This window comes from Scyliorhinus torazame, chromosome 10, assembly GCF_047496885.1.
Source record: "Scyliorhinus torazame isolate Kashiwa2021f chromosome 10, sScyTor2.1, whole genome shotgun sequence".
Taxonomy (NCBI): Eukaryota; Metazoa; Chordata; class Chondrichthyes; order Carcharhiniformes; family Scyliorhinidae; genus Scyliorhinus; species Scyliorhinus torazame.
Window position 1 is genome coordinate 60,861,257 of NC_092716.1, and position 63,298 is coordinate 60,924,554.

Genomic DNA, 63,298 nt, shown 5'->3' on the forward strand with positions numbered 1-63,298 from the left:
AGCTGATTCCCAGTGTCGAGGGAAGACTGAGAAGACCAGGACCGTTCAGCCTTGGGAAGAAGCACCTCAGGGGTGATCTTCAAAAAGTATTCAAGATACTAAATGGGACAGAAAAACGTTATGTGGAATAAATCCACTGCATAGAAACAAGCTATTTGGCCCAAATGGTGTACCGCACTGTTCGTGCTCCACACGAACCCCCTGCCACAATGTAACACTCATTTAAATTAAATTCAGAGTAGGACAAGAGGATATAGACTCAAAGAAAAAGGAGCAAGCATTGATATAGCGCTTTCACACCTTCAGGATATCCCAAAGTTCCTGACAACCAATGAAACATTATTGAAGTTTAGTTACTGTTGTAACGTAGGGAAGTACATCAGCCAATATTTGTACATGGCAAGATCCCACAAACCGCAATGAGATAATGATGAATTTTGGTTGAGGGATAAATGTTGTCCACAACACAGAGCCCAATTCACTTCTTTAAATAGCTCTTAGGGCTCTTTTATGTTCAATCGAGAGGGCAGATCTTGGCCAAACTAGATAATAAAAACAGAAAATGCTGGATAAATTTTCTGTTTTTATTTCAGATTTCCAGCATCTGCCGTATTTTGCTTTAATTTTAGTAACAGACAAAAGGGCGGGATTCTCCGGTCCCCCATCCGCGTGTTTCTCCGCAGCGCCATTCGCTGCCAGCGGGATGCTCTACTCCCGCCGCTTGTCAATGAGATTTCCCATTGAAACCACCCCACACCCCCAGGAAACCCACAAGTGGGGGGGGGGGGGGGGTGGCACTGCTCACGGGAACACAGAATCCCAACAGCCGGAGAATTCCGGCCAATATTCGGATTGATATTAGGCTGGTCTCTTCACCTAGTCAATACTTGAAATCAACTTCTAGCCAGAATGATGGAGGTAAAAACCTTGGAATAATTAAAGAAGCAATTGCATGTTGCAGTTGTGGGGGTTCTACAGGATTGCCCTGGATGAGTGAATTAAAATGGGCCAGACATTTCTTGTCTTCATAAAAGAACAGTGGTCACTTCCAGCAGGAGTGATATGTTTCAGAATACACTCCTGCAGACCTGAACTGCAGTATGTTAAATGTTGCCCTCTTGAGGATAACAATGGAACAACATAATATAAGCCTCTGCAAAACAAACAGCAAGCTGCTGTGTGAAGCAGGAGTTCCTGAAATGTGTAGCAGAATAGGAGGACAGATCTCTCCCCTCATTCTTGAATGTCATGGTTACAATTAGGAACATATTTTGTGTCAGTACAGTTGTATAGATTCTGGAGAATAATCCTAATAAGGTGTTTATATCACCAAACTATGTTCAACAGATCTTTTTCTTCAACTGTGTAAATTGTTTCTGACTTTGCTTGACATACTGCAATCTAAATAGAAGCAGAGATTGTTTTTCTGCTGGCTCAGTTTATAAATGATATTGGTATGGTCCTGAGCTAGATATATAAATCGCTGATATCCTGAAATCCAGATACATAAATCCTCCAACCCCTGTACTGAGAGTTATCAGATCTCAACGAGGACAATTTGGGGATTGTACAATTAGCCTCACTGGCTTTGGTCTATGGAGGAGAGGTAGTGAGCCAGAGCTTTGTTTCCAATTGTTAGCAGGTTGCTCCTGCTGGAAAGTGTTCCTTTCTTGACAAGGGCAGAATCAGACTTGGAAAAGAAGCCTCAAATAATAGAACAATTTGTTGACAGTCACTATCTGGGTGCACATGTAAAGCCCGGTCGTTTTGGTAAAGTACTGCAGGAACACTAGCACCCATGAAACCGAAGCCTTTAATGAACCAGCATCTTTAGGAGAGGAAGGGAAAGAAAATACCACAGCACATCTCCTAAGCCTAGTTTCCTACTCAGTTCTCTTTTTGTGGCAATAGTAAAAGTGAAATTAATAATTATCGTGGTGTTCAGGAGTTTGCAGTGCTCACATTGGACTAGTGATCTTCTCCAGCAGTTACCCTAATCTGGTTGGGAGAGGAGGAGGGGGCTTTCCCAGTGGCAATCTCTCATATACCTTTCTAAATCAGTCTGTGCTACAAACATCAGAGCTTAGGTGCATCTGCCTATCATGCATGACTGTATCCTTTTGCCTCCTTGTCGGATGTTTTCCTCTCTCATTATTAAGACTGTATATGAAGAAATGTAAACCATTTGTAATGCCAATGTGACTGAAAACAAGATTAATTAATAGTACAAAATATATTATATCTTTCCTAGGTGAGAGTGTTGTTTTGCTGTAAAATGTCACTGCCCACTACCTCACTCCCACTCTTTCCACTAAATTTGGATGCATAACAATACCAAGATGCATTGCAATATTTCTTGATCAAAGTCTGTGGGCGCGATTCAACCAAAAAATTTCAAAGTATAGTTTTGGGCGAGTTTGGCAGGGTGATTCTCGCCGGCATTTTGGGTGCGATCCACACCACTATTCAACCACATATACAGCGCAATTTAACAGGGAGAAAAAGTCCTGCTGTAGGCGGGTTTAGCAGGGTGTTAAGAGCCCGGAACAATGGCCCTACTATCGAATGGGACTCTCTTATTTTTTCAGGCCTTGGTGGGGAAGGTCACACTGATCTTAATTTCCTGCACTGAGAAGCTCCGCTCACCAAAGGAGATCCCCCAAAGTGAGGCCCCAATTTACATGTGGGAGGGGTCCTCGAGCTCCCCACAATCACCTCATAATGGCAGGGAACCTGTGGACCTGATTCCTAGCACAAACAAATTGCCACCTGGCACTGCCAGCCTGGCAGTGCCCCTGCCAGGCTGGCAGTGCTACCTCGGCACTGGCTAGCAGTGCCAAGGTGCCTGGGTGGCAGCAGCAGGGACAGGGTGACATGCTGCCCAGAGGCCGATCACCCGGGGGCCTCAGATCGCCTGGTTAGAACAAACCACTGCCACAAGTGTCATTCTGTCTGGTCCTCGTTTGTGGAGACCAGTGCTAAACGGCTCCCAGTACAGGTCTCCTCGGCAAGGCCATTAGATCCCAGAGGCTGGTTAGCTCTGGCGGAGACATATTTAAGTGTGCCCAACTACACACTTAAATATGTAAATGTAGGTCCCGCCATTGTGGGAGGGGTCCAGATCGTGACATCTTGCGAATCCCTTTAGATCTTGCGAGGCGTGGTGAGGTGGATAAATCTCGTGATAGGCCTCTAGCGAGATTTACTGGTCACGTCACGAGGTAGGTACGACACAGCCGTTAGATTTTGTTAGATCACCTTGGGGAGTTTATCCCTGGTCAAGGCCGCACTTAGAAATTTTTTCAACACTGGAGGGCTGAAGTCACTGGTGAGATCCGCTCCTCCGAGATCGGGGCACCATTTTGAAAGGTTGCCTCGATCCCTAAGTGAGCTTGAGGGTCCCCCACAACTCCCACCCACGGCAAATGTCTCCCCCAACACACCTAGGCTTTATCCCACACCCCCCAAGTGAGGACTCCCTGCTATGGGGTCACTTAAGACCCCATTTTTTCCTGACCTCCGCAACCCGGCCTTACAAGCCCCCCTTTCAACACCCTACCCTTAACCCCACCAATCTTTATGAGACCACTTACTACCTGCCCTTCACCCACCCCCCACTTCTTATCCCCACCCCCCCTTTCATGGGCATGACCCCTCTCGGGCCAAGATACTTGGCAGTGCAACCCCAACATCCATGCACCCTGGCACTGCCACCCTGACAGTGCCCATGTCAACCTGGCAGTGCCACTCGGGTACCTTGGCAGTGCCAGGCTGGCAGTCACCAGGGTGCCCAGGTGCCAGAGGGAGAGCCAGAGGGCCACCCTGCCCTGCCCCCAACCACCCATGGGTCTCCGAAAGCCAGGGAGACCCCTAGGTGCCATTAGGTCTGGTTCCCGTTTGTGTGGATCAGTACTAAACAGCGCCTGGTCCAGGCCTCACTAATGAGTCTGTGAGTTCCCGGGCACCGGAAGAATGCAGCGCAAGCATATTTAAATGAACCAAACAGGCGAGATCCAGATCGCAACGTTCAGATGAATATTGAAAAACGTTTTAAGCGTCAAGAATCTCTTCAGAGTCCGCTTGCGAGATTCATCGGCCTCGTCACACTACCAGGTCACGCCCTGCATTTTAATAATACAACAACCATCATTTTCCCGTACTAAAGCGCTATAAAAGATCACAAGTTCTTAATAATCCAAATTTTGTGTGATAGCAGCCATCCTGGCACTTTGTTTAAATAGCTTTCAGCTCAAGTTAAAAAATTGTTTCCTTAGCCTAAGTTCCCATTACTCCCATACATTTTATAATCACTTTGGTTTGCAATCATCTCACTGATCGGGAAAATGGGAGAAAGAAAGTGAATTATATTTACACTTCATAATAAATTTGATATACCCTTATCACATGGTCATATATTTGACCAATTTTTGGATCAGAGATGGACAATTTGTCACATATAATGAGGTGTTTCTTGACGCCTGCAGTGCCGAGAATGACCCCGTTATCTAACGGGACTCTGCCATTGTTCTGGCCTCGGGTCGGGAATGTCCTGCTGAGATTTCACTTCCCTCATTTCCTACCCTGACGAGCTCAGGAAGATAACTCATGCATCGGGCATCATTTTTAAATGCCACCCTGATCTTTCAACTGCTTCCTGCTGCTCCACCGCTTCCTTGGAACCACCCCCCAACTTTCCTGCTAGGGGGTCCTTCACCCACTCCTCACCCCACCTCTTACGGGCACCCCCTAGCCTGATCCCTGGCATGGGCAACCTGGCACCTTGGCACTGCCAGCATGGCACCCTGTCAGTGCCCCTGCCAGCCTGGCAGGGTGCCTGGGTGGCAGTGCCAAGGTGCCCGGCTGCCAGAAGAAGCGCCAGGGTTCCACCCTGCCCAGAGTCCGACCACCCGGGGGCATTTAATGGCCTGGGAGACCCACCCAGGTGCCGTTACGCCTGGTCCACGTTAGTGTGGACCAGTGCTAAAGGCACCTGGGGACGTCTCCCAAGTGAGGCCGTCAGTTCCCAGGCCCTGGGAGAATACAGTGCAGGCTAATTTAAATGAGCCTAATGGCTCACTTAAATATGTTAATCTGGATCTCAGATCCAGATTAACATATTTAAATGACCATTAAATCTCATTAGATCTCGCGACGAGTTCCGAGATCCCAAATCCCGCAAGAGGCCTCTCGCAAGAGTCGGGTGTGACGGGGTCATTAGATCGCACCCTCCGTGTGTTTTAATTTTAATTAAAAGAATTAGACAAAAAAAGTGTTCCAACTCAACAGAATTAATATTAAGAAAGCTGGCTAGCACTTTTTCATAAATAAGGAATTTGGCAAACACACTACCAAAAGGGAATGATTAACATTATTACTAAGAAAAATAGATTGACTTATGGCATAGAAAGAGGTTATTCGGTCCATCATCAGGTTGCACTGGCCAAAAGTAGGTCAAGCCGCCTAATCCCACTCTCCAGCTTTGGTCCATGGCCATATAGGTCATGGTAATTCAAGTGAAAATCCAAGTGCTTTTTTTTTTCAAATGAAATCAGGGTATCTGCCATTACCACCCTTTCCGATAGTGATCCTCATCACCCTCTGGATGAAAAAATATCTCCTCAAATCCTTTCCAATCCTATTAATTACTTCAAATCTTTGGCTCTTAGTTATTGACCTCTCTGCTAAGGGAAATAAATATTTTCTATCTAGGCCTTTCATTATTTTATACACATTTAAATTTCCCCTCCTCTGTTCCAAAGAAAATAACCCCATCTTTCCTCGTAGCTAGAATTCTTATTCCTTGCAATAGCCTCTTAAATCTCCACTGTAACCTCTCAAGTGTGATCACGTCCTTCCTGTAATTTGATGACCAGAACTGTACATTGTACTCTTAGCTATGATTTAGACAGCATTGCCTCCTTGCTCTTGTACTCTCGGCCTCGGCCAAGAATGGAAAGTGTACTCCTTTACCTTCTTGACCTTACCTACTAAGACATGCAGGAAATACTGTTAAGAATCCATGTCAAATTTCCAGGGATTTGAGAAGTGTTCTGACTAGCTGAAAATATTTGCAAATTTTTTACTCACTATGTACTTTGTAATGATATGTACATAGTCAGTATAGTGAAGGGTTAATAATTGCATCTATGTGTAAATCAAACACTAGAGGGCGTTACTAATTCACTGTATATAAGATTGCCTCTTTAGAACAAAGAACAAAGAACAAAGAAAAGTACAGCACAGGAACAGGCCCTTCGACCCTCCAAGCCCGTGACGACCATGCTGCCCGACTAAACTACAATCTTCTACACTTCCTGGGTCCGTATCCCTCTATTCCCATCCTATTCATGAAAGAACAAGGAATCCTGAAGAAGCTGAAGAGAACATGGAGAGAGCAGAGTGAAAGTTGAATAGAGATATACAGCACAAGGTCAAGTCACAGTGTAGTTTAGTAGTTAGATAGAATATTGAATTCTGTAGTACAGATTCAATATCATTTGTTTATTATTTATTAGTCAGTAGAGTCTGCAAACTTCATTTAATTAATAGCGTAATAATAAATTAGTTTTGATTCAATCTTTTGATTGGTATATTCTTTGTCAACACTACACTGGGCTATCCAGGGGGAAAAGGCAAAGAATACACATATTACCAGTCGTGGTAATATAACAAACTTCAGCACACCACTAATTGTAACATTGAGAAAATGCATCAGAATACAATGAGGACAATGTTTGTGCCCCAGTATACAGCAACATGTACAAAGGCATTGCTGAGTCTTGCCCTTTCTGCAGGGATATGTTGAGCAAAGATTCTATTGCCACCCACAAGAAGGGCTGATCAAGTAAATAGTCTTCATTGAACTCCCTTGGTTAAGAGCTGGCTAATAATTATCTTTATTGGTGTCACACGTAGACTTACATTAACAGTGCAATGAAGTTACTGTGAAAAACCCTCGTCGCCACATTCCGGTACCTGTTTGGGTACACTGAAGGAGAATTCAGAATGTCCAATTTACCTAACAAGTGCATCTTTCAGGACTTGTGGGAGGAAACCGGAGCACCCAGAGGAAACCCACGCAGACACGGGGACAACGTGCCGACTCCGCACTGACAGTGACCCAAGCCGGGAATCAAACCCGGGTCCCTGGTGCTGTGAAGCAACAGTGCTAGCCACTGTGCTGTCGTGCATAAATTTCATATTGGAGCTGGGCCTAATTTTGACTTTGTGCGATAGTGAATTAAGCGAAGAGAAATAACATCAGAAGAGATGCAAGATGAGCTGCCTATTCACTATTGCTTGATTTGCATTATCATACAGTCAAAACTACACCTCTCACCCATATGAAATCCATGAGCCTGTGCAAATCTGAAAAATAAGGTCAGGAAATGGAGGGGGAAATATCCTTGAAGAAGTATTTTAATTAACTCAATCTTGATAATTATTGCTATAAATGATGCCAACCAACCAGTTCCTATTTAAGCAGTAAAGGACAACATTTTATCCCTTCACTGGACAATGATCATCCTGCTCTGGTTGCTGGGTCTCTACCAGTGTCACAGAGGAGTGTGTAGTGCTCTATTGTGATTTTCTCTCTTCCCTTCTTCTTAAATCTACCTCCACTCAGAATCTCCCCAGCATATGACTGAATTTAGTAACTCACCATTTCAAAAGCTCCGTTCCATCAAAAATATATTAGGTCATAATTTGCTGCGACAAGACATCTAATAATATCTGCCATTGGTTAGACATGTCCTTGCATGCTTATTTTTTAAAATGTTTTTGCTCAGCAAGTTGCTGAATGCGTGAGCTGATAGCACCGCAGCAAGGGAAACGGGATATCTGTGGACCTGAGCAAACAGGCCAGCAACTGTGCATCTCCTTAACCAATCAGACCGAAAAACTGTGAAATAGCCAGCGCAAGGATTAGAAGGAAGGATAAATTACGATGAGCTGATTGCCAAGTCAGGTATAGAGAGAAGAATTAAGTGAGGGAATTGATTGAGAGAGAAAGATTCGACAGAAAATTATAAAAAACACATTTTTAAACTCTCTAATTAAAGCCAGAAGGAATGAAATGCTGCACTTTTAATTAGTTTTCAGCGCTCTCTGTCACAAATGTATCTTCCAGGTGACATTTTATGCTAATGCAGAAAGAATGGCTAGTTTGCATATGCAGAGCACTGAATCCGACGTTTCGCTCTGTTTTTGAAATAAGTGTCGAGAACACGCATAAATGCATATAAATGGACTGCTAAACTTTGGTCTCACTAATCTATGTTACTTTGGAGAACCGAAAGATGCTATAATATATAGTTTACCTGCAGTGGCTGGCCCCTTTAAGGGGTGTTCATCGGAACAGTCAGTTGATCCCATCGACCAATGGAGAACAAGCACGATGATCTTCGTTCAGAGCGCAGGCGTTTTCCCTTTCGATCATCATGCTGAGATTGAAGACATTGATTATAGTGCTCTGTATATAGTTTGTATTTATAATAAACTCGTCGTTGTTAGTTAGCTAACTGGTGACGCCAATTATTGCATTTACTACACTGGCGACGAGGAAAAACAACAGTCACTCAGATTTAACTGAAGAAAGAATTTTGAAAGCAAGTTTGGTGACAAGAATTGCAGGACAATCCAATTGAGATCAGCCTGCAAAACAGTAAAAAGTAGTCCTGTCCCTCTTCAGAAAATTAGAAACATTTGATACTGCTACAGTGGACTGGATACAGTATGTGGAACATTTAGAATATCTTTTCTGGGCCAAAGAAATAGAGGGGGAGGACAGGAATAAAGTTATATTGCTGACTGCATGTGGGACCCAGACGTATAACTTGATCCGAGGTCTAACATTCCCTATGTTCCCAATACAAAGACATGTGCAGAGCTCATTGAGCTGGCAAAGGGGCATTACCACCCTAAGCCCTCAGTAATATTACAAAGGTACAAATTGAACCCCATATGGAGAAGCCCAGGGGAGACCATTGTGATCTTTGGACAAGGCTATGACAAATCGCGGAGCATTGCAATTTTGGGTCAGCATTGAATGACATGTCAAAAGACCAATTGGTATGTGGTGTAAGCAATTCAGCTATACAGAGAAAATTGTTAGCTGAATCGAAGTTGACTTTTAAAAAAAGAAACTGGCAATGACGTCAGTGATAGCATTGAGAAGGGCGCCCAGGAGCTGCAAAGTACACAGAGTGATGAGGTCAACCAGTTAGGGTGGGAAGCTGCGAGCAGCAGTGGCACCAGAAGTAAAGGCACTGGTTTAAGTCGAGAGAATAACTCAGAAGCCGGAAAAGCCACAAAGTATAGTAGATTTAAACAACAGCTTAGGAATAATACAGAGTGCTATCGGTTCCGGGGTAGCCACTCCCCAGGAACATGTAAGAAGTCTTACAACACCAGGTTAAAGTCCAACAGGTTTGTTTCAAATCACTAGCTTTTGGAGCGCAGCTCCTTCATCAGGTGAAGCCGGCATCTCCACATCAGGAACATGTAGACATAGAGAAGTAGAGTGTTTCATGTTGGAAGAAAAGGACATTTGAGGCACAAGTGTAAAAACAAGTAGGGCCTGCCCAGTACCAACAGAGTAAATAATTTGGTCCCTGTGCATAGTTAAGATGATTGCCATGAAGGAGCGGTTGAACTGAATGTTTTGTCACTTAATAAAGTGAAAGCGGGCAAGGTAGGCCCCATCACACTGGTGTTGTTAGTGAATGACCAAGGCAATACAGTGGCACAGTGGTTAGCACTGCAGCCTCATGGTGCCGAGGACCCGGGTTCGATCCCGGCCCCAGGTCATTGTCCGTGTGGAGTTTGCACGTTCTCCCCATGTCTGCGTGGGTCTCACTTCCACAACCCAAAAAGATGTGCAGGATAGGTCAATTGTCCACGCTAAATTGCCCCTTAATTGGAAAAAAAGAATTGGCTACTCTAAATTTATTTTAAAAGTCAATGAACCACTGAAGATGGAGGTGGACACATGGGAGTCAGCTACTGTCAGGAACAAACAGACCTACTGGTAACGCCAAGTGGTAAAATCCCTGAATCTGAAGCGTACTTAGGCTAAACGAGCGATATATGCTGGAGAGACCATACAAATAGTAGGGATAACCATGACTCCAGTGAGTTACAGACAGTAGTCTGCACAGCTACCATTGCTAGTGGTGTCGAACCAAGGACTGAGTTTAATGGAGCTTGACTGGTTCCAGGAGATCAAGTTGAACTGGTTGATAATTTTTAAGTTGAAAGAGGGGTGCCTGCACAAAGTCATAAAAAAAACAGCATGTGTTCCAGGGGGAATTGGTAAAGATCAAAGAATTGCAAGCAAAAATCCATGTGGACCCGTAAGCCACCCCGAGATTCTTTAGAGCAAGACCTGTGCCCTACAGAGAATATAGAGACAGAAGTAAAATGATTGGAAGACGTGAGCATCATTAGCCCCATACAATTTACCGAGTGGGCAGCTCCCATTGTGCCGGTAGTCAAACCAGACAAAGCCATCCATATCTGCAGAGACTACAAGCTGACGGTAAATCAGGCCACAAAACTAGTCAGGTACCCCATCTCTAAAAGAGGATCTATATGCCAAGTTGGCTGGAGATTTGCCATATACCAAGTTGGACATGAGCCACACTTACCAACTGGACAATGCATCAAGGATATGTCACCATAAATACTCAAAAAGGATTACACCATTATATCTGTTTGCCATTTCAGATTTTGTGGGCTTGCACCAACTTCCAACGAACTATAGAGAATTTTCGGCAGGGTTTGCCCAAGGTTGGCATTTATTTGGATGTTGTTTTAATAAAGGGATCCACTGAACAGGAACGTCTGACCAATTTGGACAAGGTTTTGAAGAGATTTCAAGAGGGCAAGTGGGCTTAAATAGTAAAGTGCACCTTCAAAGCAACCAAGGTGGTTCATGTTGGCTATCGGATGGATGCTCAGGGGTTACACCCTATGGCAGACAAAGTGCGAACAATTAAGGAGGCACTGGCCCCGAGGAACAACTCCAAACTCATATCTTTCCTGGAGTTGGTCAATTATTATGGTCAGTTCCTCCCAAATCTATCAACATTGCTAGCACCGTTGCTTGTGCTATTAAAGAATCGCCAGTGATGGGGTTGGAAAGTACCACAGAAAGAGGCTTTTAACCAAGTTGAACCGGCACCAGTCTTCCTGCTTATTAGGACATTTTGACCCCTCTAAGAGGGGTACTTACGTGCGATGCATCATCATTTGGGGTCGGGGCTGTGTTGCCCCATATAATGGAGGACAGGTCCGAGAGACCCGATGGATACGTATTAAGCACCCTAACAGACGTGGAAAGAGGATTCTCCCAAATAGGAAAAGAAGACCTGACGATAACCCACGGCATCAAGAATTTTCATCAATACCTTTACGAGCGGCAATTTACTATCATCATAGAGCACAAACCACTTTTAGGGCTCTTCAGGGAAGGCAAAGTGATTCCACCAATTGCTTCTGTTAGGATACAACATTGGGCACTGTTCTTATCGGCCAAATAATATACCTTCGAACATCAGCCAGGGGCTCACATAGCCAATGCAGGTGCCCTACGTTGCCTGCCATTGCCAAGAAGCATGCCACCCACTCCAGTACCACAAGTGATTACAATGGCCTTAAACTTTCTAGGTTCCTTACCTGTGACAGTACAGCAAATAAGTACTGGACTAATAAAGGCCCATTGTTATCGAAGTTAAACATAGGATACTGCATAAATGATGGAATGAGAAAGCTTCGGACAAAATTAAGCCTCATCAGCTCAGGAAAGATGAGCTTAGTTGCAAGTAGGTGTCATCCTTTGGGAATCATTGCTTAAAGAATTGCATTACACCCATTCAGGCGTGTTCAAGATGAAAATACTAACAAGAAGCTACATTTGGACTTCCGGTGACGGCAAGCGGGTGGCAGCCCCCCACTGGAGGACTCCCGCTCGGGAATAGAAATTACGGGGATTTAACGCCCGGTCCCAGGGGCAACAGAGGCTGAAAAGCTGTAAGAAGGCACAGGGAGGAGAAATGTCCAAGTTTGGGAAAAAACAGCTGTGAAAAAGGGGGTTAATGAAAGTCCGCCGGTGAGTGGAAAAGTCAGCGCAGGAACTGTAAGGAAAGCGGAGGCTGGGGCACCGGGGAAGCCGCAATGCTCACGACAGAAGAAATGACCAAGGTGATGGCTGTGGAACTTGAAAAACAGTTCATAAAGCACATGGAAGTGATGAAGAAGGAGATGGGGTGGTATTGAAAGTGCTGGTGGAGGAGGCGATTGCCCCCGTATCGAGCGCAGCGGCGGAGGTGCGGGAGCAAGGTGAGACACTGAAGGAAGTGGAAGAGGTATTATCGCAGCACAGTGATCAACTCACCTCGATGGGGAAGGAGTTGCGGAGGGTGATAGAGACCAACAAGGGTCTGCGAGCCAAAATGGAAGACCTGGAAAACAGATCCAACGGCAGAATCTGAGGATCGTGGATCTGCCCGAAGGGGTGGAAGGCCCGAGGCCGACGGAGTATTTTGCCACGATGTTGGCGAAGCTATTGGGAGAGGGGAACGATCCCTCTCGATATGAACTGGATCAGGCTCATTGGTCGTGGAGGCCTTTACCAAAGGCGAGTGAGCAGCGAAGAGCAGTAACTGTGTTTTTCCGTAGGTATAGCGTGAAGGAGAAAGTACTGTGCTGGGCAAAGCAGAAGCGGGTGGTGCAGTGGGCTCAAGCTGGTATACGCATATACCAGCACTTTACGGTGGAGCTGGCGAGGAGGCGAACTGCCTTCAGCCGGGTGAAGAAGGCACTGTACATCAGCAAGGTGCAGTGCGGCATGGTATATCCAGCTAAGTTCAGGTTGACCTAAAAATCCAAGGACTTTTATTTTGGGACTGCGGAAGCGGCGGAGGAGTTTGCGAAGGCAGAAGGACTGTGGCAGAATTGAGAAATGGGGCTGAGAGCGGGTTTGGTACCAATGTAGCCTCATGTAACTTTATTTTTTCACTGCGTATTGGTGTATGTACTAAATGAGTCGATGCTGTATATTTGGACAAGGGAAGAGTTGGGACTTTCATTTGCAATGATGGTTCTTTGGGGCTTGGGTGTGTATGCGGGGTTTGTGTGTTAAAGGGGATTTCTTGGATTTCCTGGGACCGGGCAAGGGGGAAGGAGACCCGGGCGGGAGCCTCCACACCGGCTGGCTTAAGCCGGCCAGTGAACGGGAGTGAGGTGGGGGGAGGGGTTGCGGACATCGGAGCCTGGTAGAACAGGTTTCGGTGAGTCTAGCCGGGGTGAAAAGTTGGGGGAAGGAACCGAGGTTGGGGAGAGGAGTGTACAAGAGGAAGTGGAGGGGAGGAGTCTGGGAGGGGGGGTAGGGGGTGTCTACAATTCATGGGTGTCATTCACGGTACTCTTTTGGGGATTGGATGGCGTTGAATATTAGGGGGGTTGGGGGGGGGTGGACTATGTTTTAATAGTGACCATAGGCAATTCCTGATTCCTTTTTCTTTTTTTCCTCCTTGGGAGGTTTCATTTTATTTGATGCTTATATTGTCAGGTGGGCCGTTGTTTGGGGGGTGGTGGGAGGATGGGATCATTGTTGTTAATAATGAGGTTGACATTGTATTCGTTACCGTATACTGTTTGTTGGTGGGGTGTAAATTCTGAAGAAAATGTGAAAATGGAGAATAAAAATATATATATTTTTTAAATGAAGCTACGTTTGGTGGCCTGGCAGTGATGCAGATATAGAAAGGGTTGTGAAATAATGTGACCAATGTCAATTATACTAGACGTTGCCAGCTGCTGCTTCCTTGCACCTCTGGGAATGGCCGGGTCGACCATGGATGAGAGTTCATGTAGATTATGTTGGCCCACTCATGTTCCTTTTTCTGATGGATGCCCATTCGAAATGGATTGAGGTATTTGAAATGAAGTCCACAACTTCATGGCCCACAGCTGAGAAACTGCACCAATGTTTCGCCACCGACGATATACCAGAAGTTTGTGTCTTGGACAATGGAACAGCGTTCACAAGTGAGGACTTCCGGCAGTTTATGATGTATAATGGAATAAAACATATTCGGATGGCACCATATCACCCCTCATTAAAAGGTTTGGCTGAACGCACAGTTTAGATGTTAGCTGATCTGAAGAAGCAATCACCTGTGTCACGAGGAACAAAGATAGCACGGTTCCTGTTAGCCTACAGAAATACCCCGCATACCACAACTGGCATAGCTCAAGCTGAGCTGCTGATGGGTCGATGCTGGAGAACCAGGTTGAGTCTGGTAGTTCCGAATTTGATGGGGGAGGATGGAGACAAGGCAGAGTTGCCAGAAAAGGAACCATGATTTGCCAAATCTGAAAAGAGCATTTGAGATTGACGTTCCAGTTTTTGTAAAAGATTTGGAAAGGGACCAGGTTGGGTCCCAGGAAATGTTGTGGCCAAGACTGTCCTAAACAATTAAAGTGCAGGACAAGTTTTCGAAGAAACATTCGCGGCAGCCATCTCGAGGGTCAGTGATACTGCCTGATCCTATTGTGCCAGCAAATAGTGTTGTTGTCCAAGGACTGAAGCGGCTGATCAGTCACTGGCAGGCCAAAGTGCTGCTCCCAGTGAAAGCGAGAAAATAGCAGAAAGTGATGTGCTGCTACCAAGAGAGAGTTCCAGTGAAGCAGGTCCAAACGAAGCTACTGCGGAACCTCAACCGGTTGAGCTACATCAATCCCAGAGAAAGAGGAAATCCCCTGACAGACTTGAGTTTCCGACAAAATATGGGAAAAATTGTCCATTATTGTTAATGTTTGAAAGTTGTATGAGTTACAATGTATTATATAACAAGGTGCTTAAAGGGGGGTGAGACGAAGTAGATATTCCCTTTAAGGGGGTGTGCATTGGAAGAGTCATGTGACCCAATCGACCAATGGGGAACACGCGCGAGGATCTAGATGCAGAGCACAGGCTTTTGCAGCCAGTTGTCATCTTCATGCTGAGATGAAGACATTGATTATAGTGCTCTGTATATAGTCCGTACTTATAATAAACCCGTCGTTGTTGGTTAGCTAACTGGTGATCGCCAATTATTGCATTTACTACAATACCATTTTGCTCTTTTTGCATCATGTGCTAGCCAATCGCATGACAATTTACCTTACTTGGTAAATGCTAAACACTTGTGCAAATAAACATCTTTGTTGCTTTTGATAAACTCTTTATTTTAAAAATATTTTTCTTCATTTTTTAACATTTTACACGTAAAACAAAACAAAGAAAATGAATAACAGAAGAACCCCCCCCCCGCACTCTACTCACCAACACACATATAAACAAAGAACAAAGAACAAAGAAATGTTCAGCACAGGAACAGGCCCATCGGCCCTCCAATCACGTGACGACCATGCTGCCCGACTAAACTACAATCTTCTACACTTCCTGGGTCCGTATCCCTCTATTCCCATCCTATTCATGTATTTGTCAAGATGCCCCTTAAATGTCACTATCGTCCCTGCTTCCACCACCTCCTCCGGTAGCGAGTTCCAGGCACCCACTACCCTCTGCGTAAAAAACTTGCCTCGTACATCTACTCTAAACCTTGCCCCTCTCACCTTAAACCTATGCCCCCTAGTAATTGACCCCTCTACCCCGGGGAAAAGCCTCTGACTATTCACTCTGTCTATGCCCCTCATAATTTTGTAGACCTCTATGAGGCCGCCCCTCAACCTCCTTCGTTCCAGTGAGAACAAACCGAGTTTATTCAACCGCTCCTCATAGCTAATGCCCTCCATACCAGGCAACATTCTGGTAAATCTCTTCTGCACCCTCTCTAAAGCCTCCACATCCTTCTGGTAGTGTGGCGACCAGAATTGAACACTATACTCCAAGTGTGGCCTAACTAAGGTTCTATACAGCTGCAACATGACTTGCCAATTCTTATACTCAATGCCCCGGCAAATGAAGGCAAGCATGCCGTATGCCTTCTTGACTACCTTCTCCACCTGTGTTGCCCCTTTCAGTGACCTGTGGACCTGTACTCCTAGATCTCTTTGACTTTCAATACTCTTGAGGGTTCTACCATTCACTGTATATTCCCTACCTGCATTAGACCTTCCAAAATGCATTACCTCACATTTGTCCGGATTAAACTCCATCTGCCATCTCTCTGCCCAAGTCTCCAAACAATCTCAATCCTGCTGTATCCTCTGACAGTCCTCATCGCTATCCGCAATTCCACCAACCTTTGTGTAGTCTGCAAACTTACTAATCAGACCAGTTACATTTTCCTCCAAATCATTTATATATACTACAAAGAGCAAAGGTCCCAGCACTGATCCCTGTGGAACACCACTGGTCACAGCCCTCCAATTAGAAAAGCATCCTTCCATTGCTACTCTCTGCCTTCTATGACCTAGCCAGTTCTGTATCCACCTTGCCAGCTCACCCCTGATCCCGTGTGACTTCACCTTTTGTACTAGTCAACCATGAGGGACCTTGTCAAAGGCCTTACTGAAGTCCATATAGACAACATCCACTGCCCTACCTGCATCAATCATCTTAGTGACCTCCTCGAAAAACTCTATCAAGTTAGTGAGACACAACCTCCCCTTCACAAAACCATGCTGCCTCTCACTAATACGTCCATTTGCTTCCAAATGGGAGTAGATCCTGTCTCGAAGAATTTTCTCCAGTAATTTCTCTACCACTGAAGTAAGGCTCACCGGCCTGTAGTTCCCGGGATTATCCTTGCTACCCTTCTTAAACAGAGGAACAACATTGGCTATTCTCCAGTCCTCTGGGACATCACCTGAAGACAGTGAGGATCCAAAGATTTCTGTCAAGGCCTCAGCAATTTCGTCTCCAGCCTCCTTCAGTATTCTGGGGTAGATCCCATCAGGCCCTGGGGACTTATCTACCTTAATATTTTTTAAGACACTCAACACCTCGTCTTTTTGGATCTCACTGTGACCCAGGCTATCTACACACCCTTCTCCAGACTCAACATCTACCAATTTCTTCTCTTTGGTGAATACTGATGCAAAGTATTCATTTAGTACCTCGCCCATTTCCTCTGGCTCCACACACAGATTCCCTTGCCTATCCTTCAGTGGGCCAACCCCTTCCCTGGCTACCCTCTTGCTTTTTATGTACGTGTAAAAAGCCTTGGGATTTTCCTTAACCCTATTTGCCAATGACTTTTCGTAACCCCTTCTAGCCCTCCTGACTCCTTGCTTAAGTTCCTTCCTACTTTCCTTATATTCCACACAGGCTTCGTCTGTTCCCAGGCTTTTAGCCCTGACAAATGCCTCCTTTTTCTTTTTGACGAGGCCTACAATATCTCTCGTTATCCAAGGTTCCCGAAAATTGCCGTATTTATCCTTCTTCCTCACAGGAACATGCCGGTCCTGAATTCCTTTCAACTGACACTTGAAAGCCTCCCACATGTCAGATGTTGATTTGCCCTCAAACATCCACCCCCAATCTATGTTCTTCAGTTCCCGCCTAATATTGTTATAATTAGCCGTCCCCCAATTTAGCACCTTCATCCTAGGACCACTCTTATCCTTGTCCACCAGCACTTTAAAACTTACTGAATTGTGGTCACTGTTCCCGAAATGCTCCCCTACTGAAACATCTACCTTCTGGCCGGGCTCATTCCCCAATACCAGGTCCAGTACCGCCCCTTCCCTAGTTGGACTGTCCACATATTGTTTTAAGAAGCCCTCCTGGATGCTCCTTACAAACTCCGCCTAAGCCCCTGGCACTAAGTGAGTCCCAGTCAATATTGGGGAAGTTGAAGTCTCCCATCACCACAACCCTGTTGTTTTTACTCTTTTCCAAAATCTGTCTACCTATCTGCTCCTCTATCTCCCGCTGGCTGTTGGGAGGCCTGTAGTAAACCCCCAACATTGTGACTGCACCCTTCTTATTCCTGATCTCTACCCATATAGCCTCACTGCCCTCAGAGGTGTCCTCCTGCAGTACAGCTGTGATATTCTCCCTAACCAGTAGCGCAACTCCGCCACCCCTTTTACATCCCCCTCTATCCCGCCTGAAACATCTAAATCCTGGAACGTTTAGCTGCCAATCCTGCCCTTCCCTCAACCAGGTCTTTGTAATGGCAACAACATCATAGTTCCAAGTACTAATCCAAGCTCTAAGTTCATCTGCCTTACCCGTAATACTTCTTGCATTAAAACATATGCACTTCAGGCCACCAGACCCGCTGTGTTCAGCAACTTCTCCCTGTCTGCTCTGCCTCAGAGCCCCACTGTCCCTATTCCCTAGTTCTCCCTCAATGCTCTCACCTTCTGACCTATTGCTCCCGTGCCCACCCCCCTGCCATACTAGTTTAAACCCTCCCGTGTGACACTAGCAAACCTCGCGGCCAGGATATTTATGCCTCTCCAGTTTAGATGCAACCCCTCCTTCTTATATAGGTCACACCTGCCCCGGAAGTGCTCCCAGTGGTCCAGATAACGGAAACCCTCCCTCCTGCACCAGCTGTTTAGCCACGTGTTTAGCTGCTCTATCTTCCTATTTCTAGCCTCACTGGCACGTGGCACAGGGAGTAATCCCGAGATTACAACCCTAGAGGTCCTGTCTTTTAACTTTCTGCCTAGCTCCCTGAACTCTTGCTGCAGGACCTCATGCCCCTTCCTGCCTATGTCGTTAGTACCAATATGTACAACGACCTCTGCCTGTTTGCCCTCCCCCTTCAGGGTGCCCTCTACCCGTTCGGAGACATCCTGGACCCTGGCACCAGGGAGGCAACATACCATCCTGGAGTCTCTTTCATGTCCACAGAAGCGTCTATCTGTGCCCCTGACTATAGAGTCCCCTATGACTATTGCTCTTCTGCGCTTCGACCCTCCCTTCTGAACATCAGAGCCAGCTGTGGTGCCACTGCTCTGGCTGCTGCTGTTTGACTCAAGAATAACCCCCACTCATCCCTTCCCCCTCCCAAACTCCCCCTCCACTCAGCAGCTGACAGTGACCAACTCTTTAAAGTGTTGCATAAACAGACCCCATCTCTATGCACGTTGACACCCAGGTCCCTCTATGACTGTACCACTTTAAGAATTGCACCCCTTATTTTATATTGTCTCTCCATGTTCTGCCTATCAAAGTGCACCATCTCACAATTCAATGCATTGAACTTCATCTGCCATCGACCTGTCTACCCCACTAATTGGTCTATGTCCTTTTGAAGTTTTATACCGTCCTGCTCACAGTTTACAATGCTTCCAAGTTTCAGATACTCTGCAAACTTTAAAATTGTCCCTGCACACCAAGATCGAGATTATAACCATCCAGGACAAAAAACAAGGATCCCAATACCGGCCTCTGGGGAACATCATTACAATCCCTCCTCCAGACAGAAAAATATCCATTAACCATTACCCTGTTTCCTATTATTCAGCCAATTTTATATCCATGTTACTACTGTCCCTTTCATTCCATGAGCTATAACGTTTTCCACAAGTCTGTTGTGTGGCACTGTATCGAATACCTTTTGAAAGTCTATGTACACCACATCAACAGTATTACCCTCATTAATCCTCTCTGTTACCTCCTCCTAAAAACTCCAGCAAGTTAGTTAACCATTCTACCCCCTTTAGAAATCCATACTGGATCTTCTTAATCCACCCACATTTTCCATGTGACTATCAATTTTATCATAAATAATTGTTTCTGTATTGAAGGCACCCACCCCAACACATAGCACCCACAAGGACTCTGAGTTTGCTCAGAAAGAACTCAACAGTAGAGACAAGGACAATCCCAGATTTTATCCCTGTGATTCGCTAAACTGTTTACTTTCTTGACCAGTCTGCCATGAAGGATTGTTGTTATATTGTGCTCAAACTCAGGCTGGTGGTGCCAGCTACCAACATCTGGTGCCCTGGAGACTGTAAGCAGGAATTGGAGAGATTGTGAGGTGAAAGATGTGAAATATTAGAGGAACTTCAGATTTAGATTTATATTTATGGTCAGGTGTTCAGAGGTACAGTGAAAAATATTGTTCTGCGTACAGTCTAGGCAGATCGCTCCATACATGAAAACATAGAACATATAATAAATACACAATGTACACATACAATTTACACAATATAAAAACATAAACATAGACATTGGGTGCAGCAATCAGAGTATAACAACTAGAGAGAAGATGTGTAGAAAGATCCATTCAGTCCATAAGAGGGTCATTCATGAGTCTGCGCAGAGAGAGGAGGTATTAGCAGGTTTAGCAGCCTTGAAAGCAGATAAATCCACAGGCCTGGATGAATTGTATCCCAGGCTATTGAGGGAGGAAGGGAGGAGATTTATGGGGCACTGGCAATAATTTTCAAATCCTCTCTAGCCACAGGTGAGGTGGCAAAGGACTGCTTACATTGTTCCATTATTAAAAAAGGGAGATGGGGGTAGACCAGGAAATTATAGGCCAGTCAGTCTAACCTCAGTGGTGGAAAAGTTACTAGAAAGAATTCTGAGGGACAGAATATATCTGCACATGTATAGACACAAATTAATCAGGGATAGTCAGCATGGATTTGTTAAGGGAAGCTTGTGTTTGACAAACTTAATCAATTTATTTGTGGTGGTAACCATTGGTGAGGGTAATGCATTCCATGTGGTCTATATGGACTTTAGAAAGTTTTTGATAAGGTCCCTCATGGAAGACAGATCAAGGAGGTAAGAGCCTATGGGATCCAAGGCAAAATGGCACATTAGATCCAAAATTAGCTGAGCGAGAGGAAGCAGAGGGTGATGGTAGAGGGATATTTCTATGACTGGAAGTCTGTTTCCAGTGGGGTTCTGCAGGATTCGGTGCTGGGGTCCTTGCTATTTGTGGTGTACATTAACGATTTAGACTTAAATGTAAGGGGGATGATCAAGAGGCTTACGGAAGCACAGTGGTTAGCACAGTTGCTTCACCGCTCCAGGGTCCCAGGTTCCATTCCTGGCTTGGGTCACTGTCTAAGCGGAGTTTGCACGTTCTCCCCGTGTCTGCGTGGATTTCCTCCGGGAGCTCCGGTTTCCTCCCACAGTCCAAAGATGTGCAGGTTAGGTGGAATGGCTATGCTAAATTGCCCTTAGTGTGCAAAAAAAAAGGTTAGGTGGAGTTAAGGGGATTGGGTGGAGGTGTGGGGATAGGATGGAGGTGTGGGCTTGGGTAGGGTGCTCTTTCCAAGGGCCGGTGCAGACTTGATGGGCCGAATGGCCTCCTTCTGCACTGTAAATTCTATGATTCCATGACATGAAAATTGGTGGTAAATAGTGATCAGGATAGCAGAAGGATATCAATGGACTGGGCATGTGGGCAAAGCAGTGACTAATTGAATTCAACTCAAAAGTGTGAGGTTATGCACTTCGGGAGGGCTAACAAGGCAAAGGATTACATTATGAATGATAGGACCATGGAAAGTACTGAAGATCAGAGGGACCTTGGAGTGCATACCCACAGATCCCTGAAGATGGCAGGGCAAGTAGATAAGGTGACTGAAAAGGCATACGAGATACCTGCCTTTATTAGCCGAGGCATAGAATGTAAGAGCAGGGAGGTCATAACACTGGTTATGCCACAACTCAAGTACTGCATGCAGTTCCGGTCACCACATTATAGGAAGGATGTAATTGCATGTACTAATGGGTGAAAAGGAGATTCACGAGGATGCTGCCTGGGCTGGAAGGTCTGAGCTATGAGCAAAGATTGAATAGGCTGGGGCAGCAAAGGTTGAGAGGGGCCTGATAGAGGTGTCTAAGATTATGAGGGGCATAGATATAGTGGATAGTGGAGAGGTCAATAACCGGGGGCACAGATTTAATGTAGAGGTAGAAGAAAAGAATGGAGTTGAGGAGAGAATTTTTCACACAGAGGATGGTGGGATTCTGGAAGGGGAGTTGAGTCAGAAACCCTTGTAACATTTAAGAAATATTTAGATATTCACTTGCGCTGCCATAACCTCCAGGGCTATGGGCCGAGCGCTGGAAAATAGGCTTAGTGTAGTCAGGTCTTTATTGACCGGCGTGGACATGATGGGCTGAATAGCCCCCTTCTGTGCTAACATCTATGAATCTATGTACTGTATCGAAGTTTAATGTTGTGTCCATAGGGTTTACAGACAGTTATTCTCTTGCTTTAATATAATGCAACAGCTCAATGAGCCACTGCTTTAAATCTCTTATCCCAGGGAGCTAATTATATGTTAATTAGGATCAACACTTCCTGATTGAAAATTAATAAGTTTGTGGTTCAGAAAAATCAATATCAGGCAGCTGCAGGTATACAATTTTCCTGACGCCACAATCTGAATTGCTTTGCATATCATTAACAATGATTTTGTAACTTCTCATCAACATTCACTTCTCCAGCAAAACCACGTAGTTAGAATTACCAGCTAAGGTCCAATACACTATATGCTTTTTTAAAAATGACAATTTCTTTTTAAATAGCACTCTTTCCATTTTCTACCCCTTTACGAGTGTTCATCAAGTAGACAACTTGCAGCAACAGAAAATTTTAATTGAAACTTTCCTAGTTTACAGTGAATGCAAGAGGAGCCCAGACGTGTGAATTGAATACAAACACAGCAGTGCTTTGTTGCACAGGACACAGCAACAATACATCCTCCAGCACTTTCATCCTCTAATCTGTTTGCAAAGATGCATAAAGAGGCCAGCAATTTTAATGCAAATTCCCCTTTCCCGAGTGGTACAAACCACGATCACTCAGTTTGATTTTATGAGGAATAAAAACTATCATTCTAGTGTGAAATTATTTCCACTTGATCAATGTAATGAATATAATTAACCAATGGTAACATTACACACTGTAAAGGTCCATCTGGCAGTGGCAAAAAAAGCTATACTAAATTATAATTATTATAACCTGCTGTAGAGGAGCTCTGTCCAAACCTGCAATAGAGACTGTTCAACTATTTCATTCCATTTTCCAGAACATTACCTTCCCAGATAACTCTTGAAATCTTTAAATTTAAAGAAAAGATTATTAAAAAAATTAGAGTACCCAATTCATTTTATCCAATTAAGAGGCAATTTAGCATGGCCAATCCACCTACCCTGCACAACTTTGGGTTGTGACAGTGAAATCCACGCAAACACGGGGAGAATGACCCAGAGCCGGGCTCGAACCTGGGACCTCAGCACAATGAGGCAGCAGTGCTAACAACTGCGCCACCCTGCTGCCCCAAATCTTTAATTTTGAGTGATGCATTATCTGGATACTTTCAAATGTCCAATAGCAGTACGAAATTAGGCAGAAGCACTCAAGAGATATTTAGCAGTCAGCACATACAAAATGGAAAAATAAAAATGAATTTGACTTGGCCAGTACCGTAATTTGGAAATAATGTAAGAATTGGGAGTGTGTTTCATAGTTGCCAACCATTCACTTTTGAAGTGAGCTGTCATCTTTTTGCTCCTGTTTGTATCACTCGCATTGTAGCACATATTCAGGATGGCTGGGGTGGGCACATGAGTGGCCTTTTAAAATCCACCGGATTCTATGTTTTATAAACAGGGGCACAGAAAGCAAAGCCAAAGAGGGTTGATGCTAAACTAATGTAAATAGTTTACATGCCAGTTCTGGGCATACTATTTTAGGAAGAATATGAAATGTAAGCAGGAAAACACCAGCTGGCTCGTTTAGCACAGGGCTAAATCGCTGGCTTTGAAAGCAGACCAAGGCAGGCCAGCAGCACGGTTCGATTCCCGTAACAGCCTCCCCAAACAGGCGCCAGAATGTGGCGACTAGGGGCTTTTCACAGTAATTTCATTTGAAGCCTACTTGTGACAATAAGCGATTTTCATTTCATACAGTTGCGATCCCATGTATTATTATACAAAGACCTCCAACCCACCCTGACCCATGAAATCCCATGGGAGAGGTAGACTCCCTGTTAAAAACCTACAGCATTTAGAGAAGATCCAGAAAATTACCCTCCAATCCCTTTAAGCAATCCAAATTAGTCAAGGAGACTACATTGACTCGCATATTTTTGGATATTTGCTTCTTATATAACGTGATCTCCGGCCCGGCCAGAATCAGTTTCAGCTCTTGCTTATGTATGGACAACAAATTAGTATTCATCACATGGACTAGGTCTACTACTCTCTGGGAAAATAGCTGCCCAACATCCAATCTCGATCTACCCTTGGTAACTTATTAAAAATATCCCCGATTCTTCCTAATTTATCAAATTGAAATATTCACATGCTTATTTCTCAACCAGTTTGCCAAAGGTTAAATCTCAATGCTGCCAAGCATTCCAATGTACGGAAGGCACGGTTTAGTCATTTTTTAATCAACCAAGCTAAAATAGAGTTTTACTATTTTAAACATGCACCCTTTTTCAACTTATACATTCAAATGATAATTATCAAAAAACATTTTAACAGATGAAAAGGTCAATGCGGTCAGGAATGTTTCACCCATTGCAGTCCAGTAGTTTCAGTTGCTTCACAGAAAATAATAATTATAGTCAGGAAATAAAGGTCAATGTGCTCATCTTCCTGGAATAACCTGGGTTACCTGGCTTAATTTTCAATTACTAAAGGACAAAGCAGCATTTATAATTCTGGAAAGCCCAGTTTTAAATGGAATGCAGTTTGATAGGAGAGCCCCTCAAGAGTTAAAACAATTCTAAAAGCTCAGGAGGCCCGAGAAGATGGAAGTGAAATAATATTTAATAAACCAACATTAAGTAAAGACCGCAACGTGGCTTACAGTCCAAAGGTCCCAACTGGGGACTACCGAACACACTGGTCCCATTCCGGGCCGGTTTTTAAAAGGCGGATTTACAAGCCCCAGCTGGATGGCCCTACGCCCACTAGCAGGGGAGCTCATATTCTATGAGTGCCACCGAGAGATCTACTAAGGTGTCCCAATGGGTCATTACAAAAAGTGATTTTGTAAAGTAGTTCCCATTTTCACCACAATGTCCAACACTACCTTTTGGGCATTCTCAATTCAGCCCATGAAATGTGCTGAAGGAATACAATCTCCTAAATTGGAAGATTTGAGTTATAGGGAAGCTCAAATGAAACTCTCAAGAGTCTACAGTTCAATATAATCTGGTTGAAAATCAAACACTTCAACATCATGGGGTTTTAAAACATGCAGATTGATGTAATTGCATAAATCCTCCATGATCGCTCATAGAGATACCTATATTTAATCTTGGTTCAAACGAAGTGTTTGATGCATCATTCTAGAACAGGGGCTGTATTCAGTAATGAAGCTTTTACCACACCCTGAAATATAGTTCAATAAACCTATAGTTCACAAGAATGAAAATCAAATATTCAATTTAAGAAATTCCTCTAATGATTCAAGGGTAAAAACCAGCTGTCGTCACCAGGCATTCAGCCAATTAAATCCCAGGTGTGTTCGACATCTATAACTGAGCCAATCACAGCTAGAGTAGCAACAGACTATTACTGCAATTCTTTGAACCAAACAGAAAGATCCCAAGCTCCCTAAACATTTTACTATTAGCTCACCTTAGCCAGGTAAAAGGATCTACTCGGTTGTTCACAGTACCTCAGATCTAAAGAAGAGATTAGATCAACCAGGGTTCCACACCTTAGTCCTCAAGCAGTGCCTTCCACTGGAATGCCAATGTTAGAATGAGGGTCGCTTCTCAGCATTTTGGCTCAGATCAAGCATCAGGTAGAGTCCAAGCACGAGGTGCATTGCCTTTTCTTGTCAACTTGGATCTTGTATTTCTCTCTTGTGGAGACCATGATGGATTCAATTTGAATTGTTTTTTGGAGAAAGCAATGAGATGGTTTAAAGGGCTTGACCTGTCCACTCTGAGTTGGCTTAGAATGGGATTTTTTTTAAATTAAAAAAGGATTGGAAGCCAGGCGATCATTAATTTGTCTCAAAGCATGAAGAATAGCTCCCTTTGGTGGTGAAACCCGAGATAATTGGCAGCCAGGTGAATCATTCGCTCATTTTTATGTAACGATAAATTGGGATCTGGAATGTGATCTCTGATGTGATGGTGGAAACAGATTTGAAGTGGTTTTCAAAAGGGATTTGGACAAATTCTTGGAGAAGTTACAGGGATATGGGGGGAAAGCCAAGAAGTGGGATGAAGTGAATTACTCTTTGCACCAGCTGATGAAAATTTAGTGGGCTGATCATCCGCCTCCTGTTTCTACTATTCTCCGATTACAATGATCCTTAGTCGCTTCAAACTAGGGAGGAAGAAAAAAAAACATTTGTATTTGCTCCCAATCGTCCCCTGCTGGAAGTTAAGCATATATGGGCCTCTTGAGCAGTAGTTGGCTCACTTATGAGGGTGATCCTGCCCCACATTTGCCATGACAGCAACATGGATGCAAAATCTTGCAAGAATCAAAAAACGAGATTCTTGCCAGTGAGATCTCATGTTGTGATTTTCCCCACTTCTCACTGGCGATGTCACAAGGTTCCTGCCCAGAAAGGATGGGAACCTCATTTCAATTAATTATAATACAATTTATTAGAATGTAAGAGCTTATTCGCCACATCACATCAGCGAGGTTTAAAACAAGTGTTTAAATATGTGAAGCAGTCAAAGGGAAACTGCCGGGGGCAAAAAGGTAAGAATAGTCCATATGCCCATAAGACACAGGAGCAGAAGTAGGCCATTCAGCCCATCAAGTTTGCTCCATCACACAGTGAGACCATGGCCGATCTGATATAACCCTCGAACAAAACTGTTCGCAGTTTTCCAGGTGTGGTCTAACTAATGCCTTGTATAGTTTCAGCAGGACTTGCGTATTATTATACTCCATTCCTTTTGAAATAAGGCCAACATTCCAATTTGCCTTCCCTATTACCTGCTGAACTTTCATGCTAGCGTTTTGTGATTTCTTCCCTGTTACCTGCTGAACTTGCATGCAAGCTTTCTGTGATTTATGTAAAACCCCCAAATCTCTCTCTGCTGCAGCTTTCTCCATTTAAATAATATTCAGCTCAGTTCATTTATTCTTCCTACCAAAGTACATAATTTCATATTTTCATACATTATATTCCATCTGCCACGTTTTTGCCCACTCGCCTAACCTCTCTATATCCCTCTGTAGACTTTGTGTCATCCTCACCACTTGCCGTCGGACCTATTTTTGTGTCGCCCACAAACTTGTCCAAGTCCTTAATATACATTGTAAATAATTGTGACCCCATCACGGATTCCTGCGACACTCCACTAGTTACAGGTTGCCATCCTGAAAATGATCCTTATATCCCAACTCTGTCTTCGATCAGTTACCCATTCCTCTCGCCATGTCTCCATGCTAATATACTAACTTCAAAACCACAAGCTCCTATCATGTTAAATAACCTTTTGCATGGCACCTTACGGAACACTTTTTGGAAATCCAAGTATATTAATCTACAGGTTCCCCTTCATCTATTCTGCACGTTACCACCTCTAAACTTCTAATACATTTGTCGGTCATGATTTCCCTTTTCATGAAACCAGGCCGATTCTGCATGATTATATTCTGCATTTCTAAATACTCTGCTCTTACATCCTTTATAATGGACTCTAACAGGCAGCATGGTGCGCAGTGGGTTAGCACTGCAGCCTCACGGCGCCGAAGTCCCAGGTTCGATCCCGGCTCTGGGTCACTGTCCGTGTGGAGTTTGCACATTTTCCCTGCGTTTGCGTGGGTTCTGCCCCCACAACCCAAAAGATGTGCAGGTGGATTGGCCACGCTAAATTGGCCTTAATTGAAAAAAAAATGAATTGGGCATTCTAAATTTAAAAAAAAGAATGGACTCTAACATTTTCCCAATGACAAATGTCAAAGTTAACTGACCTATAGTTACTTGCTTTTTGTCCCCCGCCCTGTTTGAATAAAGGCAGTTTTCCAACGCTCTATGACTTTTCCAGAATTAAAGGATTCTTGGAAGGCTACTACCAGTGCATTCACTATCACTATAACTACTTCCATTAATATCCTGGGATGCAACCCATCAGCAGCAGAAGACGTATCGGCCTTTAGCCCCATTAGTCTCCCTAGTACTAGTTATTGTATTTACTTCCGCCTTCCCCCCCCTCCTGCTCCTTGACTTAGTATTTTTGTGGTATTTAACTCCTCTGCCATTTCCTGGTTCCCCATTATTATTTCCACAGTCTCATTCTCCAAAGGGGCCTATGCTCACTTTGGCCTGTCTCTTCCTTTTTAAAGAAGTACTTCCTGTCCATTTTTATATTACATGATAGTTTACCGTCAGTTTATCTCCTCCCTCTTTTTTTGGGTCACCTTTTGTTGGTTTTTAAAAACTTATCCAACCCTCTGGCTTACCACGAATCTTCACCACATTGCATGTTTTTTTTTTAAGTTTAAGAATATTGTTCACTTCATTGGTTAACAATGGTTGATGTTTCCCCTTCCTAGAATCCTTCTTCCTCACTGGGATGTATCTATGTTGAGTCATGAGCTATTTTCAGAAATGTCTGCCATTGGTGATCAACCATCTTTCCCGTGAAACTCCATTCCCAGTCCATTCCAGCTAACTCTTCCCTCATTCTTTTATAATTAACCTTAAGTGTAGCACAGTTGTTTCAGATCCAGGTTTCTCACTCTCAACTGAATGCTGAATTCTACCATGTCATAGTCACTTCTTCCGAGGGGATTCTTTACTCGGAGGCTGTTTATTAAATCTGCCTCATTACACATTACCAAATCCAAAATAGCCTGTTCCCTGGTTGGATCCAAAGGATATAGTTCTCGAAAACTGTCCTGAATACACTATAAATTCTTCCTCATGGCTACTTTTGCCTATTTGATTTTCCCAATCTACATGAAGATTAAAGTCACCCGTGATTAAAGTACTGCCTTTTTTACATGCCTTTATTATCTCCTAGTTGATTCTCTGACCTACAATATAGTTACTGCTTGGAGTCCTACAGACGACCAGTGTCTTCTCCTTGTTATTTCTTACCTCCATTTCTCGCTATTGTAGTTATTCCATATTGTACTAACAGAGCTACCCCACCACCCTTTCCTTCCTGCCTGTCCTTATGAAAAGTCATATATCCCTGAATATTTAGTTCCCAGTTTTGACCTCCATGTAACCACGTCTCTGTACTGGCTGCAAGATCATACTGATTAACCTCAATTTGTGTCATTAATTCATTTATCTTGTGCCGAATGCTACGTGCATTTATGTAAAGAGCCATTAATTTTGCCTTGTTACCATCTTTTCCCTTTTGACCATTTGTTGCTTTTAAATATTTGTACACCATCCCTTCCAGTCACTCTGGACATCAATATCTAACCAGCTGCTTTGTAATGCTGTCATATCCTTTTACTTTGTAAATCTTCAAAACCCCTCTACAGAACACCACCCCCTCTACAGAACACCCCCTATTTACTTTATAGCCCTCTCTATTTTCCGAGCTATGGGGTTTGCAAGAACACTGCTCCCAGCACAGTTCAGATGTCTTTCCCCAGTACTAATGTCAGTGATTCCATGACCCGAAATCCAATTCGCCCACCAGGTTTTGAGCCACATATTCATCTATCCAATTTTATGTGCCTTATGCCAATTTGCATGTGGCTCAGGTAATAATCCAGATATCATAACCTTGAAGGTTCTATTGTTTAATTTAGTGCTTAGCTCCTCAAACTCGTTATGTGGAACCTCTTTCCTCAATCTACCCATTTTGTCGGTACCTACCTGGACCATGACAACGGGATCCTCCCCAGCCTGGATCAGATTCCCTGAACCCTGGCACTGGGCAGGCAATACAGCCTACCGGACTCTTGATCCTGGCTAAAGAGAACAGTGTCGATTCCCCCAACATTTCAATCCCCAACTACATTTCTCTTTTCTCCCCCCCACTTGAATGGTTCCTTGTACCATGGCGCTGTGGTCAGTTTGCTCAGCCTCCCCCAGTCCCCGCTCTCGTCCACACCGGGAGCACGAATCTCGAAACTGGGGCTGGGGCGGAGGCTCCAGCAGTGCTACCTCTTGGATCCCTTTACCTGTCTCAAATGTAGTCACACCCTCTGTCCCAGAATACTGACCAAATTAAGGTAGTGAATCTATTCTAAGGCGTGCGACTGCCTTCTGAAACACAGCATCCAGATAACTCTCTGATGTGTCACAATGTCGGAAGCTCAGACTCCAGCTCATTAATTATTGACCTGGTGTGGGGGAACCTGCCCCATGATGCCATCCCCTGACACTGCTGTGCCAGTAGGAAGTGCTAAGAGGGCACCTCTGGGGTACTTCCTTGTGCATGAAGGAGGGAGATTGTTTGAGTATAATATTTATTTTATGCTCCAGCTACAAAATTACATGAATGTACCCAAGAATCGGTATTATTGTGTGTAGAGGGACATCGTGTCCCGTATCCGTGGTTGGGGCAGAGTATTTCTCCATTGGCACTCCGATCTCTGTGGAGCCAGCACTGACGGCTCTATCAGGTCCTGCCCTGCCAGCGTCAGGGACACCTGCAACATTTTTCCTCCCCAAATGCTGCACTATCTGGCGAGAAAAGCCAGCTGTACAGCCGGAGCCAGCGCATAAAATTAGAACCTTTTGCCCATGATGTCCCAAAATTGAATCTGTTGCGGGCATAAGAGACTGAGAATCAGATTTAAAATTGCACAGGCCTTCTGCAGCCAGGATGAGCGAAGGGCTGGGGTTGGGGCATTTGCTACTGCGTGAATTTTAATTTAAAATCAGGGTCTCTGACTCAGAGGCAGGGGTTCTACCACTGAGCCAAGATGGACACTGAATAGATGCAAAAGAGTTGATGATCAGGTGAAACTGATCCATGGAAGGACGGCACTTACAGCCAAATAACCTGATGTCATTCCATGTTTTGTATTCTTATCTAAAATGTTTTTAAAAACTCAACCATTCCAGGAACAAAATAACAAACATGTGTTTCTGTAATCTCAAATGTTCTCCTGCGTAAAGAATTAATGCTCTCCTCCTGCTAAAATTATAGGTTTGAGAATCACAATGAAATGCAACTTGATCAAAGTTTACAGTAATTTCAATGTAAATCTTAGGTAAAACATAAATAAATTAATATGCTCTTAACAATAAATATAACCCACAGGCCAGATAAATGCAATATTTATGCAGTATATGAAGCATGCAACATCATTTGGTTAGAGTGCCACAATGTAACTACTTGCCTCACCAGTAATATATGTATGTACAATATATGATGTACAAGGGATGATGTCACATGCTTCATATGCTGCATAAATATTGCACTTAACTGGCCTGTGTATTATATACAAGTACGACAAAGTAAACATCTCGGTGAAGGAGGCTGAACATATGGTTCACAAGTCAACAAGTGGAGATTCCCATTTCATTCCCCGTGCCAACAGTCTAATAATCCCACACACACTTACATTATACATAAATGATATTATTTATTACAAGAAAATATCTCCAAAATTCACAGACCGCATGAAGAACAATCCTGGGTTTAACTTGTGCTAAAAAGATGGCAAATTATAGTCAAAATTATTCATTCAAAACATATTATTTACACTGAAAACTGGGAATGGAACAAACAAGGTGCATGGAGCTTAACACTTTCTTTATTGTATTTGATGATCGTAATTTGCAGTGTTTAGACTAATTACACAGACCAAAATAGAGAATACCTGTATGCAATCAATATCATAAATAAGGTAAAAGACAGAAAGAAACCTGCATCTGGATCAGGAATTAACCATTTCTAGGTCCATCCAAACACCACAGGAACAGTTTCGCTCCTTTCCTGGCTTAACCTGCTCGCTTGTTGAAGTTGATTGGCAAACCAAGTGTTTCACACACTTTCACCTGTTTCTTGATCAATATGTCCACATGTTACTCCTTTGTTCAATGTAGCAATAACTTCTATACAAACACAATATCGGAGATTGGAATTTAAAGAAAGAATTGTCTTCCTCCACTTTGGTGCACACATTTAAGCCACCGCTTGTCCACATGCATCACCTCAAAGAGTTTTGCTGTAAAAAAAAATGGTCATCTGGCAATTCAGCAGGGCAGAAGAGTTTGACTACATGGTTCAGGCATTCACAATAATGCTGGAAAATGTCACAGTATGAGATCCATTTTGGTGAAACAACTGTGCAAGAGTTGAGTCCTGAGTTGTGGTTGTATTTCACTTTAGCGTGCTTTGTCAGAGAATTAATTTTTGATTGATTATTTTTCTGTTTATTTCTGCCAATGCCACTGAAAATACAAAGGCCCTTTCATCTGAAAGACTGGCATATACATCACCTTCTTTTTCTTGTCTTTCTGCAAAACAAAAAACATAGTAAATAATGATCAAGTCCAAAGGAATGCAGCTTTTCCAACAATCTAAATCTTACATTATCAACTTCTTAATCTAACCCCACCCTTCCAAAAGTGAATGGTACAGAATCACATTATTAATAACCAGACTGCCAGAACTCTGAGCACTTCCATCGACTATGTGGGGGAGGAAAGAAGGCCAATTGTAAATTCAATCAGTGTGGGGAAACTTCCTAACTAACTGCTCTCTTTCTTTTCCATCTGTTACTGAAAAAAAAAGTTCTCTGGTTTCATTAAAAGGAAATAAAAAGCAAAAAAAAAAACAACCAGGACTAGTATGTGGTTAGGATTAAACATTCCCTTGGCACTGCTCAAGGAAAAACAATACTTTCATGCAGCATTGCACAACCCCAGGGTTTGCGCATTTCATTAATAGCGGTAGCAATTCTGGGCGTCAAATTTTGTTTGAGTATATTTCTTTTATACTCCAGCTACAATATTACCTCAATGTACCCAAGAATCGGTATGAAAGAATGACTAATATTCAGCAACATCGGGGCAGCTTTACAAATGTTACTGCACAGCTGAAATGGTGAACCTTCTTAGAAATTCATGTGAAAACCAATCAATTTTAGACAGAAAACATGCAATGACAACATGCAATGCCATGTCATGTCATGAATCTAGACCAAAGAATAAAATCAAACACTACCCAGAATTTATTAACCTTTTCACAGTTTGACTTATGATCTTAGCTTGATATTTTTGTCAGGCCAGCCTGCATGGCCAAAACGAAATGGTTCTCTGTTAAATTTATGCAGAAAAAAAAACTTGAATGACTGATTAGGGATTTAGACAAAATAGAGAGTAAACGTATTTAAAATGTTTGTATCCCAGATATGAAAAATATACGCGTCTGCAGCTCCATTTGGGGGACTGCATTAATGCTAATTTATTCAGCAGACAATATGAAATTTTTTTTTTAAAGTGGTGTTATTGACGACAGGGTTCCGGGTGGTATGTGACTATTCTTCAGCACATATTGAGAGAATGCCCGAAGATCCTATATTTTTACATGGCTTCTCAACAACATCCCTAGGGATTGTCTGTCAGTTACTGCTTGGCCCAGTGGTTATGTATTCAAATTGTTTTGTAGCACTGAGAAGTGTATATCTTTTACTGCAAGTCTGTTTGCAATTTTTAAAAAAAGATACAGACATACACCTGTAATTTTCCACACAACGGATCAATGAGCGTCACCAAGCGTTTCTCCACAGAGAGAGAGAGAGAGAGAAGAAAGGTGAATGGCTGCAGAGTCATCATGGGCCCTTTCACAAAAGGAAAAGGTGTTGTCACAAAGTTTGGATATTTACAAACCACTTAGTGGAAAAAAGGAAGCCAAATGTGATTAGTACACATTAAATTTCTATAAATACAGATTTGAAGAACAGAAAACCAAATGAAAGACGTCAAGTGTTTTCAGAATTTCCAAATCACTGAGCCTTCCATTTTTGTTGGAAGTGAAAAACTATTTTTAAGATAAAACTAAAATGCATCACAGTCATTTTCACAAGAAACTTGTATATTCAGCAGCAATGAAAAGGTTAGTTATTAATACAATGACTTCCATACAAATCAGTTGGACTGCCAGCACATTTTCAGCAGTTTTCACTGATACAAGTGCAATTCAATATTTATTTTGGCAAAAACACACCGGCAGTCTTGGATTAGTTGCAGAAAATTCTGATAAAAACTGGGTTTTGCCAATCTTCCCAGATTGGAGAACTATTATATCCAGTTCTCACCACTGAACATTAATTAATTATGAAGAGAGTAATGTTGAGCCCCCTCAATTAGCAAAGACCGAAACTTAACAGAACAATAACCCAGATTTAATCCTCAGTTAACCAGTCATTACAAGGGTACCAACAACATGTTACAATCGGCCTCAAAGCTCTAGTGATAGATACAAAAATATATATATCGGCCAAAGTTTTCACTCTTTATTACTATCCAATGACTCCTGCTGGAAAATGCATCTTTGTGGGCATCTGGGGACAGATCAGCTTGCCTCTGCTATCTCTCATGCTCTCTGTTCAAATTACCAGCTGACACTCAAGTTTCCAGGCTCACTCATAAGTGAGAACGATACCAGCTTCACATACACTCATATCCCCACATGAGTCAACCACTTCAGACAAGGAAAAGGGAAAAATAAAATTTAAGGTTCAACAATACTACTCACAAAAGTGGGAAAATATGCCCCATCCCAACGACTCTCTAACAATGCTCCCTGAGTTGCTGGCTTATGATTGCAAGGACAGCCCAGGTCTTCTAGTACCTACTGATTCTTGATGAGAAACTGACAGAACCTGGTTAGAATTTTTCCCCCTGCTCTAAGCAAGGCCAATTGTAGCATGTCCACCATGTACTGAACAGCAAAGGATTTGAACCATCTGCAAATTTCAACATCGCCCACCACACCCCGGAACCGCAAGTATTTTCACCTTTCTCATCATCGTGTTTTTTGCTAGGGGTGGTCTTGGGTCGCCCTCGTCGCCGTCGAATCTGCTCAGACTGACTGTCTGATCTAGGACGTTTCCGGTTTTCCAAATCTTTGTTAGGAGAAGAATTTGCTTTCTCACGCCGTGCTCTTTCTGTTCTCCTTCTCTTAGCTGCTGACTTGTTGTCTATCACAAAATAAAGGTTTGTTAAATCCCATCAGACCCGCTGTACAGCAAATAGTCTAACGTTTACATTCCATTAAAATGAAAGCACGCAAGGTGGCATTCAGACACATATTAGCTTCAAGTCCTTTCAAAAACCAAAGCTGCCCAGTTATGATCAGTCTTGAATTCAGATGCCATCTCTGCCTATAGCATGTAAACACAACCATGGTGGCAGCAATAATTATTGGAAGCTAGCTGCTAATATAGCAAATTCCCTTTAGGATTTCAGAATTTGGGTTCAAATTTCAAATACTAGATTAGAATCTCACTCACCACAATCTTGTTGAAACAGGACTATAAAAGGAAGCAAGGAAGCAGCAGAATATATAATTATTTAAACCCTGCACATTCTTGGCCTATTCCCAAAAATCCAAATTTAAAATGATTGATTAATGAATCCTGCCTGCCCTGCCCTTTTGCATGACATATTTACTCGAGGATGTTTACTACAGTAATTTAAAAATACATATTTGATAATCTATATATCTTAATCTACATCTCCTGCCATATTTCCATTATAGATGTCTTTATTTACATGCATTCTGGATACTGCCTTTATCAATTTGTCATATTGTAAATGCCGCCTCTCCCTAATGGGTAGCACCATCACTGGCAGGAGGATGTAATTACATGTCGAGCTACATAGCCATTTTCCATAACATATATTTAAAAAATAAAAAGGGCTAAATAGCCACCATTTGAAGTTTAGAATAACCAAAACATACAAGGAACTGCATAGTAACGGTCCTGATAAGAAAGGATTCCTGTCAAAGCCCAAGAGAGTTGTGCAGTGTCCTAGGTTTCTAAATACTTATCAAGTTGTATTTAGCAATCAACGCGAATTAGGTCATCCAAGTAAACAACTCCAAAAAGAATTGCATGTGTCATTGTTTATGGAACATCTGAATGGAGCAACATTTTTCTCCAAGGAATAGTGAACAATACAAAGGGCAGGCCTACTGCAGAAAGTAGTGTTGGCCACATCGTGCTCAATTGACATATCTGCTAAATAGGTGCCATAGGTGTCTGCTTGTGCTTTCGCAAATATAAATAATCAACCCAAAAACAATCTACAGGTGGCCAATGACACTAAAACGTGTGCATGTCATATCATACAGTACAAAATGAGACTAATACTAATACCAAGTGATAATGATTCATTGCTGCTAGCAAGTAATTGGTAAACAGGCATATTCCGATTTTTAACTAAAAATATTTGAGAGATAGCAAATATATTGAAGAATGAAACTCAAAAGAAAAAGGAGCAGCTAAGACCATTTTGAAAATAAGGCTATGAGATTAAGGGCCCAAATACCACCACACTATCAATCTTGTTCAAACAAAAGGCAGGGCCATATATCTATCCTTCAAGTTCACCATAAGTAATTAACCCCAATGAGTTTGAGGCCCTGGAACATTCTGGCACACAATTAATAAATGGCAGTAGATCATGTATGAAGCAATTGGAGCAATTGGATATATACAAGTATAATGTTCTGGACATTACCTAGCGATCACTAATTTTTTTAAAAATTGAGTAACCAATTCATTTTTTCCAATTAAGGGGCAATATAGCGTGGCCAATCCACCTAGCCTGCACATCTTTGGGTTGTGAGAGCAAAACCCACGCAAACAAGGGGAGAATGTGCAAACTCCACAGAGACAGAGACCCAGAGCCGGGATCGAACCTGGGACCTCAGCGCTGTGAGGCAGCAGTGCTAACCACTAGGCCACCGTGCTGTCCACCTAGAGATCACTAATAACTCAGTAAACACTAGTGCCTTCTTCTGGTATGTCATGCTACCATTCAGGTTATTTGCCAAAAGTCACCCGATGACTTTTACTCAAAATTGAACTTCTGGATGCCAAACCAGTAGATATGGACACCATCAGAGGCTACCAAATCAAATCACATTAAATAGAGATCTTTCTGAACCCAGCAATGAAATTTAGAAATCATCAGCCCTTAAATCATCCTCTGTCTTTCGGATCATCCTCTGTCTTTCTGATCAAACGGACATCAGATGCATATTTTATGGCAACCTCAGCTCACAATCTGTGCTACCTGAAGACGCATTAATGTAAAGCTTTCCAGGCTGGCCTCCCATCCTTCACAGTACAATATAAAAAGTGTCGAGATGTAATGGTGAATGTATGTACACTAAACCTTAGCAAGGCCATTCAAGCATGGTGATGAGTAAGGGACACTTCCAAAGAAGGAGTAAAGGATATAGAGAGTAGAAGCTGGTGAATAACTGAATTTACTTCACCCTCTTTAACTTACTAGTGCTGAAACATGATATTAGAGGCAACAGAGGAGACAATAGAGGCAGTAAAAGAGGCAATAGAGGGGAGACAGTACAGGTGCTCTCCGATAAATCCCAGTATGGCAAAATACAAATATGCAGATTAAAGCTGTTTTTGTTAGACAAGGCAATTAAGAGGCAATTTAATAAAGGTATTTAAAGGCATGAATGGATAGGACAGAGTAGCTAAGAAAGCCTGTTTCCAGTAATTAAGGGGGATCTAGAATAAAGGCACAGATATGAGGGGAGGGTTAATCTTTTTATTTTATAGGGGATTGTGAAATGTAGCATTGCACTTCCAGTCTTAATAACTGAAGTCGAGACTCTATCTTTAAGAGTAAGTTATCTAGGTAGTTGGGGGACAGGAAAATTAAAGAAATATGGGAAAGAGTGGGGACATGAGATTAAGATTACTGTTCATATGGAAGATAAACAGTGGCTGGAATGGCCAAAAGCTTATATTATTCTAATGTTTTTTTCCAGTCCTTAAATGAAACTTTTGTGTTTTTAGTAAAAGCTTGTTTAACTGATTAAAGGACAGTAAGGCCAGCACAGTAGCACAGTGGTTAGCACAGTTGCTTCACAGCTCCAGGGTCCCAGGTTCAATTCCCAGCTTGGGTCACTGTCTGTGCGGAGTCTGCACATCCTCCCCGTGTGTACGTGGGTTACCTCCGGGTGCTCCGGTTTCCTCCCACAGTCCAAAAATGTGCAGGTTGGTGGATTGGCCATGCTAAATTGCCTTTCGTGTTCAAAAAGGTTAGGTGGGGTTACTGGGTTACGGGGATGGGGTGGAGGTGTGGGATGCTCTTTACAAGACTCGATGAGCCGAATAGCCTCCTTCTGTACTGTAAATTCTATGATTCTATGAAGAAGTCTTACAACACCAGGTTAAAGTCCAACAGGTTTGTTTCGAATCACTAGCTTTCGGAGCGCAGCTCCACTCACCAGATGAAGGAGCTGCACTCCGAAAGCTAGTGATTCGAAACAAACCTTTTGGACTTTAACCTGGTGCTGTAAGACTTCTTACTGTGCCCACCCAGTCCAACGCCGGCATCTCCACATCATGATTATAGGACAGCAGTGCTGTATTGGCCTTTTACTACCATCATAGGTGGCACGATGGCACAGTAGTTAGCACTGCTGCCTCACCTCACAGCACCAGGGACCTGGGTTTGATTCTGGTCTTGGGTGACTGCCTTGTGTGGAGTTTGCATTTTCTCCCCATTCTGTGTGTGTTTCCTCCAGGTATACTGGTTTCCTTCCAGACCAAAGATGTGCAGGTTAGGTGTCCCTCCAAGTCACTCACCATCCTGATGTAGAAATATATCGCCGTTCCTTCATTGTCTCTGGGTCAAAGTCCCAAAACTTCCTCCTTAACAGCACTGTGGGTGTACCTACACCACATGGACTGCAACGATTTAAGAAGGCAGGTCACCCGAGGGCAATTAGGGACTGACAATGAATGCTGGTCTTGCCAGTGAAGCCCACATCCCTTGAATTAATAAAGAAGGTACATAAAGACGATGTAGAGCTGTAAATGGGTCCCCACTAGCACCAGAACAAGGCAAATTAGAACATTTACATTTTGATCAGTACCTGATCAGTCCTGTGCACCACCTGCCTTTAAAAAAAAATAATCTTTGTCATAATATGCACTCATGCACATAATGAGATCCTGACAGGCAGTCACAGACACTCAGTACAGCCAATCAACACACAGGACAGAACACAACCAATCACCAGGCAGAACACTGGAAGAGGGTTTCCCACTATAAAACACACGAGGCATCAGCACTCTGCCTCTTTCCACGAGTGACAACTGTAGTGACAGTCAGGGTGTATATATCAGTTAGCAACTTCTACACGTGGCTCAGAGCTAGTCTGGTCTAGTTAGTTTTAGTAAGAACGCTTAGGTTAGTAGAGTGTCAAACCCACAACGGACTGTGTGCACTGCTTAACAAGTTCAATACAGCGTATTGAACTGACATCATAGTTTGGAGTCTACTTTCCAGTACAACTGCATCACGTTACAGTCAGTGTTACCTCAGGGTGATTAACACGGCATGGTACCAGTCGTATACTTTCTCGAAGTGGCTTACCTCGAGTGATTCCGTGACGACCAGCAAGTGCTTTCCAGCAGCATGGAGAAGATCCAGGCCCCTCCACAGCTCCGGATCTTCGGCAATCTCGGTGCCAACTGGCGGGTCTTCAAGCAGAAGTTCCTTCTCTACATTGAGGCCTCGAGCCTCGAGGATGCATCTGATGCCAGAAAAATCGCGCTGCTCCTATCAACTGCGGGGGACCAAGCCATCCAGATTTTCAACTCACTTGATTTTACCGACGGCCAGGACAAGACCAAATTCAAGACCGTTTTAGAGAAGTTCGACAGTCACTGTGAAGCCGAAACCAACGAGACCTTTGAGTGCTATGTCTTCCAGCAACGCCTTCAGCGTAAGGATGCACCTTTCCAATCCTTTCTAACTCAGCTCCGTATACTAGCGCAGTCCTGCAATTATGGTGCAACTGCTGACTCCATGATCAGGGATCAGATCGTGTTTGGGGTGCACTCCGATTCCCTGCGGGAGCAACTTCTCAAAATTAAAAACATGACCCTGCCAGTCGCAATTGAGACGTGTATAGTGCATGAGCATGCGAGAAATCTGTATTCCCGTCTCAAATCGGCAGAATATGAAAAACGTGCCTCCCACGAGGCAGAGAGTGTACAGGCCATCGCCCGGATGCAGCACCGGAGTATCGATGAAAGCGGCCATTTTGCGCGCTTTTCCTGGGGCCCCACGCATGCGCAACACGAACGGAAGAACGAAGCAGCCGAAAACCTCACTGCATAGGTGCAAACGTCGGCTGACCGCACTGCGCATGTGCAACGATGCACGGAGCGTAACAACGCCAACGTCATGATGTGCCCGAACTGCGGCACCGCCCATTTAAAGCGGCAATGCCCTGCAAAAGGCAGGCAATGTCTACATTGCGGGAAGCCTGGACATAATGCAGCCGTGTGCAGGTCTGCACCACCAGTCAAGGGCCAGCGATCCCAATTTCAACGTAAGCGCGTTCGATGTGTACAGCAAGGTATACTGGATTCTGATCCTGGTAGCAATACGGATCCAGAGGATGACTGCCTGGAGTCCCCCTATCGTGCGGGCATCATCACTACATGCGAGTATGCCTCCTCAGTTTCAGCAAGACGCCGATCTATCCTCAATGTGGATTCTGCAGACGAATGACGTGCTGTCGTACAGGTAAATCAATGCAGCATCCAGTTTAAGCTGGACACTGGTGCTTTAGCCAATCTCATCTCTCAAGCTGACCTTGACCGCATTAAAAACCCAAAATTCGTCCGCCAGCCTGCCAGCTCCTCGATTATAATGGCAATGCCATAACTGCACTAGGATCTGGTCGCCTATCTGTCTCCAACAAGGACATCAATGTCACACTGCGATTCAAAATCATCAAGCCTGACAAGGCATCCCTGCTCGGTGCCCATACATGCAAGCTACTCAACCTCGTACAGCGAGTCCATGCCACGTCTTCTTCTGACATTGATGACATCCTGGCTCAATATCCAGATGTATTTGATGGAATGGGCACTCTGCCATACTGCTACAAGATCCTACTCAGGCCTGATGCCACGCCTGTAATCCATGCACCACGCCGGGTGTCGGCTCCGCTGAAGGAACGTTTAAAGGCACAGCTACAGACGCTCCAAGACCAGGACATTATATCCAAAGTGACGGAACCGACTGACTGGGTCATTTCAATGGTCTGTGTGAAGAAGCCCTCAGGAGATTTGCGGATATGCATAGATCCCAAAGATCTTAACCGGAACATAATGCGGGAACACTACCCGATCCCGAAGTGGGAGCAACTGACCAGTGAGATGCACACGCCAGATTCTTCATGAAGCTCGATGCATCCAGTGGTTTCTGGCAGGTACAACTGGACGAGTCCAGCAGGAGGCTCTGCACGTTCAATACACCATTTGGCAGTTACTGTTATAACCGTATGCCGTTCGGCATTGTTTCAGCCTCTGACATCTTCCACAGGATCATGGATCAAATAATGGAGGGCATTGAGGGTGTGCATGTCTACATAGATGATGTAATCATATGGTCCACGACCCCCGCGCGTCCATGCAAACGGCCAAAAGCTGAACAAGGCTAAGTGCTCCTTTTGCATGTCATCCATCAAGTTCTTGGGCGACCAGATATCCCAGCAGGGTGTGCGACCAGATTCGGACAAGGTCAAGGCCATTAACGCCATGAAGACCCCAGAAGACAAAAATGCGGTACTACGCTTCCTCGGGATGGTGAACTTCTTGGGAAAATTCATTCCCAACATAGCCTCACACACCACGGTTCTCAGGCATCTGGTAAAGAAGTCCACTGCATTCCAGTGGTTACCCACACATCAAGCAGAGTGGCTCGAGCTCAAAGCAAAGCTCACCACTGCTCCGGTACTAGCGTTTTTTGACCCGGACAGGGAAACAAAAATTTCCACAGACGCAAGCCAGGACGGCATTGGTGCGGTGCTCCTCCAGAAGGATGACTCCCGTCCTGGGCTCCAGTGGCTTATGCGTCAAGGGCCATGACGCCTACTGAACAGAGGTACGCACAGATAGAAAAAGAGTGCCTGGGCCTTCTAACCGGCATTGTAAAGTTCCATGACTACGTCTACCGTCTACCAACGTTTGCAGTGGAGACGGACCACAGACCCTTGGTCCATATCATTCATAAGGACTTGAATGACATGACGCCCAGGCATCAGCACATTCTCCTTCGACTCCGGAGATATGATTTTGAGTTAGTATACACACCAGGCAAGGAGCTGATAATTGCGGATGCCCTGTCCCGCTCCATCACCTCGCCCTGTGAACAGGTTGACTTCATCCGCCAGACTGAGGCACAGGTGCAGCCGTGTGCCAGCAACCTCCCGGCCTCAGATGAAAGAGTGATCAGCATTCGTGAAGAGACTGCCAAAGACCCTCTGCTGCAACGTGTAATGCACCACCTTGCAAATGGTTGGCAAAAAGGGCAATGCCCTCAGTTCTTTAATGTGAAGGATGACCTGACAGTCGTCGAGGGTATCCGCCGCAAGCTAAATCGTATCGTTATTCCTCACAGAATGCAGAGCAAAGTGCTCAAACAAATCCACGAGGGACACCTTGGTGTCGAAAAGTGTAGGCACAGGGCCCGGCAGGCTATCTATTGGCCTGGAATCAGCCCAAGACATATCCAACATGGTCCTCAATTGTGCGACCTGCCAGCGTTTCCAGCCTGCTCAAACAAAAAAAAAAACACTCCAGCAACACGAGATCGTGACCGCTCCGTGGTCCAAGGTGGAATCGACCTTTTTCACACCAATGGGCGTGACTATGTGCTCATCATAGATTACTTCTCAAAACTACCCGGAAGTTGTGAAGCTGTCAGACTTCACATCAAGGACAGTCATCAAGGCCTGCAAGCAGACATTTGCCAGGCATGGTATTCCACTCACTGTCATGAGTGACAATGTCCCTGCTTCCACAGCCAAGAGTGGTCCAATTTCGCCAAGTCGTACCAGTTCAACCACATTACCTCAAGCCCACACTACCCGCAATCCAACTGGAAGGTTGAGAAAGGGGTCCATATAGTGAAGCAACTGCTCTGCAAGGCTGTGGACTCAGCTTCTGACTTCAACCTTGCGCTGTTGGCGTACAGGGAAACCCCTCTGTCCACCAGTATGTCCCCGGCTCAACTCCTCTCATGAATAGAGACTTGCGAACGACTGTTCCAGCCATACACTTCGCAGACCTGGATCACCTCCCAGTGCTGCAAAAGGTGCAGCGACTCAGGAACCGGCAAAAGCTCATGCTACAGATTTGCCTATGCTATCTCCGGAAGATGTTGTTCGGATCAAGCTACCTCATGGAGGCTGGTCAGCTCCAGCTGTTGTTGTTCGACAGGCTGCTCCCAGATCGTTTGTAGTTTGTATGGCTGATGGCTCCATTGTCAGGCGCAACAGAAGGGCACTGCGCAAAGTTGCCTGCCCACCACCAGATCCTACTTTTCCGTCTGTTGTCATGCCTCCTCCGGACACTTCGCACCACGAGGCCACCAATCTGGCAGCAATCCCGCCTGTCAAGGCGCCGTCGTCCCCACCTCCACCTCTCACCGACAGTCGACGAGGGTCTGACGCAAGCCCCAAAGATTGGACTTATAGACATTTATCTTGTAAATTTTGTTCTGTATCTGCACGCTAGACACCTCCTATGTATATATTCATCTACTCGACATTTAATGTAAATAGTTCCAGATGTAAATACAGTCACATATGCTCCAAGCAACCAACATTTTTTTTAAAAAGGGGAGATGTCATAATATGCACTCATGCACATAATGAGATACAGACAGTCAATGACAGACACTCAGTACAGTCAATCAACACACAGGGCAGAACACAACCAATCACCAGGCAGAACACTGGAAGAGGGTTTCCCCACTATAAAACACACGAGGCATCAGCACTCTACCTCTTTCCACCAGTGACAACTGTAGTGACAGTCAGGGTGTATATATCAGTTAGCACCTTCTACACGTGGCTCTGAGCTAGTCTGGTCTAGTTAGTTATAGTAAGCACGCTTAGGTTAGTAGAGTGTCAAACCCACAGCGGACTGTGTGCACACCTTAGCAGGTTCAATAAAATGTGTTGAACGAACATCAACATTTGGAGTCTACTTTCCAGTACAACTGCATCAAGTTGCAGTCCGTGTTACCCCAGGGTGATTAACATGACAATCTTTATTGTCATAAGTAGGCTTACATTAACACTGCACTGAAGTTACTGTGAAAAGCCCCTAGTTGCCACATTCTGGCACCTGTTTGGGTACGCAGAGGGAGAATTCAGAATGTTCAAATTACCTAACAAGCATGTCTTTCGGGACTTGTGGGAGGAAACCTATGCAGACACAGGGAGAACATGCAGACTGCACACAGACAGTGACCCAAGTCGGGAATGGAACCTGGGACCCTGGAGCTGTGAAGCAACAGTGCGAACCACTGTGCTACCGTGTCACCCTGCTCTAGTCATCAGTGGTAAGTAAGAGAATTAATGTGACCGGACAGATGAGGGAAATAAAATGCATAACTAGATGAGAGAGTGAAAGACAGATTGCATCAGTGAATGCAGAATGTTGCACTTTTGTTTTGGAGATGCAAAACATTATTTTTCAACATGCAAAGTACTTTTATGGTGGTGCACATCTGGCCTGGAAATTAAAATTACCAGTGCTTCACAGTTTGCAAAGTTATAATAATTGGAAAACAAAGGCACTGAGTGAGTTAGACTTAAAAGAATTAGAATTTCTGGTTTCAAAGGAACAAGTCACTTGAAGCACTTTCATCTCAGCAGAAGAACAGTATGTACCACATCATGCGGGATTATTTTAATACAGGTCATCAGCAAATTTACAGCAAGCAACACTGCGGGAGATGCATTATCAATTTTTCAAAACCACATACCTTATAATAACAGATACAAAATAATCTTAAAGAGAGCGCTTAGTGCTGAACACATCGACTTGCAACTATAACGGTCGAACACTTTACAATTGTTGATATTCCCTGATAAAAATAACTTGCATCTTTATATTGAACAACCACCCAGAATATTTCATGAAATGTAATCAGACACTAACCCAAAGGAATAATTAGGAGGGCAGTCTAAATATCTGGTCAGCGGGTAAATTTGAAGACCTTAAAGAACAGAAGGAAGATGGAGAAGCAGAGAGATTTTAGGGAAAACATTCCAGAATGTAGAATCTAGCTGACTAAAGATATGGATTCCAATATTGGGACAATAGAATGGGATGCACAAGAGGTGAGAGTTGGAGGAAAGCAAAATTCTCAAATGACAGCAGGACTGAAGGCATTTTGGAGATAGTGAGGGATGATTCAATGAAAGAGATTTAAACATCAGAATAAGAATTTTAAATTGGTAGATTTTGGCATCCAGAAGCAATTAGATCAGTAAACACAGGATTGATGGGCAAGGAAGACTTGGTACGGGATAGAGTGTAGAGAGCTTTGCTGTAACAAACTTGTTTATGGAGGGTGAAACATGGTGGTCCATCAGCAGAATAGAATAGTGGAGTCTGGGTGCAATAAAGCAAGGTTGATGGCTTCAAAAGCAAAGGCAGAGTGGGGGGCAGAAATTAGGGTCTTAGTGACAGAGAAAACTTAGTTAACGGTTAAATAGCAAGGTAAGCTTTGCAAACAGTCGGAGATAGTGGCTAAAGTGAGAGGTGGAATGTGTGGCAAGGATTTGGGGATTGTGATGGAAGCCAAAGACACTAGTTGAGATCCTTTTGACGTTTGACTTGATAAACTTATATCCAATCCAGGCCTGGATATTGAATAAGTAGTCTGAAAACAGAGGCAGTGAAGCAGTTGAAAGAAACAGATAGGTGTTGTCAGTGCGAATGTTCAGACTCACTCATTTATTGTTGGGTCTTTTTAACTTGTAGATGGGGTACTAACCAAAGAGTGAATGACCAAGCTCGTGCTTATTTAATAATCATACTTTGTGACCTTAAATTTTCTTTAGTAGTATAACACATTCATTACATGCTATATTACTCATACAATTATGGCACAAATCATCAATAAGCCATTAGAAACAGTACAAGAGATCCAGTAACATAGCAGCTAGTGATGCAAGATGATCTTATAATGACTGGCCGTTTCAGAACTGCACCTCTAACTCACAGCTGGAGACTGACAAACATGGTCCAATTTGCAAAGTTCCCTCGTCAAACAATAATTAAACGTAAAATGTCCATTTAGTTCATAATTAGACTCAGGAACCTGGAAGAAGGACAGCTGCACTTTACCAGAAGGAGACATTGTGTTTTGACCAAACTCTTGGCTTAAAAAGGGGGTTCTGTCCCCTTGTGTTCCAACAGCCGAAATGACATCAACAAAAGCAATTTGCAATGTATGGATGGATGATAAATGTGTGCAGCTTACTCATTCCTTTTCTTCCCCACCCCACACAGTAATTACAGCTCAGCAGACTGACAAGTTTTTAAAATCATTTACCTAAATTAGGTGGCGGTGATTTCTCAGACTGCTTGGCATTCAGAAGTCTTCTACTTATAAAAATGAATCCACAAGGGCATGATTTACAGGCAACTGGAATCTGAAAAATTAAACAATTGAAATTAGCTGGCGTTTCCCTGCAGTAGTCCATCTCAGTCAACAGTTCAATCACAAGGGTTTAAAGAAAACACCTTCACATCTGTGACCGTTTTTGCTAGGAATTTTATTTTTAGACACTCAACCTGATATAAAAAAAACATTCAACAATGCTGGTACTTTCTTTTAAAATAGCTAACTCATCAAAAAGATTACGGAGTAACCGAGGCATTAAATATTCACAATTTCCAGTGTTAAAACAGATTATATACTGGGCAAGGCAGTTTGCCAAGAATGCAGTCTTTTGCATTTTCCTTTTGATGACGGACTGACATCTCTTACGCAAATCGTCCGACCCACATGAAACAATTGGGGCAAAGCGTTAACATAATCAAACTGCGGTAACGCCACGGAACTAATTAAGCTTAAAATCGAGGAGATTGTGAAGGCAATTTGAAGGCAGAACGCTCCATTTACGCATTTTGAAAGTCTAGGCGTAAACCCATGAATGTCTCCGTTGTGATGAAGCCTTTTGGCAACTGGTCAGCACTTTAGCAGTATTCCTGTCTGTGAGAAACTGCCTGCGCTGCATATGCCACATGACAACAAAGATTAAATTCTATGTTTTTTTTAAAAAGTCTCAAAATGCCAAATGTCTCCCCCTCCCCCTCAAAAAAAAATTCAAAGTTTATTTACGGCTCCACGAATAGGAGGCTGAGAACGCGGCTATTTATCAACGTGGAAGTAATATGTAATTTCGCAAATCTGGTACATTCGGCTGACGCCGAAACATTTTAATCACTTTCAGATGAAAGACATTTTGCTCAAGGCTGTATTCCGCAATCATTTCCAGCTCAAATGCCATCCTTTTATTGTCTTGCATTTCCCATGTAGAATACGTGACCATATCCCAGCAAAAAACAAGATGTTGGTTTTTTTTGGGGGGGTTGATATTATGCAATATTCCCACACGCCTCAAGCTTGATGGAAGATCCAATAGCGATCCAAGGTGCAGATTTAAAATTAATAAAACTACATGGCGTCAGCAGCGAGGTCGCATGAAAAATAAAATGGAAAATAGGAGGACGGTGTTTCTGAAGGATGCTTCAAAAAAAAAAAGAGACCACCTCAATAATGCACCCTATCAAATCGCACAAAGAAAGCCTCGCTCCTCAGCGCTAAACGCGAAGTGAATGAGAAACACACACTAATGTTTCCAGTCTGAGATATCCCACCTGTTGGTCACATTCCGGACATGCTTTCGTTGCCATTTTTGTAACTTTCTTCGTCTTATTTGCAGCCATTTTCGGGCTTTGCTTGCGGTCTCTGATTCACCGGGGCTGTCCGTGATAAAAAACTTCCAGTGGAACTTCATTACAACTCCAGAGTAACAATGTATCCGGCTGCCATCGCCCGCCCGCGCGCGCGCGCGCCAGCCCAGCAGCGACCCGCGCGGCAACCCGACAGCGGGCGGCAGCACGTAGCGCCGCCCCCGGGCCGCCAGAGCGCGTGCGCGCACACACCGCACCCGGAAGCATCCTGCAGCATTGTATGTTTCTTTGGCTCCAATGCCCGATCCCTCCTATTTGCAGAACGAGAGGCTAATTCTACCTGACCAACATTGCTAAAAATCAAAACTCTGAAGGAGACTCACGCGGACTCGAAACGTGTAGCTCTGTTTCTCACCCCGCACACGCTGCCAGACTTGCTGAGTTTTTCCAGCACCTTTTTGTTATGTGTAATTATGCTAATGCCACACGCTATACATGATCATGTTACACATATTAGAAATAATCCCTTTTTACTACACCTCCTTCGCCCCCCCCCCCCCCCAAGTATCTGATTCGACCCATTGTATTACCGCTGTATAGGGGGCCAGTTTAGCTCTAGTTGACTGGATGGTTATTTAATAATAATCTTATTTAGTGTCACAAGTAGGCTTACATTAACACTGCAATCAAGTTACTGTGAAAATCCCCTAGTCGCCACACTCTGGCGCCTGTTCGGCACATTCTGTTCTGAGAATTCAGAATGCCCTATTCACCTAATAAGTACATCTTTCGGGACTTGTGGGAGGAAACCGGAGCACCCGGAGGAAACCCACACAGACACAGAGAACATGCAGACTCCACACAGTAACGCAAGCCAGGAATCGAACCCAGGTCCCTAACGCTGTGAAGCATCAGTACTAACCACTGTGCTATCATGCCCATCTGAGCGAGGCCAACAGCGCGGATTCAATTTCCGTACCCGCTAAGGTTATTCATGAACCTTCTCAACCTTGTGCCTTGCCTGAGGAGTGTGATCCGCAGGTTAAATCACCACCAGCCAGTTCTCCCCCCGAAAGCAGGCCATGGTCATTGGGACTATCGCGACTTAGTACTGCTGTATAGGTGCTGCATTCCTGCTCAGGTACTGCCTCCAGTGATTAATCTTCATTATCTTGAGTTCATAATCAACAGAGAAATCTGCATTTGCTGAAATTACATACAACTAGAACAGAAAATGAAAACCAATGGCTGGAGTGCCTCAGCAGGTCAGGTGGCATCTGTGGGGCGAGTTTCAGGTGACCTTGCATCAGAACTATAAGAAACAGAAAATATTGGCTGTGGAAGGAACAAGTTTAAGGATTCAGGTTTAAATCCTTCATCAGACAGACAAGATATTGTAGATGTCATTTAAAAAGGATTACAAAAAGTGGGAGGGTAAACTAAAGCATGCGCAAAAGAAAAAGATGCAAACTACTCTGGATGCTCAAATATGAAGTAAAAGGAGAAAGTGCTGGAAATACTCAGCAGGTCAGGTGGCATAGGTGGAGAGATAAACTGAGCTAATGTTTCAGCTCACAGTTTTCCAGCATGTTCTGGTTTTACTATCAAGTTATTGCTTGGTTAAAGATGATGAATCAGTGGCTCAGTGGTTAGCACTGCTGCCTCACAACGCCACGGACCCAGGTTCGATCCCAGCCCCGGGTCACTGTCCGTGTGGAGTTTGCACATTCTCCCCGGGTCTGCATGGGTCTCAACCCCACAAAACAACAAGATGTGCAGTTTGTCTCGTATCGCCAGTACTCATATTCATTTGAAAAAAAAATCATGCGTTCTATGTATTACCCCCAATCGTCAGTGCCTGTGTTAAAAGATTCCAGGTTCCAATATGCGGCATTTTGTCGGTTAGTAGTGGGGCCTCCCGAAGCCTAGACTGAGCACGCAGCAACCTGTGTCGACTGTGGCCCCATCCCATCCTCATCACCAGTGTTGAATCCCCAGTAAGCAGAATGCATAGATGATAAGTAGACATTAAGGGTCTCCTTCCCCGACCCGCACCAGGCCAGGGTTTGTATACAAGTTGGAACTCGCCTTGTTAAGGGGAAGCCCTGTCCCCTTAACGTATTTCGGGGAGGTCATGGGAAACCGTATGTTCCTGATCCTGGGACCTCCATTGGGGTTATAACAGGTAGTTTAAAGAAGACAGACAAAAAGGGTAAGAACTGTGAAAGTGAGTGGAGGAGGACAGGAATTATTAAATGACCCAAACAGAAGCGTGTGGTTAAGTGAGCTGGAGCTGGTGTACATGTATACCAGGCGAGGAGGCGGGCTGCCTTCAACCGGGTGAAGAGGGCACTGTACATTAGCAAGGTGCAGTGCGGCATTGTATATCCAGCGAAGCTGAGGGTGACTTACAAGCTCAGGGACTTTTATTTTGGAACGGCGGAAGCAGCGGAGGAGTTTGCGAAGGCAGAAGGACTGTGGCAGAACTGAGAAATTGAGAAATGGCCATGTGCCGATGTAACCTCATGACTGTATTTTCTTCTTTTTTGTTTCACTGCGTGCGGGTGTATGGGCTAAAGGAGCCAATGTTGGATATATTTGGACAAGGGAAATGATGGGACTTTCACTCGAAATGAGGGCTCTTTGGGGTGTAGGTGGATTTGCGGGGTTTGTGTGCTAATAGGGGATTTCTGGGCTTTCCTAGGGCCGGGCAAGGGGGAAAGGAACCCGGGCGGGGCCTCCACGCTGGCCGGTTTAAGCCGGCAGTGAACGGGAGTGAGGTGGGGGGAGGGGCTGCGGCCATCGGAGCCTGGCAGAACAGGGTCCGAGTGGTCTAGCCGGGGTGGAAGGTTGGGGGGAGAAGTTTTACAAGAGGCAGTGGAGGGGAGGAGTTGGAGAGGGTGGGGGGTGGGGGGGTACAACTCTTGGGTATCATGTATGGTACTCTTTCAGAGGTTGGAGGATGTTCAGTGTAAGGGGGTGGAGTGGACTCTATAGGTCAATGGTGACCATGGGCGGTCCCGGACTCCTTTTTCTTTTTCTCCTTTGTTTTTTTGTTGCCACCGTGGGAGGGTTTGTTTTACTGGATGCATATATTGACAGGTAGGCCGTTGTTTGGGGTGGTGGGAGGATGGGATCGTTGGTATTGTTAAGGGGATTGATTTTGTATTTGTTACCGTTTACTGTTTGTAGGTGGGGTGTAAATTTTGAAGGAAAATGTGAAAATGGAGAATAAAAACATTTTTAAAAAAATTTAATGGAAGTACAAAGACAAAAAGACGATTAAGGGGATAATTATAGCAGGATGAGGTGGAGGAGTGAAGGATGCAAAATTTGCCAAAGGGAAAGCACCCACAAGGCATAAATGAGGTAAATGGTAGACCCCATGGACCCCATTGAAAGTATAAGTAAATTGCATTTAGGGCCCTGGACATTTGAAAGGAACAGATGAAAGAGCAGGTAGTGTATCTTGTGCACTTAGATTGCAAGGTATAGGTGTGCATGATGGTAAAACTACAATATACAGAATGCTCGACATGCATGTGTAACTTCAAAGTGATGATGTTTTGTTTTAGCAACACCTTGCTAAGCTTCATTGATCTGCTGAGGACAAGAAAAATAAGCATCTTATTCCAACATTAACCATGATGACATTTATGTAGCTGCGTTATTCTTAGAATAGTGCATAATTTTTAACCAGGTTACATTTGTATTCAAAAATTAACATTTATATTGGCTGCAGTACAGTTTGATGGGGAGAATCTTTGTGTAAGGTTTGAGAATCATACATTAAGAGTTCTGACAGCTGGTACTGGTAAGCAGCAACACAGTGGTTGCAATTAATTGCCATTGTCTGTTTTGTCCCAGTTCATTAAACTTCCAAAAATGTAGACGACCCTTTGGGGAGATTTGTTGTTTTCATTTAGTGCTTGCAATTTTTCAGTGTTCTTCAGAGACAGTTATGTGCATTTTGCTTTTGTGTTGCTATAACGCTTATCAAGGTCATCCATATACTGTAGTTAAAACAAAAGACTTCTGTTTAAACATGGAGAAAGCGGGTCATTCATTTGCATTACATAATAGGATACCTGTAATATGCTAGTGTTATCAATGTCCGATGTTCCTCAAATGGTGATGACAGAAAGTGTTACACATTATTGCTTCTATATTTGATAATGCTTGAAGCTCACTAGAAACCACAAATCAAGGGACCCAATGGGATAGGTCCCATCCAATTTTCCATCCCAACCCACTAAGATAAACGGATGAAACACAAGACAAAAATCATTACTTAAGAGTTAACATAGGAACATAGGTGTAGAAGTAGGCCAGTTAGCCCATCGAACCTGCTCCACCATTCAATACGATCATGGTTGATCATCCACTTCAATGGCTTTTTCCCACACTACCCCATTTCCCTTGACATCATTGACTTTAGGAAATCTGCCAATTTCTGCTTCAAACATACTCAATGACTGAGTTTCCATAGCCCTCAGGGTAGAAAATTCCAAAGATTCACAATCCTCATTTTGGTTCCTAAGTGGCTTCCCCCTTATTTTGAATTTATGTGCCTTGGTTCGAAACTCCCCAACTAGGGGATACATCTTACCAGCAACTACCCGGACTGGCCCTTTAAGTATTTTGTAGGTTTCAATGAGATCACCACTCATTCTTCAAAACTTGAGAAAATACAGGCCCAGTTTCCCCACCCAATCTCTTTTCATAGAGTAATCCCACCATCCTGGGCAGCTGACACAATGCATGTTTTTCTTAACCACACACAACTTTAAAAAAAAATTCTTCATGCATTCATGGAATGTGAGAATTGCGAGCAATGTTGCCCATCCCTAATTGCCCTCGAGAATGTGTGGTGAGTCACTTTCTTGAACCCTACAGCCATATAGTGTAGGAGGACCAATGGTGCTTTTAGGAAGTATGTTCTAAGATTTTGACATGGTGAAGGAACCATGATAAAGTTCCAGGTTAGGAGAGTATGTGACCTAGAATGGAACTTGCAGGTGGAGGTATTCCCATGCATCTGCTGCCCTTGTTTTTCTAAGTGGTAGCATCTTGTATGTGGTACACACTGTCCCCACTGTGTACAGATGGTCATGGGAATGAATATTTTAGGTGATGGATGGGGTGCCGATCAAGCGGGCTGCTTTGTTCTGGATGGTGTGGAGCTTTTTGTATGAAATTGGCACTGCACTCACCCAGGCAAGTGGACAAAGTATTCCATCACATTCCAGACTTATGCCTTGTAGATGATGGACAGGCTTTGAGAGTGAGGCATTGGCTTACTCATCACAGAATTCCCTGCTTCTGACCTGCTCTTATAGCCACAGTATTTATATGGGTGGTCCAGTTAAGTTTCTGGTCCATAGTAACTCCCAGAATGTTGATGGTGGAGGAATCAGCAATGCCACTGAATGTCAAGAGGAGATGGTTAGATTGTCTCTTGTTGGAGATGATCACTGCCTGGCACTTATATAGTGCAAATGTTACTGCCACTTATAAGCTCAAACTTGAGTGTTATCCAAATCTTGCTGCATGGGCTGCATCAGTATCTGAGGAGTTCCAATGGCACTGGACCCTATGTACTCATCAGCGATTGGACAGAATGAAGCATCTGAAGGTGGTTGCACCGAGGACACTACCTGAGGAACTTCTGCGGCAATGACCTGAAGCAGAGATGATTGGCCTCCCACAACCACGACCATCTTCCTTTGTGCTAGGTACAGCTCCAACAAGTAGTAGGCTTTCCCCCTGATTCCCATTGACTTCAATTTTGCTAGGAGTCCTTGGTACCACCCTAAGTTAAATGCTGCCTTAATGTCAAGGACAGTTACTTTCACTCACCCCTTGAATTCAGCACTTTTGTCAATATTTGGTCCAAGGTTGTAATGAGGTCTGGAGCTCTGCTGGGACTCAAATTGAGCATCACTGAACAGGTTATTGCTGAACAAATGTTACTTGACAGCACTGTCAATGACACCTTCTATCATTTTGATGCTGATTGTGAGTGAACTGATGGGGCAGTAATTGGCTGGATTGGATTTGTCCTGCTTTCAGTAGGCAGGATATCCTTGGGCAATTGTCCACATTGTTGGGTAGATGCCTGTGTTGTATAATAATAATAATAATCGCTTATTGTCACAAGTAGGTTTCAATGAAGTTACTGTGAAAAGCCCCTGGTCGCCACATTCTGGCACCTGTTCGGGGAGCCGGTATGGGAATTGAACCCGCGCTGCTGGCCTTGTTCTGCATTACAAGCCAGCTGTTTAGCCCACTGTGCTAAACCAGCCCCTGTTGTAGTTGGGCTGGACCAGCTGGGCTAGGTCACAGCTACTTCTGGAGCACAGGTATTCAGTACTACAGCCAGGATGTTGTTTAGGGCCCATAGCCTTTGCAATATCCAATGTGTTCTGCCATTTCTTAATATCATGTAGTGTGAATCAAATTGGCTGATGACTGGAATCTGTGATGTCAGGGACCTCGGGAGGACGCTGAGATAGATTGTTCAGTCGAAGCTTTTAGCTGAAAATGAGTGCAAGTTCTTTAGCTTGTCTTTCACACTAATGTGCCAGGCTCTACCATCATTGAGGATGGAGATGTTTGTAGAGACACTTCCCCGGGTTAGTTGTTTAATTGTCTACAACTGGATATGGTAGTGCAGCAGAGCTTTGATCTGTCCATTGGTTATGGGATTGTTTAGCTCTGTTTGTCACATACTGCTTCTACTATTTAGCATGCGTGTAGTCCTGTGTTGTAACGTCACCAGGGTGGCACTTCACTTTTAAGTATGCCTACTGCTGCTCTTGGCATGCTTATCTACACTCCTCATTGAACCAGGGTTGATCTCCTGGCTTGTGGTAGTGTGTCCCTTTAGGGGGCGAGTTCCCGGAGGTTCATTTGACCTGTCGGCTAACCAGGTCGGAGTGCACGAATCCTGGGGCTGAGAGCAGCTTTTCCTTGCCAGGTTGGAGTCTGGCGTCATGGAGCACGGTAACCCTTATCTCACTCTCACTCTCTGTAAATAGTTACTTACCTTAACAAACTGTTTATTATTTGATCTACTGGTGGTCGCCAATGTTCCAGGATACTACAATAGTGATAGAGTGATGAATATACCAGACCATGAGGTTACAGATTGTGGTCAACACAATTCTGATGTTGATGGGCCACCATGCTTCACGTATGCCCAGTTCTGAGCTGCTGGGCCTGTTCTCAATCTATCCCATTTAGCGTGGTGGTTGTGTGGCACAATACAATGAAATGTGACCTTAGTGTGATGGTGGGACTTTGTCTCCACAAGGACTGTGCAGTGACCAATACCGTCATGGACAAACACATATGCAGCAGGTAGATTGGTGAAGGCGAGGTCAAGTACATTTTTCCCTCTTGTTGGTTTTCTCACCATCTGGCACAGGCTCAGTCTGGCAGCTCTGCCCAAGATCTTTGTACAGTAGCCAGGTCAAAACATTCCTACCTTTAATTATCCTGTTGACTCACGGCGCCAAGGACCCGGGTTCGATCCTGGCCCCGGGTCACTGCCCGTGTGGAGTTTACACATTCTCCCTGTGTCTGGGTGGGTCTCACCCCCACAACCCAAAGATGATGTGCAGGGTAGGTGGATTGGCCAGGCTAAATTGCCCCTTGATTGGAATTTTAAAAAAAATTATCCTGTTGACATAAATTGGTGCACACACATCCTGCTGAATAATTAAAACAATCAGCAATGGTTCTCCATTTTTGGGGCTTTTGGTTTATTTAAGCAACAAGAGTTGAAATTTTACTGTGTAAGAAACAATTTTTTTGTTTAATTAATGTTAAAGTAATTTTAAACATATACATTTAAACATACACATTCTATGATCAACCATTCTAATGTAACTCAATATTTTTCCAAAATAGTCCGGTCACCATTAACAGGCTGAATATAGTTTGTCTTCATAACAGTCACTGCACACTAAGATGAATAATTCATTGTTTCAGAAGTGCTTTAGGACATTTTGCAGTAATGATGCAGTATAAAACGTATATTATTAATTTAATTTTAATAGATAGTATGCAGTAAACATTTAATGCAATTTCTGCAAAAGCCCAGAGAAACTAAGTTAATAATTCTCTGACGATAGATTTGTTTGGAGAAAAATATCCACTTCTGCTTTTAAATAGGATATGAGATAGATTTTACAGTTTTGTAGCTCTGAGGCAAAGCTTCACAACATGAAAATATGTACCAGGAAGTAAGGCATTGATCTCACCCGGCCCAATTCACGGTCTACATCATTTTTCAGCTTTAAGGTTTAATGGATGAAAATGGTGCAAAGTTCAAAAAATGTTCATACATTGATGGATCACATTCATCACATTTAACTTGATTTTCTGTAGAAACCTGTGGTTCCTGACAATAGTCATGTCTAGAGCATTCGACTGTTCTGTAATCATTCCTGTGATTTTGTCTCTGATAGCCTACCTTTTTACCTCTCGATAACTGATTCCCTTACCAAGGCTATTTCTGCAATGGCACATGCCATTGTAGCAGTGGGTGATGCAGTATGATGTGATTGAGTCTGTTCATGACAACAATACTGATATTTATATAGCTCGCTCAACATGATAAAATACCTCGTGGTGCATCACAGTGGTGTTAATAAGCAAAATCTTATACCAAGTCACATAACGCAATATTAGAGCAGAGAATCCACTTTCACGCCGAAATCGGGCCCGCTGCTGGTCCGCCAATTCTCCGGGACCCGAGAATCGGCATGATCCCGGATCGCGCTGGGGGCCCATTGACAGAGGCCAGCCCAGCGATCCTCCTCTCCCGACCGGTCGAGTTCCCGACGGCGTGGAACTAACCTCCTATTGCCGGTCGGGATGCTGGCGTGGTGGCTGCAGACTCAGTCCGCGGTCGCCCTGGTGGGGGGCGGGGGGGGGGATCGGAAATCGGGAGGGGCCTTATAGGCGGCCGGGGTTAACATCTGTGCGGTCAGATCCTCGGGCGCGCGGCCGATCGGGGGTGAGGTATAATTTTTATGCCTGCCTCCGTAGTCCGAGTCCGCCATGGCACACGGCGGGGTCGCTGGAGGCCGCCGCCATGCGCATGAGCAGACTCAAAACTGGAAGTGCAGGGGCCCGTATCTGCAGCTTAAGCTGTGTGAATTACTCCGGGTCCCTGCTATTAGCTGATCTTTTTTTGCAGGAATCTCCAGAGTAAAGCTCCAGCGTTTTTACGCCGGGGTGGGGACATCGTCCCATTTTGGGAGAATCCAGCCCAGAGAGGCTGAGAGACTTAGCCAGGGGAATTCCAAGATGCAAGGATTAAGCCAGTGTTCTTCAAAGTCAGGGACGCAACTCGCGGGTGGGTCGTGGGCGGGTGTGGGGAGGGTCGCAAAACCGTTGTCCGCGGAGCTCCCGATCGTGCAAATCCCCGCGCAGCAGCCGGCTTTTCATAACGCCGGCTGCAAGCGCCGCGAACATGTTAAAAAAAAAATTTGCCCGCATTGCACATGCGCGCAGTGCGGCCGCTATTTTTTTAAACAGTTGAAGCATTTTATTTTACAAGTTCTGTATTGGTTTTTATTCATTTATTCATTTATTTTATTCATTTAATTTTTATTTTTTTCATTTCTTTTATTCATTTTATTTTTTTTACAAGTTTGGGGGGGGGTTTATTCATTTTTTTCATTTATTTTACTAATTTTATGTTATTTTTATTTTTTTACAAGTTCGGGGGGGGTTTTATTTGATAAAACTTTACAGGAAAAAAGTTCAGAACTTTGGACAGATGGAGAGTCCAAACTTTCCGACACCAGAAGGCTTCACCTTCATCCAACAGGTTCCATTGGAGGAACGAGGGCCAGAGGGACCCAAAACCATTTCCTCCATTTTTGTCAGCAGCAAACAAGGTAAGAGAAAATGGTGGGTCGCGCAGGTCGGCCGGCGTGGGTCGCGCACGTCGGCCGGCGTGGGTCGCGGAGTCGGCCGGCGTGGGTCGCGACGGTCGGCCTGGTTGCGTCCCGAATGTTGGCCGGTTGGTAAAAATGGGTCCCCGGAAAAAAAGTTTGAAGAACACTGGATTAGGCAGCTGAAGGCACTAACACCAGTGGTGGAGCAATTAAAATCAGGGATGCCGCAGACGCCAGAATTAGATGAGCAAAGATATTTCAGAGGGTTGTGGGGCTGGAGGTGACAGATATATAATGACCATGGAAGGGCTTGATAACAAGGATGACATTTTTAACATTCAGTTGTTGATTGACAGGGAGTCAATGAGCAGAGGGTGATGGTGAATGGGTGCACATAAATACATGGAAGTAGAGTTTTGGATGATCTCAAGTTAACGGAGGGTAGAAAGTGGCATGCCTGGCAGACGTGGGTTGAAATAGTCAGGTCTAAAGATAAGGAATGTACAGGTGTGGGTTTCAGAAGCAAATGAGCTGAGGCAGAGGTGGGGTTGGGTGATGCTACAGAAGTGGAAAAACGCAGTCCTCGTGATGCGATAGTTATGGGGTGCGATTTAACGGAAACGATTTAATGGAGAGAAGAAGGTTAAGAGGAAACTTAATAGAGGCATACAAAATGATCAGGGGGTTAGAACATAGAACATAGAACAATACTGCGCAGTACAGGCCCTTCGGCCCACGATTTGCACCGAAACAAAAGCCATCTAACCTACACTATGCCATTATCATCCATATGTTTATCCAATAAACTTTTAAATGCCCTCAATGTTGGCGAGTTCACTACTGTAGCAGGTAGGGCATTCCACGGCCTCACTACTCTTTGCGTAAAGAACCTACCTCTGACCTCTGTCCTATATCTATTACCCCTCAGTTTAAAGTTATGTCCCCTCGTGCCAGCCATTTCCATCCGCGGGAGAAGGCTCTCACTGTCCACCCTATCCAACCCCCTGATCATTTTATATGCCTCTATTAAGTCTCCTCTTGACCTTCTTCTCTCCAACGAAAACAACCTCAAGTCCATCAGCCTTTCCTCATAAGATTTTCCCTCCATACCAGGCAACATCCTGGTAAATCTCCTCTGCACCCCCTCCAAAGCCTCCACGTCCTTCCTATAATGCGGTGACCAGAACTGTACGCAATACTCCAAATGCGGCCGTACCAGAGTTCTGTACAGCTGCAACATGACCTCCCGACTCCGGAACTCAATCCCTCTACCAATAAAGGCCAACACTCCATAGGCCTTCTTCACAACCCTTTCAACCTGGGTGGCAACTTTCAGGGATCTATGTACATGGACACCTAGATCCCTCTGCTCATCCACACTTTCAAGAACTTTACCATTAGCCAAATATTCCACATTCCTGTTATTCCTTCCAAAGTGAATCACCTCACACTTCTCTACATTAAACTCCATTTGCCACCTCTCAGCCCAGCTCTGCAGCTTATCTATATCCCTCTGTAACCTGCTACATCCTTCCACACTATTGACAACACCACCGACTTTAGTATCGTCTGCAAATTTACTCACCCACCCTTCTGCGCCTTCCTCTAGGTCATTGATAAAAATGACAAACAGCAACGGCCCCAGAACAGATCCTTGTGGTACTCCACTTGTGACTGTACTCCATTCTGAACATTTCCCATCAACCACCACCCTCTGTCTTCTTTCAGCTAGCCAATTTCTGATCCACATCTCTAAATCACCCTCAATCCCCAGCCTCCGTATTTTCTGCAATAGCCTACCGTGGGGAACCTTATCAAACGCTTTGCTGAAATCCATATACACCACATCAACTGCTCTACCCTCATCTACCTGTTCAGTCACCTTCTCAAAGAACTCAATAAGGTTTGTGAGGCATGACCTACCCTTCACAAAGTCATGCTGACTATCCCTGATCATATTATTCCTATCTAGATGATTATAATTCTTGTCTCTTATAATCCCCTCCAAGACTTTACCCACTACAGACGTGAGGCTCACCGGTCTATAGTTGCCGGGGTTGTTTCTGCTCCCCTTTTTGAACAAAGGGACCACATTTGCTGTCCTCCAGTCCTCTGGCACTATTCCTGTAGCCAATGATGACATAAAAATCAAAGCCAAAGGTCCAGCAATCTCTTCCCTGACCTCCCAGAGAATCCTAGGATAAATCCCATCAGGTCCCGGGGACCTATCTATTTTCAGCCTGTCCAGAATTGCCAACACCTCTTCCCTACGTACCTCAATGCCATCTATTCTATTAGCCTGGGGCTCAGCATTCTCCTCCACAACATTATCTTTTTCCTGAGTGAATACTGACAAAAAATATTCATTTAGTATCTCGCCTATCTCTTCAGACTCCACACACAATTTCCCATCCCTGTCCTTGACTGGTCCTACTCTTTCCCTAGTCATTCGCCTATTCCTGACATACCTATAGAAAGCTTTTGGGTTTTCCTTGATCCTTCCTGCCAAATCCGGACAAATGTGAGGTAATGCATTTTGGAAGGTCTAATGCAGGTAGGGAATATACAGTGAATGGTAGAACCCTCAAGAGTATTGAAAGTCAAAGAGATCTAGGAGTACAGGTCCACAGGTCATTGAAAGGGGCAACACAGGTGGAGAAGGTAGTCAAGAAGGCATACGGCATGCTTGCCTTCATTGGCCGGTGCATTGAGTATAAGAATTGGCAAGTCATGTTGCAGCTGTATAGAACCTTAGTTAGGCCACACTTGGAGTATAGTGTTCAATTCTGGTCGCCACACTACCAGAAGGATGTGGAGGCTTTAGAGAGGGTGCAGAAGAGATTTACCAGAATGTTGCCTGGTATGGAGGGCATAAGCTATGAGGAGCGATTGAATAAACTCGGTTTGTTCTCACTGGAACGAAGGAGGTTGAGGGGAGACCTGATAGAGGTCTACAAAATTATGAGGGGCATAGGCAGAGTGGATAGTCAGAGGCTTTTCCCCAGGATAGAGGGGTCAATTACTAGGGGGCATAGGTTTAAGGTGAGAGGGGCAAGGTTTAGAGTAGATGTACGAGGCAAGTTTTTTACGCAGAGGGTAGTGGGTGCCTGGAACTCGCTACCGGAGGAGGTGGTGGAAGCAGGGACGATAGGGACATTTAAGGGGCATCTTGACAAATATATGAATAGGATGGGAATAGAAGGATACGGACCCAGGAAGTGTAGAAGATTGTAGTTATGTCGGGCAGCATGGTTGGCACGGGCTTGGAGGGCCAAAGGGCCTGTTCCTGTGCTGTACATTTCTTTGTTCTTTGTTTGTAAATACTTCTCATGTCCCCTCCTTGCTCGTCTTAGCTCTCTCTTTAGATCCTTCCTCGCTACCTTGTAACTATCCATCGCCCCAACTGAAACTTCACACATCATCTTCACATAGGCCTCCTTCTTCCACTTAACAAGAGATTCCACTTCCTTGGTAAACCACGGGTTGGATAGGGTGGACAGTGAGAGCCTTCTCCCGCGGATGGAAATGGCTGGCACGAGGGGACATAACTTTAAACTGAGGGGTAACAGATATAGGTCAGAGGTAGGTTCTTTACGCTAAGAGTAGTGAGGCCGTGGAATGCCCTACCTGCTACAGTAGTGAACTCGCCAACATTGAGGGCATTTAAAAGTTTATTGGATAAACATATGGATGATAATGGCATAGTGTAGGTTAGATGGCTTTTGTTTCGGTGCAACATCGTGGGCCGAAGGGCCTGTACTGCGCTGTATTGTTCTATGTTCTATATCCAAGGGGGAGTCAGGACAGGGTAGTTTCCAGAGGGTGGGTAGGAGAGGGGAGCGTTGCTGACATTTACAAGGAACTTATGGGGTCAGAGGAGACGCAGACTGTGAAGCGCAAGTGGGCGGAGGAGCTGGGAGGAGTGATAGAGGATGGTCTATGGGCGGACGCGTTGAGTAGAGTCAACATGTGCCAGGCTCAGCCTGATACAATTCAAGGTCGTTCATCAGGCTCACATGACAGCAGCCCGGATGAGCAGATTCTTTGGGGTGGAAGCCAGGTGTGCAAAGTGGGCGGGAGGACCAACGAAACATGTCCAACACTTAGGGGATTTTGGCAGGGGTTTGCAGATGTCCTGTCTATTGGTCATGTCCACTGTGTTAAAAACAAGAGTGGCACCGAGTCCAGAGGTGGCGATTTTCGGGTGTCTGAAGATCCGGGAGGTATCGGAAGATCCGGGAATTCAGGAGGAGAAATAGGCAAATATTCTGGCCTTTGCTTCCCTGGTAGCCCGGATTAGCTTGGAGGGACTCCAAAAAGCCCCCAAAGTCGGAGACCTGGCTATCGGACATGCTAGCTTTCTCTGTTTGGAGAAAATCAAGTTCGCCTTGAGCGGATGGTGGATCAATGTTGGGGTTCGCCCAGAGGTGGCAACTGTTCGTCAACTTCTTGTGGAAAAATTATTTGTGATACATCCAGGGGACCAGAGTAGAGAGATAGAAGGCTTGCCTCTAAGGAAAGTGGAAAGAAACTTCCGATACCTGGGGATTCAGATCGCTAGGAGCTGGGGAACCTTGCACAGACTTAATCTGACACGGTTGGTAGAACAAATGGAGGAGGACTTCAAGAGGTGGGACATGCAGCCTCTATCGCTGGCGGGCAGGGTGCAAGCAATTAAGATGATGGTCCTCCCGAGGTTCTTATTTGTATTTCAATGTCTCCCTATACTAATCACTGAGACCTTTTTTAATAAAATAGACAGGAGCATCACGAGCTTCGTGTGGGCAGGGAAAGTTCCGAGAGTAAGGAGGGGGTTCCTTCAGCGTAGTAGGGACAGAGGAGGATTGGCACTACCGAACTTGGGCGATTACTATTGGGCCGCCAATGTGGCAATGACACGTAAATGGATGATGGAGGGTGAGGGAGCGGCGTGGAAAAGACTGGAGAGAAAGTCCTGTAAAGGGACGAGTTTAGAGGCGCTGGTGTCGGCGCCGCTACCGATCTCACCTAAAAAGTTTACCACAAACCCGGTGGTGGCGGCAACATTGAATATCTGGGGACAGTGGAGGCGACAGAGAGGGGTGCGGGGAGCCCTGGTGGGGTCCCCAATCAGGAACAACCATAGGTTCGCCCCAGGAAGAATGGATGGAGGATTTCAGAGCTGGTACCAGTTGGGAATTAGGAGGGTGGGAGATTTATTTATAGATGGGACTTTTGCGAGCTTGGGAGCATTGGAGGAAAAGTATAAGTTGCCCCGGGGAAATTTCTTGAGATATATGCAGGTGAGGGCGTTTACTAGACAACAGGTGAGGGAATTTCCGTTGCTCCCGACACAGGGGATACAGGACAGGGTGCTTTCAGGGGTGTGGGTCGGAGAGGGCAAGGTGTCAGAGATTTACTGAGAGCTGAGGGAAGAGGGGGAGGAGTCGGTGGGCGAACTAAAAGGAAAGTGGGAAGAAGAACTAGGGGAGGAGATAGAGGAGGGTATGTGGGCTGATGCCCTAAGCAGGGTAAATTCCTCTTCCTCATGCGCCAGGCTTAGCCTGATTCAATTTAAGGTGCTACATAGAGC

General features: G+C 44.4%; 1 protein-coding gene across 2 annotated transcripts; it reads right to left on the bottom strand.

The window, feature by feature from the left end:
* Positions 1 to 31,421: 31,421 nt before the first annotated feature.
* Positions 31,422 to 47,997, bottom strand: c10h16orf87 (chromosome 10 C16orf87 homolog). 2 transcript variants are annotated; one of them, XM_072518180.1, is made up of 5 exons: positions 47,777 to 47,997; positions 46,446 to 46,545; positions 34,823 to 35,005; positions 33,540 to 33,643; positions 31,422 to 32,318 (listed from the first exon to the last, which is right to left on the bottom strand). In XM_072518180.1, exons 1-5 carry the CDS (start codon positions 47,843 to 47,845, stop codon positions 32,235 to 32,237), a joined length of 540 nt encoding a protein of 179 aa, XP_072374281.1. In that variant the 5' UTR covers positions 47,846 to 47,997; the 3' UTR covers positions 31,422 to 32,234. The 2 variants fall into 2 exon arrangements, with proteins under 2 accessions (XP_072374281.1, XP_072374282.1); XM_072518181.1 differs by lacking the exon at positions 33,540 to 33,643 and having other exon boundaries at positions 47,777 to 47,991.
* Positions 47,998 to 63,298: the final 15,301 nt, after the last annotated feature.

Excerpts from the sequence above, each read along its gene's own strand:
- c10h16orf87 (XM_072518180.1), bottom strand. The coding sequence starts at position 47,845 with ATGGCTGCAAATAAGACGAAGAAAGTTACAAAAATGGCAACGAAAGCA. Across the intron at positions 46,546-47,776 it reads GTCCGGAATGTGACCAACAG|ATTCCAGTTGCCTGTAAATC; the intron begins GTGGGATATCTC and ends TTAATTTTTCAG. Across the intron at positions 32,319-33,539 it reads CGTTGTGTGGAAAATTACAG|AAAGACAAGAAAAAGAAGGT; the intron begins GTGTATGTCTGT and ends TTTGTTTTGCAG.